Source organism: Mauremys reevesii, linkage group 6 (assembly GCF_016161935.1).
Source record: "Mauremys reevesii isolate NIE-2019 linkage group 6, ASM1616193v1, whole genome shotgun sequence".
Taxonomy (NCBI): Eukaryota; Metazoa; Chordata; order Testudines; family Geoemydidae; genus Mauremys; species Mauremys reevesii.
The window spans coordinates 2,619,058-2,689,819 of record NC_052628.1 but is presented as its reverse complement, the minus strand read 5'-3'; the positions used below and the strand labels follow the sequence as shown (position 1 = coordinate 2,689,819).

At 53.0% G+C, this 70,762-nt stretch overlaps 1 protein-coding gene and 1 long non-coding RNA gene across 2 annotated transcripts; one reads left to right on the top strand and one right to left on the bottom strand.

Annotated features, from left to right (window-relative positions):
- Positions 1–34,654: 34,654 nt before the first annotated feature.
- Positions 34,655–48,678, bottom strand: LOC120408517 (dynactin subunit 3-like). Its single transcript, XM_039545567.1, has 7 exons — positions 48,506–48,678; positions 47,798–47,882; positions 46,265–46,351; positions 44,699–44,782; positions 43,657–43,715; positions 36,199–36,258; positions 34,655–35,214 (listed from the first exon to the last, which is right to left on the bottom strand). The coding sequence occupies exons 1-7, from the start codon at positions 48,590–48,592 to the stop codon at positions 35,125–35,127; spliced, it is 552 nt and encodes a 183-aa protein (XP_039401501.1). The 5' UTR covers positions 48,593–48,678; the 3' UTR covers positions 34,655–35,124.
- A 1,225-nt stretch (positions 48,679–49,903) lies between these two features.
- LOC120408316 lies at positions 49,904–56,605 on the top strand. The gene is made up of 3 exons (XR_005600606.1): positions 49,904–50,763; positions 51,671–51,784; positions 53,959–56,605. It is a non-coding gene; the product is annotated as an uncharacterized LOC120408316 (long non-coding RNA).
- Positions 56,606–70,762: the final 14,157 nt, after the last annotated feature.

The window sequence follows — 70,762 nt, the reverse complement described above, 5'->3', positions numbered from 1 at the left end:
TGAGTAACCGTCTTTTCTTCTTCGAGTGATTGCTCCTATCCATTCCATGTAGGTGATTCCCAAGCCTTACCTAGGCGGTGGGGTCGGAATGAGCGTGGCGGGTGGTAATACCGCGAGAGCCGAAGGCTGCGTCGTCTCTAGACTGCTGCAGTATGGACTGAAGACCAGGTGGCCGCTCGACAGATGTCCTGGATGGGAACGTGGGCCAGGAAGGCGGCACGCGGCGCGCGCGCTGTCGAGTGTCGCGGTAAGTCGGCATGGGGACGCGAGCAAGCTATGCAGGATGTCACCCAGGAAGAAATCCGCTGAGATGAAACAGGCTCGCCTTTCATGCGCTCCGCATTGCGACAAAGAGCTGGGAGCGCGGAAGGACTTAGTTCGGTCAATTGTGGAGCTGCTGCTCACGAGGTGAGGCGTGCGGCTTTGGAAAGAAGACCGGGAGGAAGATCTCCTGATTAAGATGAAAGGCCGACACCACCTTTGGGAGGAAGGCCGGATGTGGCCTGCACTTTGTCCGCGTGGAAGACGGTATATGGGGACCATACTCGTCTGGCGGATGTGATTGCCACGAGGAAGGCCGTCTTCCAGGTGAGATGGACGAGGAGCAGGAGGCCATGGGCTCAGAGGCGGGCGCATCAGCTGGGTGAGAGCCAGGTTCAGATCAGGCGGTCCAACCCTGAGGAAGCGGGCGACCATGGGGTTGGAAAACGGAGCGACCATCTACAGCAGGCCGGAAAAGCGCCGCCAGGTGTACCCTCAGGGACGAGATCGCGAGACCTTGGCCTTTCAGGTACCAGAGGTAGTCGAGGACCGTCTGGATCGGGACGAGAAGGGGTTAAGACCTTGCTGATCGCGCGTTTCCACTTTGCCAGGTAGGTAGAGCGTGTGGACGGTTTCCTGCTTTCAAGGAGAACTTGCTGTGAACAGGTCCTCTCCGTCGGTCAACCACTCAGGAACCAGGCTGTAAGATGCAGCGACTGCAGGTTCGGGTGACAAAGCCTGCCGAGGTCCTGGGAGATGAGATCCGGCCATAACGGTAGGGGAATGGGATCGGATCGATAGCTCGAGGAGCAGGGTATACCAGTGCTGCCCTTGTCCTCCGTAGCTTGAGCAGTACTCGGTGGACTCGGGAAGGCGTATAGAAGGGGACCCGTCCAGGACATGAGCGGAGATGGAGTCCGAACAGAACCTGTGGCACTTCCTGTTGGTCCTGGAGGCAAACAGGTCTATTTGGGGAAATCCCCACCTTTGGAAGATGGTGTGCACCGTCGGGCGAAAGGACCACGCGAAGGACCGGCTGAGGCGGTCGGCCAGCGTGTTCTGCACCCTGGCAGAAAAGTGGGTTACACACAGGTCCCATAGGAGCATCGCCTCCTTGCACAGCGGGAGGATCGGGCCCGCCCTGTTTGTTCAGATAGAACATGGCTGCCGTGTTGTCCGTGTACACGCGGTCCCGGAGGTGTGCAAGAAAGGCGAGACAAGCCAGGCGGATAGCTCTCAATTCCCTGACGTTGCTGTGCAGGGAGAGCTCCTGGGCCGACCAGAGGCCCTGAGTGTGCAGGTCTCCCATGTGAGCCCCCCATCCAAGCGCCGAGGCGTCTGTGGTCAGAGTGACCGCGCAGACCACCTCCTGATGCAGCCACCAGGTGAGCGTCTGGAGAGTGGGGTCTGAGACCGTGACCACCAGATCTAGGTCAGCCACATCTGGACGGACGGAGCCTCAGCCTCGCGTTCGCGGTCAAAGGTGCACGCAGCCATGTGGCCCAGCAGGCGAAGGCAGGACCGGGCCGTCGTGGAAGGAAGGCTTGCAAGGTGCGAATGGCGAGGCCATAGGCAGGCCCTGGCGGTCCTATGAGGCTCCATGAACTCCAATCGCTGTGTCGGCAGTAACTGGGACTTCGGCATTGACGAGGAGGCCGAGACCGAACAGGTGCAGTATCTCTGACACCTGAGCTGTCACCAGCTCGTGAGGATCAGCCAGTCGTCGAGATAGGGGTATACGTGGATTCTGACGACCGCCATGCACTTGGTGAACACCCTCGGGGCAGTGGAGAGGCGAAGGGTAACACCGCAAACTGGTAGTGGGTCTCGTTGACCGTGAAGCGCAGGAAGCGTCTGTGGCGCCACATGAAAGTAAGCATCCTTCATGTCGAGGCGGCAAACCAATCTCCGGATCCAAGGAAGGGATAATGGACCCCAAGGTTACCATCAAACTTGAGCTTGCAGAGATATCTGTTCAGCTCCCGGAGGTCCAAGATGGGACGAAGACCCCCTTTCGCCTTGGGGATGAGGAAATATCTGGAGTAGAATCCCCTGCCCCGCCTGCAGGAGGCACCTCGATAGCACCCACGCTCAACAGAGCCTGCACCTCCTGTATGAGGACTTGCTCGTGAGAGGGGTCCCTGATGAGGGACGGGGAGGGTGGGTGGGAGGGCGAAAGAAACTGTAGGCGGTAGCCGTGCTGGATGGTGCTGAGGACCCAGCTGTCCGATGTTATAGCAGACCACGCCGGAAGGAAGCGGGCAAGGCGATTGGAAAACAAGGATGGATCCTGGGGAGAGTGATGGAGTTCTGCGCCTGGTTGCGCCGAGACCTGGCCTGGTTGAAGGCGGTAGGGCTGCTGCGCCTCGCATACCCAGAGTTGCGACCCTCCCATCCTTTAGGGACTGGATTCTGGCATCCGTTTTCTCAGAAAACAGCCCCTGCGTGTCAAACGGGAGGTCCTGGAGGGTGTACTGGACCTCAGGTGGGAGGGTGGAAGATTGTAGCCACGCATCGTCACCCGGATGCTACCGTTCGAGCCCCTGAGTCTGCTCCACGGCGCCTTGATCAGAGTTCTGAGGCTAACTTGCCCTCCTCCAGCAGCGCTGAGAATTCAGGCGGGATTCCTGAGGGTTAGCTCTGTGAACAAGGCACCCCAAGATATTAAAAGTGTATCTGGATAAGAGGGCCATCTGGTGGAGTTGGAGGCCTCCGCCGAATAGATTTTTCGCCCTAATAAGTCCATGCGCGCGGTCATTGACCGATTGGACCACCAGCGAGTCGTCGTAGCCTGGGGCGGAATACTTCTTTCAACGGAGGAGGCGACTGCCAGATAGTGGCACTGTTCTTCTGAATGGTGCGAAGCGCCACTCTGACAGGGCACCTCCTCTATGGGCAAGTTAATGGCCTTTGCCACCCCGGAGAAGGTCCTGATGTGCCCTGAGGTCAATGGGCGGGGCCCTGATGGCGGCCTCATCTGGAGAGGACGATGAGGAGTGGCCAGGCAGCACCTCCTCCTGTTGGTGCTCACCCCTGGCGATTTGGCGGAGCGAGTCCTGGCCCAAAGAAGGGCCGGTGGCCACCGGTACCGATGGTGCCGAGCCCGGTTGCCTGGGTGGCAGGAGGCCCTGTTCATATTGCGCCCAGGGCACCCAATGTCCCCAATACTGGGGTCCATGATCCGGGGAACCGGCTCTGAAATCCACCGCACTGCCTTGGGGTGAGGCTACAGAGGGTTCCCTGGAGGGCCAGGGTGGAGCCGTGGCGCCTGGGCGGGCCCAGCGCCGGCGTGAGGGGCATCTCGGGGTCCAGTGGCGGGACCTGTGCTGCACATGGTGCGGAGCCGGATCTCCGGCGGGAGGATCGAGACCGAATCTGGCCGCCGCGCGCCACGGTCGCCGGAGATAAGGGGCGCACCATCGCTGGCTTGCCGAGTCAGCTCCTCCTCGGTGGGCACCATTGCCTCAGCCTGCACCGAGGCGGCTGGGCGGCGGGCGGCGGCGCTGCTGTTTTGGGCGCCGTCTTGGCGCCTTGTGCTTCCTCCCGGGAGGGTGCCGCTGGAGCTGGCGCCGAGGTTGGGCGCAGACTCCATCAGTAAGTGCTTCAGCCTAGAGTCTCTGGCTATACAAATAGAGCACTTATCTGGCGAGGCAGCGGAGGCAAGAGTCGCAACCCTCTAATTCCGTAACTATTAACACTATTAACACTAAATATATATACAACTACAACAAGAACTGAACTAACTACTAAAACTATCTACACTAGAACTATGGAGAAACACTAGGGTTGTGGAGGTAAGGGAGCACTCCACTGTTCCAACTGGCCGTCACGGGCGGGAAGAAGGAACTGAGGAGTTGCTAGGTAAAATGTTCGGAGCATGGAATGGATAGGAGCAATCACTCGAAGAAGAACTTCAGGAACTCCGTGTTTTGCAAACATTGACTGTAGTTTCTGGCTGACCTGTGCTGATGAGGTCTATGTAAATACAGCCAAGGCAATAAATCTGGAGAAGTAATTGAGTACAATAATGTATGTGTGTCCTTTCCAGAAAAACAAATATGTTGCAATCCACTGCCAAGGTCCGTAAGGTAATTTTGTAGAGTAAAGGTCTGGTGACTTTTTTTCCTTGTTATATACCTCGCAGCCATCTACTAAGGTCTGAATGTGCCTACTCGGACCAGGCCATCATGCAGATCGTTGAGCTTTTGTCAGACATGGCAATTTCATGCCAAAGCCTGGGCAACCCTTCCTGAATTAAGTTAACATTTGTTGAATTCAGTTTAAGGGCCTTGGCTGCCTTTGCCAAATGAAGGCGAACAGTAAGCAAACAATCCGATAACGAGAGGGAGAAGGGTCGCCTACAGGCACAAAGTGACCAACTGGGGGTTTTGTTGCTGGGACAGTGTGAGCCAGCCAGCTCGGGGGGTGGGGCTGGGGGTGTGTGGATTGGCATGAACAACAGAACAACGGAACAGGCAACTGCACACAAAGCCGTGGGGGGCGGGGTTCTGCCATTGCTGCCTAGCTGCTACAGAAACAAAGCAGTGAGGTGGGAGTAGGCAGTTATCTTTGGTTAATCTCCCGCAAGCAGGCAGGCAGAGAAACAGCCCACATTGAAGGTTTGTGGCCCGCTGAGGGAGCCCAAGTCCAGCTGAAGGAAGAATTCGGCAGGCTGCCGTGTTCTGTGCAGCCAGAGGAGGCAGGTTGTGCGCACATTGTGCAGTAACACAAATACACTTTCCCTGTGGCAGAGAAGGCGTCCAGGGGTGTGAAATCCAAAAGAAGAACAGAGAAATGGCAACTTTTGTGGGCAATGCTGGTGAATTTGACAAACTGCGACTCACAGGTGGTGTAACTGGAACATTTGTAACCTGCAAGCCCATTCCAGACAGACGAGTTTCAGCCTTGCTCACAGTGATGGGCCCGAAGGCACACGGACTGCTGCACACCCTAGTGTCACCGGCTGTGCCCGGAACGGCCACGTACGCCACAATTACTGCACCAATGCAGGAACGTTCTTCTCCAACCCCATCGGTGACAGAACCACCATATCAGTTCCACTAGCGACAGCAGGGACGTGGCAAGTCGGTGCCACAGTTCGTTGCTGCTCTAAGGAAGTTGTTCGGACAAACGTAAAGTGATGCCGTGTGTGACTAGTCAGTCTCTGGATTATGCGATGACCAAGTCTGGAAAATGTTCCTGTATCAGCACTTACCTTCAACAAGGCTGTCGAAGGAGCACTTGCCATTGCAGCCAATTAGTTTATTTTATCATCCATTTATCGTTGTGTTATTTAGTGTTATGCTCAACTCACAGGCTATTTCATATCTAAATCGATTTAAAGTGCAGGGTTATGAAGTATTAGATTGACAAGTATTTAGGAGGGATGAGTGTGCATTAGGCATATGAGTAAGGCTTGTCTAATGCCAGACCTATGCCTTGGGGCTGTAAGGTTTTAGCTTAGCCACACTAGGCCGTAGGTTTTCGAATCCTTGACATGAGTGAGTGACCTAGAACTAACGCTGTGCCAGTAAGATTACAAGATTACTGGGAACAATGTGCCAATGGGTGGTTCTGGAAAAGCAGACCACTTACTGTCCAAGACCACGAGATACTTGATTGCAACATCATAGGATGCCCTGCTTTGACCGCAGGTTACCATGGACACATGTTGTGCATAGATGCTAATGAAAATAAGGGCAAGTAAGAAACCACCTATGAAAACAGTGCACCCCAATATTCATGGGCTGTAGAAGTACAGATAAGGAAAAGAGGGTTGAAACCCTCATACACATACATAAGGTGTAGGTGTGGCCATAACAATAGGATAAAGGAGATCCCATGGCTGGGCTACACGGGGAAGACCCACAGGAAACCCCATCAGGAACCACCCCTCTACAGATGATCATCCACTGAGAGATCCATCAGATCCTAGAATATCTTCGGGGGGGTGAGCATGACTACAGTATTATCCATTGCATGGGTTTTCAAAACACCTCAAAATCTTCAAGAAATACTGGACAGACTCGCCAAAGTTTCTGAAACGGAGTTTGGACAGATGAGCAAAGGGTCAGTGAAGCTCACTGTTAAGTCTGATAGCCAGACAAAATATTGCTCTAAAGTCTCTGGTGGAAGCTGTTTTGGTCTGTTTAGGGAATATTGGAGTCCTGTCACCGGTTTCACACAGTGAGTGGGCTACACCCATCGTACCAGTGTTAAAAAAGGATGGCTCACTCCGAATTCATGGAGATTTCCGTGTAACACTGAATCTAATTTTATGTGCAGACCAGTATCCACTGCCTCATGTTGAAGATTTGTTTGCTATTCTTAGTGGAGCACAGTGTTTCAGTAAATTGGATTTTCTACAAATGGAGACTGATCTGGCATCTTGCAAATAACTCACAATCAACACACAAAAAGGCTTGTTTTTGGTATCACATTGACACCTGCCCTGTTCCAGAAAGCCAAGAATGAGAGCCAGAAGGGACTGAACAGAGTTCAGTGCTATTTGGATGACATCATTGTTACAGGAAAGGATTAAGAGGATAATCTTCAAAATATAGATGCTGTCATGCAATGTTTGGAAGACCGTGGATTGAGAGTACACTGAGATGAATGTGAGTTTTTTCAAACCTTCATCTGAATACCTTGGACTTGTAACTGATACCACGAACTTCAGGAAATTGCGCGAGAAAGAGAAGGTGGTTCCTGAAGCACCACTTTCAGGCAATGCGGCACAGTTATGTTCATTCTTAGGACTGCATCCGAGGGTGCTAAAGGAGTTGGCGAATGTGATTGCAGAGCCGTTGGCCATTATCTTTGAAAACTCGTGGCGAACAGGGGAGGTCCTGGATGACTGGAAAAAGGCTAATGTAGTGCCCATCTTTAAAAAAGGGAAGAAGGAGGATCCGGGGAACTACAGGCCAGTCAGCCTCACCTCAGTCCCTGGAAAAATCATGGAGCAGGTCCTCAAGGAATCCATTTTGAGGCATTTCAAAGAGAGGAAAGTGATCAGAACAGTCAGCATGGATTCGCCAAGGGCAAGTCATGCCTGACTAACCTAATTGCCTTCTATGAGGAGATGACTGGGTCTGTGGATGAGGGGAAAGCAGTGAACGTGTTATTCCTTGACTTTAGCAAAGCTTTTGATATGGTCTCCCACAGTATTCTTGCTGGCAAGTTAAAGAAGTATGGGTTGGATGAATGGACTATAAGGTGGATAGAAAGCTGGCTAGATTGTCGGGCTCAACAGGTAGTGATCAATGGCTCCATGTTTAGTTGGCAGCCGGTATCAAGCGGAGTACCCCAGGGGTCGGTCCTGGGGCCGGTTTTGTTCGATATTTTCATTAATGATCTGGAGGATGGCATGGATTGCACTTTCAGCAAGTTTGCAGATGACACTAAACTGGGAGGAGCGATAGATATGCTGGAGGGTAGGGATAGGGTACAGAGGGACTAGACAAATTAGAGGACTGGGCCAAAAGAAACCTGATGAGGTTCAACAAGGACAAGTGCAGAATCCTGCACTTAGGATGGAAGAATCCCATGCACTGCTACAGGCTGGGGACTGAGTGGCTCGGCAGCAGTTCTGCAGAAGAGGACCTGGGGGTTACAGTGAACGAGAAGCTGGATATGAGTCAGCAGTGTGCCCTTGTTGCCAAGAAGACCAACGACATTTTGGGCTGTATAAGTAGGGGTATTGCCAGCAGATCTAGGGACATGATCTTTCCTCTCTATTCGGCACTGGTGAGGCCTCATCTGGAGTATTGTGTCCAGTTTTGGGCCCCACACTACATGAAGGATGTGGAAAAATTGGAAAGAGTCCAGTGGAGGGCAACAAAAATGATTAGGGGGCTGGAGCACATGACTTATGAGGAGAGGCTGAGGTAACTGGGATTGTTTAATCAGCAGAAGAGAAGAGTGATGGAGGATTTGATAGCTGCTTTCAACTACCTGAAGGAGGGTTCCAAAGAGGATGGAGCTCGGCTGTTCTCAGTGGTAGCAGATGACAAAACAAGGAGCCATGGTCTCAAGTTGCAGTGGGGGAGGTCTAGGTTGGATATTAGGAAACACTATTTCACTAGGAGGGTGGTGAGGAACTGGAATGGGTTCCCTAGGGAGGGGGTGGAATCTCCTTCCTTAGAGGTTTTTAAGGTCAGGCTTGACAAAGCCCTGGCTGGGATGATTTAGTTGGGGTTGGTCCTGCTTTGAGCAGGGGGTGGGACTAGATACCTCCTGAGGTCCCTTCCAACCCTGATAGTCTATGATTCTATTAACATTTTCCCCAGTTAATGCTGGATGGAAAGTGTTTCCTTATCACCATCATCTGACAGAGAGATCTCATCTGGCCTTTTCCTAAATACAAAACGGAAATAGTCCCTGAACAGTTCCACCTCGTCTACCCTGCAGGGCCGGCTTTAGGCCGATTCCCCAGAATTGGGCCCCGCGCCTACGAGGGCCCCACACCTTAGGCGCCTCTTTAATTTTTAATTATTTTTTTTTACATACCCAGCAGCGGTCCAGGTCTTCGGCGGCATTTCTGCGGCGGGGGGGTCCGGCGTGAGTGAAGTGCCACCGAAGACCCAGACCCCCGCCGGGTATTTGAACTGAGCCCCGCAGCTCCTAAAGCTGGCCCTGCTACCCTGCAACTGAGAATCCAACCATTTCCTGCCAGCAATGGACCAATGCTGCTGTTACGGTTCCTTTTGTTCCTAACAGACTTTAAAAATCCTGCCTTCTTATTGTCCTTAACTCTGCTGGCCAGAGAGTTCTCGGGGGGCCCGTTTGCTGTGTGCTTTCTCTGTCCCTGTATTCCCACAGCCTTTCTGGTTGCTGCGGGGCACTGAAAAGAGGTTTTCATGCAGCTGGCTCCCAGCATGCCTCATGTGTTTCGGAGTGGTTGCTACTAATGTAGAACCCATCATAGCAGATGCTGGAGAGAGGCTCACTGCTCTCTAATTCCCTGGGTCACCTCTAGCACCTTTTATCAAGAGGGAGACAAACGTGCTCAGTGAGTAGAAACCCGTTCCTGTGCAAGGAAAGCCCATGGTGCTGCAGGGGCCGGTGGTGCTGGCTCCACTGGGGTCATTCTACCGCTCCCCCCGCCGCCGCTCAAACAGCCATAGGGATGAGAGCCTTGAAAAACCCTAAGGAAACCTGCCCTGAGTAAGAGACTCAAGGAGCTCAATCTATTTAGCTTATCAAAGAGAAGGTTAAGAGGTGACTAGATCATGGTCTGTACGTGCCTCCATGGGAAGATTTTGGATTGCAGAGGGTTCTTTAATCTAGAAGCCAGAGGCAGAATGAAGTACAAGGGCTGGAAGCTGAAATCAGCAAAGTTCAAACAGGAAACAAGGTGCACGTTTCTAACAGGGAGGGGAATTAGGCATTGGAACAGCTTCCCAGGGACCTGGTGGATTCTCCATCACTTGGGGTCTCTAGAGTGAAATTTGATTTCTCTTTGCTTATGACATGCTCCAGCTCCATCACAAATTCTGCACTGGATACAGGACTCCCTGAGTGGGCTCTCTGGCCTGTGCTGTGCAAGGGATCAGGCCAGATGATCTAATGATCCCTTCTGGCCTGAAACCAATGATGCTGTAGATAGAACTACAGCAGGGACACATTGGGGTCAGAGAGTTGGCCTGCCCCAAAGCTCCCAGCATTGCCACCATATGGCGCTGGTTGTCCATGTGTGTTTGGTGTGAGCAGAGTGTCTCGTTCATAGAAATGTGGGGCTGAAATGGACCTTAAGAGGTCATCTGGTCCAACCACCTGCACTGAGGCAGGGCCAAGTTAACCAAGACCATCCCTGACAGGGGTTTCCCCAGCCTGGTCTTAAAAACCTCCAATGATGGGGACTCCACAGCCTCCTTTGGAAGCCTGTTTCAGAGCTTAACTACCCTGAGTGTTAGAAAGTTTTCCTAATATCCAAACTAAATCTCCCTTGCTGATGATTAAGCCCATTGCTTCTCGTCCTGCCTTCAGTGGACATGGAGAACAATCTGTGTTTGATTTTTTAATTCCTAAGTGCAATACTTGGCATTTGTCTTTATTGAATTTCACCTTATTTAATTCTGATCAATTCTTCAATTTATCAAGATCGTTTGGAATCCTAATCCTGTCCTCCAAAGTGCTTGCAACCCCAGTGTGGTGTCGTCTGCTGATTTTATAAGTATACTCTCCATCAGCAGCAAAGAGTCCTGTGGCACCTTACAGACTAACAGACGTATTGGAGCATGAGCTTTCGTGGGTGAATACCCGCTTTGTCGGATGCACGACGTCTGTTAGTCTATAAGGTGCCACAGGACTCTTTGCTGCTTTTACAGATCCAGACTAACACGGTGACCCCGCTGATACTCTCCATTCAACTATCCACATCATCAACGAAAATATTGAGTAGCACCAGACCAGGACAAACCCCTGCAGGACTCATCTCCTAGGTTACCCATCTCCTAGACACGCCCTCCCAGTTTGACAGTGAACCATTGCTAACTACTCTTTGCTCCGGTCTTTCAACTAGTTGTGCACCCGTCTTAGAGTAATTTCATCAGGACCTCATTTCCCTAGTTTGCTTGTGAGAATGTCACAATGGGTCAAATGCCGTACTAAAAATCAAGATATAGCAGGTCTACTGCTTCCCCCCATCCACTAGGCCAGTGACTCTGTCAAACAAGGAAGATAGGTTGGTTTGGTCTGATTTGCTCTTGACAGCTCCATCTTGGATACTCCTTATACCCTTATTTTCCTCCGGGCACTTACAAACTGATGCGTGAGCCTCACGCTGTGTGGTCTGAGACCTCCCCAGGGCGCCATGTCCTCCCAGGGCTCAGTCCAAATTAAGCACATTGTTCTGGGAAGTTCTGCAAAGCCCCGTGCATTTGTCCCTCTTCCCAGGCTCTGAGGGATGGTCCCTCCATTTTCAGCTAATGGTAGAGATTAAGGCAAGGACCCAGCCAGAAGAGGTTTGCAAACAAACAGCTCCAGAATGCGACTGCTTTTAGCCAAGCGGCGTAATCAGCAGTTGTGTTAATGCTGCCCCATTTCCCACTTTAAACACAGCTGACAGGACCGCCAAGAAATCCAGTGGCATCTGCGCAGGGGATTTCCAAGCAGGGCTCGGCGCTGTGGGGAGCCCAAGCGTGGGATCGTAATGATTCCAAGCACTCAGCAAGCCCAACCAGCAGGGGCCCACATGGGGAAAGCCACACAGGGGTAGGGGCCATTTACCCGGAACCCCTGGTGCTGGGGGAACGCGGCGGCAGGCGATGAGATTTCGGGCCACACACGCAGCCTTGTGACCTGGAGCAAGGAGAGGAATCATTTCTCCGTGCAGCTCTGGGCCCAGCACCTCTGGGACACAGCACTCGCTGCTGAGCGTCCCAACTGGCTCCTACTTGTGGCTTCATCTCCTGGGTTACCCACTCCTGATAGCCCAGTAACTCGGTGAATGGCTTCCCATAAGCGCTGGGCACCCTCCCCTCTCTGTCTGCCCATCCCTTTCCTGGTCCCCACGCATGGAGAATGTGGGCATTTTTGGTAATATTTTGATAGAAAATATCAGTGATTCAGATTCCCCACTCAATGTGTATTGCCACCCACTGGGTGTGAAGGGGTTAATTTCTCCCATAGGACAGGGGAATGGGGTGCTGGAGTCACACAGGCGGGTTGGGTTGGTGCAAATGAACTATCAGGACCTGCCCCCATGTGGATGATGGAGGCGGATAACGGGGCATTCGAGTTTAATGACCAGCAGCCAAGGGAAGAGGAGCACGTGGAACCAGCCCAGCTGCACATGGAGATGAAGGTGGCTGGTGGAGCAGCCTGGGATTGGAATTGGGATCGGGGGTGAGACGGGGGGTGAGGGGAACGGGCATTGCTGCCAATGGGCTCTCAAACAGGCTCTGCTATCCCACCGTACCTGACGGCCCGGCCTGCCAGCTGGCCCAGTAACCCCGGCTGCCCTGTGGCACCGCAAAGCTCTGCTGAGGCGAAGTCTCTACCAGGGGTCTGAACTCGCGTGGACCCACTGGAGAGCCATGGTGAGACACTGAGCTGCTGGAGCCAGGAAGCCCAGGCTCAGAGTAGTGGAGACCGGGGGTGGGGGGGTTGCCCTTGAAAAAAGGGGGAGGTTTGGAGCTTAGTGCATTAAAGGGGACACTGCCAGAGCCTGCGAAGAGCTTGGTGCACCCTGTAATCTGAGACGCCGAGTTCCCCCACAGAACGGTCACCGGTGCTGTAGGATCCCAGCTCAGGAGGGAAACGCTGCTTGGAGCGATCTATCCCCCAGCACCCGCGCCCCTGAGCACCGCCAGCCGCCCGTAAGGTGTCCATCCTCACAACCCCTCTGCGAGGCAGGGCCGTGCTGGGATCCCCAGCACTCAGGTGGGCCACCGAGAGGCTAAGGGACTTGAACCCAGCTCTGCCAAGCCCTAAGCACTAGGCCACGCTTCCTCCGACAGCGTGCAGTGCTGCTTCAGAAGGCCCTGCCACCAACTCCCTTCAGTCAGCAGCGGGCTGGATTTCACTGCTTTAGCACCTTTACAAGCTGCAGAACCTGCCGCTGAGCTCCGACACCCTGCAGCTCAGGGCCAACATTACAAAGCCAAGTCCCGGCAAAATTCTGGCGGTGGGTTAGACGTCACACCACCCCACAGGGGGGCCCCTCTCCCATCAGAAGCAAACAGGCCACCCACCCTGCACCACAAAGGAGAAAATGCTTCGAGGCTTCTTTTGCGTTTCCCTTTCCCGCTGATTCGTGCTCCCATAGAGTTACGGGCACAGCAAGGGCGGGTGGGGTGAGCAGCTAGTTAGCCAGGCTGCCTGGCCTGGCCCAGCCCAGGGAATCCAAGAGACCCCGGCGGCTGTTCCTGCAATAAGAAGGGGGGAAGAAGGGTGGGGCAAGAACCATTTTTGGTCCCTGATTGGCTGACGTCTCTGATCATGTGATGAGCCCCGGAAGGTACCTAAACTAGATCAGCCCCGCCCCTTTCTTGGGGGAATCAGAAGAGAGCGTGAAAGGCCGCGGGATGCCCACTCGCCCGCCTGGCTGCATGTCCTCACGCAGGGCCGGCTTTACGGCGATTCGCCCGATTCCCTGGAATCGGGCCCCGCACCAAAGAGGGCCCTGCACCGGCGCCTTTTTAATTTTTACTCACCCGGCGGTGCTCCGGGTCTTCGGCGGCATTTCGGCGGTGGGTCCTTGAGCGCCGCTGAAGACCCGGAGCGAGCGAAGGACCCGTCGCCGAAGTGCCACCGAAGACCCGGCGCGAGTGAAGGACCCGTCGCCGAAGTGCCACCGAAGACCCGGCGCGAGTGAAGGACCCGCTGCCAAACTCCCGCAGACCCGGAGCGCCGCCAGGTGAGTACGAATCGGGCCCCGCACTTGCTCAAGCCGGCCCTGTCCTTATGCCCAGTAGCCTGGTGACTAGGACACTCCCCAAGGCTGGAGGAGGCTGTTTTCAAACCACTCTGCCTGACTGGGAGCTGGGCCGTCAGCCCAGGTCTGGAAGGGTGCGTCTACACAGCACAGACAAACCCGTCGCCGCCAGTCTCAGCACCTGGGGCTACAGCCTTGGGCTCATGCTACTGCACTAGAAGTAGCCACGCAGAGGTTCCCGCTTAGACGCTGAAACCCACCGCCCCCCCCAAGCCAGAACATCTGCGTGGCTACTTCTGGTGCCGCAGGGTGAGCCCGTGCGCCTGGGCTCTGAAACTTGCTGCCCCGGGGGGTGGGGTTGCTGTGAAGATGTACCCTCACTTCCCAGCTGAGTGCTCTAACCACTGGGCAGTGGGGCCAGGTCTTGCTCAATCTCTCCTGCCGGAGCTGGTCCACCTGTTGTAAATAACTGGATATTCAGTGGGGGTGGGGCGTGGTTCTGCTGCTCAGGCAGCCTGTGGGAGAGTTGGGTTTCAGTCTCTGCTCCACTGAATAACATTATCTATATACAGTGGAACAGCTCCACCCCAGCATGGGAGCCGAGGTGCCTAGGGGAGCCCACACTGACAATGCCACGGTCAGGGCAGGCTGCACAAAGGAGAGCAGAGGCTCCCAAAACTGGTGGTTAACACTGAAGTTAGACTCATCAACCAGTCACACACTGGTTATCAAGAAGCTGAACAAACGAAATCACTCAGCCCCCGTTAGTGCATCCCAGTTCTCTGGCTCCCAGTCAGCACACAGGCCCAGTACAGTGAGAAGTTATTTAAAACTCTATTCGTTATACCAAATGTCCTTCTGACCCCAAAGGGCCGGCCAGTCTTCCCCAAAATCCCACGCTGCCAGCCTGTCCTTTAGTACCGAAAACCAAAGGTTGCATTATAAAAGAAAAGAATGAGAAGAGAGTTGCTAAATGGTCAAAGCCATCAGATACATACATGTGACTTCAGAGTCCATGTCGCTGATTCTTAGCAGCACTGGTGAGTTTGCTGACTTGTAAATTCCCTCTGGAACACACCCAAAGCTTGACTGGGTCTGTCAGTCCTTTGTTCAAAGCTTCAGTTTGTAGAGAGAAGTTGCTCCTGGGGTGGGAAGCAGGATTGAAGACAAAATGGAGATGATGCAGCTGCCTTTTTATATCCTTTGCCATGTGGCGTGTACAATCTCTGTCCCAAACACAAGCTCCCCGCACATGGGCATGGAAAAGCTCCTGGAGTCCCCTGTCCACAGGCCTGTCCCTACACGTCCTGCTGACTCCTAGGTGTAGCCCCAGCTTTTCCCAGTGGGTTTGTGGTACAGCTGATTGCCCTCGATAGGCCATGAAGCAGGCTGGGCAGTGCTGATGGCAATCTGTCTGGGGGTGTCACCCAGAAACATAGCGCAAGTCTGAGATATCAATAGAGCACACATATTTATACCTCACAGTACAAAGATGATACATGCATATAAATAAGTTTATCATATTTAGCAAATCATAACGTTTCCACTGATCCCTTACACGGCATCTCTTGTATGACTCCTTGTGACATTGGCACCCATAATACTATAAATGGTCACCCATATTCCAGACAGCGTCACAGCGTCCACCTGTAATAGGGGAGACCAGAGGGCAAGTCCCTGCCCTATACGCAGGTGAGTGTGGCTGAAAACATAATTCTCTGACGTCCCATCTGAGGGCCAGGGCTCCTGGGTATTCTGGCCACACCAATTGCCAAAATTCTCAACCTGGCTGTCGTTTGTGCAAATTAAAGGTGCTTTGAGCACGCCAAACGCGTCGGCCCCCACAAGTGAGATAGGTGGGGGAACGCCAAGTTTGAGAGTCCTGCTGGGGCTAGGTCTGCTAGAAGGCTCTGAGCAGCTCATTAGCATAAGGATTTAGGCAGCTTTGCACATGCCCATCAACAAAAGCGTAAACCCCTAGGGGATTTGGGCACCTAGAGGATTAGATGGCATCTGAATAGTAGTTTTGTGAGTGTCAATGCAACTTCAATGTTGGACTTAGGTGCCTAAATCCCTTAGTGAATCGACCTGTTTGTCTCTCCGTGCCTCAGTTTCCCTGGCAGTGACATGAAGATGTACTTCATTAGGACCAGATTCATCAGTCCTTGCTCAAGGGATTCTCATGACAAAGGGATGTTAAATCTGGCCCTTGGTGCCTGTGAGGCTGGCAGCCCCTCAGATGGCAGCCACGGGACGTGCAAAGCATCACGTCAGACCTCAGCGTGCTTGACCCTGCTACAGGGAGTGATGTGAGTGGGAAAAACTGACTTACTGACACAGCAGGGAGTCAGGATTCAAAGCACAAGGGGGTGGGAGAAAGACAGGTGCCTCGCTCTCTACTGGAATGGAGGCCCAGCCAAGCGAACAGTTGCAGAGATGATAACTGACCCAAATTTCCCTGAATCCCAACCCAGGGCCTTAACCACTATAATGGGCGGCGAAACGGAATTTTACAGTTCAGCCATTAGGTTCTGGGAAGAAGCTCTGTGGCCGGTCCCTATATGCTACAGAAGCCCAGCCTGCTAGTAGCAGCCCCACAACCTACCACGTACAAGGTGTCTGTGACATGGCACCAGAAGGAAACTAATGCCAGAGAACAAGTCGAAGGAAAAAAACCAACAAAGGTTGCAGGACCTCATCAACATGCCACTCCTCAATGCCCCCAGAGAACTGCAGCATTGACATCACCTTCAGAATGGACAGACAGGAAGCGGTTGTCACGGAGTGTGGGGGAGTCAGGCCCTACACCCCCGGCTTCCTGCGATTCACCGTGACTCTCAGCCAGCCCGTAAAGCAGCAGGTTTATTTAGACGACAGGAACACAGTCCCAGACAGGTCTTGCAGGCACAGATAACAGGATCCTCCCCAATTAGGTCCATCTTGGGGCCCCAGGGGCACCACAGCCCCCTTGGGGAATCAGAGCCCCATCTGAGCTTCCCTCCATTACCCCAGCCAGCTCCTGAAACTCTCTCCCTTCCCCCCACCCCAGCCTCTCCTCCCCCAGGCCTTTGTTCAGTGCCCCGGGCAGAGGTGTCACCTGGCCTCCAACCCCTTCCTGGGTTCTCCTGTTACATGCTCAGGCATCTTCCCTCAAGGCCAGTCTCCCGTCCCCCAGTGCAGACCGTCCTCCCCAGGCCAACACCCCCCACTCAGCATTCACAGACCACAGTAAGAACAGTCCCAGTTCGTCACAGTGGTATTTTGCACTGCTACAAAACTCCCTAAGGAAACTGGAGATATTCAGGTATCTTCTTTAACTTATGCTTAAGCCCCTTTGTTTTCAGTTTAAACCAGTTTTTACTGAAAAAATCCTGGGTTTTACAAAAATTATCATTCATTTTTTTCCGATTTTCCCCTACATTTGTATCATTCAAATATAGAAAAAAATAACTTGTTTTATTAGGAAAATACAATACATTGCATGAGATCTATGTATTACAATAACACATTAGTCTGTGTGTATATGCAAAGCTGCCTGTTGAATGCTCCCAGTTCCACGTGCAGGACCAGGTAGGCAGGCAGAGCTTCAGAGTCTCAATGTGTGGATGAGACGATAGTGTAGAGAGGAGGGGTTCACGTTCATTAGGAACTGGGGAAACTTCTGGGATGGGAGGAGCCTATACAGGAGAGATGGGCTCCACCTAAACCAAAGTGGAACCAGACTGCTGGCACTAAACATTAAAAAGGTTGTAGAGCAGTTTTTAAACTAGGAGATGGGGAAAAGCCGACTGCTGCAGAGGAGCGTGTGAATCGGACACAGACTTTTTTTACGGGAGAGTCTGATGATAGAGAATCTCCAGGTTATAGTCAGGAGCAGAGGACGGAAGAGGATAATGTAAGGGCCGGATCAGATGATAAACAGTCACATAAAAAAGAATCTGGCTCATCAGAAAAGGGCAGACAAATAAACAGGGACAAGTTTTTAAAGTGCTTGTACACAAATGCCAGAAGTCTAAATAATAAGATGGGTGAACTAGAGTGCCTTGTGATAAAGGAGGATATTGATATAATAGGCATCACAGAAACCTGGTGGAATGAGAGCAACCAATGGGACACAATCATTCCGGGGTACAAAATATATCAGAAGGACAGAACAGCTCGTGCGGGGGGGGGGGGGAAGTGGCACTATATGTGAAAGAAAATGTAGATTCAAATGAAGTAAAAATCTTAAGCAAATCCATATGTTCCATAGAATCTCTATGGATAGAAATTTCATGCTCTAATAAAAATATAACAGTAGGGATCTATTATCGACCACCTGACCAGGACAGTAATAGTGATGATGACATGCTAAGGGAAATTAGAGAGGCTATCAAAATTAAGAACCCAATAATAGTGGGGGATTTCAATTATCCCCATATTGACTGGGAACATTTCACTTCAGGACGAAATGCTGAGATAAAACTTCTCAATACTTTAAATGACTGCTTCATGGAGCAGCTGGTACGGGAACCCACAAGGGGAGAGGCAACTCTAGATTTAATCCTGAGTGGAGCGCAGGAGCTGGTCCAAGAGGTAACTATAGCAGGACCGCTTGGAAATAGTGACCATAATACAATAGCATTCAACATCTCTGTGGTGGGAAGAACACAACTGCCCAACACTGTGGTGTTTAATTTCAAAAGGGGGAACTATGCAAAAATGAGGGGGTTAGTTAAACAGAAGTTAAAAAGTACAGTGACTAAAGTGAAATCCCTGCAAGCTGCATGGGCGCTTTTTAAAGACACCATAATAGAGGCCCAACTTCAATGCATACCTCAAATTAAGAAACACAGTAAAAGAACTAAAAAAGAGCCACCGTGGCTTAACAACCATGTAAAAGAAGCAGTGAGAGATCAAAAGACTTCCTTTAAAAAGTGGAAGTCAAATCCTAGTGAGGCAAATAGAAAGGAGCACAAACACTGCCAACTTAAGTGCAAGAGTGTAATAAGAAAAGCCAAAGAGGAGTTTGAAGAACGGCTAGCCAAAAACTCTAAAGGTAATAACAAAATGTTTTTAAGTACATCAGAAGCAGGAAGCCTGCTAAACAACCAGTGGGGCCCCTTGACGATCGAAATACAAAAGGAGCGCTTAAAGACGATAAAGTCATTGCGGAGAAACTAAATGGATTCTTTGCTTCAGTCTTCACGGCTGAGGATGTTAGGGAGATTCCCAAACCTGAGCCGGCTTTTGTAGGTGACAAATCTGAGGAACTGTCACAGACTGAAGTGTCACTAGCGGAGGTTTTGGAATTAATTGATAAACTCAACATTAACAAGTCACCGGGACCAGATGGCATTCACCCAAGAGTTCTGAAAGAACTCAAATGTGAAGTTGCGGAACTATTAACTAAGGTTTGTAACCTGTCCTTTAAATCGGCTTTGGTACCCAATGACTGGAAGTTAGCTAATGTAACGCCAATATTTAAAAAGGGCTCTAGAGGTGATCCCGGCAATTACAGACCGGTAAGTCTAACTTCGGTACCGGGCAAATTAGTCGAAAAAATAATAAAGAATAAAATTGTCAGACACATAGAAAAACAAACTGTTGAGCAATAGTCAACATGGTTTCTGTAAAGGGAAATCGTGTCTTACTAATCTATTAGAGTTCTTTGAAGGGGTCAACAAACATGTGGACAAGGGGGTTCCAGTGGACATAGTGTACTTAGATTTCCAGAAAGCCTTTGACAAGGTCCCTCACCAAAGGCTCTTACGTAAATTAAGCTGTCATGGGATAAAAGGGAAGGTCCTTTCATGTATTGAGAACTGGTTAAAGGACAGGGAACAAAGGGTAGGAATTAATGGTAAATTCTCAGAATGGAGAGGGGTAACTAGTGGTGTTCCCCAAGGGTCAGTCCTAGGACCAATCCTATTCAATTTATTCATAAATGATCTGGAGAAAGGGGTAAACAGTGAGGTGGCAAAGTTTGCAGATGATACTAAACATCTCAAGATAGTTAAGACCAAAGCAGACTGTGAAGAACTTCAAAAAGATCTCACAAAACTAAGTGATTGGGCAACAAAATGGCAAATGAAATTTAATGTGGATAAATGGAAAGTAATGCACACTGGAAAAAATAACCCCAACTATACATACAATATGATGGGGGCTAATTTAGCTACAACGAGTCAGGAAAAAGATCTTGGAGTCATCGTGGATAGTTCTCTGAAGATGTCCACGCAGTGTGCAGAGGCGGTCAAAAAAGCAAACAGGATGTTAGGAATCATTAAAAAGGAGATAGAGAAGAAGACTGAGAATATATTATTGCCCCCCTTATATAAATCCATGGTACACCCATGTCTCGAATACTGCGTACAGATGTAATAAAGGTAATAGGTAGTAATTGGAGATATACCAATCTCCTAGAACTGGAAAGGACCTTGAAAGGTCATTGAGTCCAGCCCCCTGCCTTCACTAGCAGGACCAATTTTTGCCCCAGATCCCTAAGTGGCCCCCTCAAGGATTGAACTCACAACCCTAGGTTTAGCAGGCTAATGCTCAAACCACTGAGCTATCCCTCTCCCCCAAGTTGACAGAGGGATAGTGGTCTCCTCATCTCAAAAAAGATATACTGGCACTAGAAATGGTTCAGAAAAGGGCAACTAAAATGATTAGGGGTTTGGAATGGGTCCCATACAAGGAGAGATTAAAGAGGCTAGGACTCTTCAGCTTGGAAAAGAGGAGACTAAGGGAGGATATGATAGAGGTCTATAAAATCATGAGTGATGTTGAGAAAGTGGATAAGGAAAAGTTATTTACTTATTCCCATAATAAAAGAACTAGGGATCACCAATGAAATTAATAGGCAGCAGGTTTAAAACAAATAAAAGGAAGTTCTCCTTCACACAGCGCACAGTCAACTTGTGGAACTCCTTACCTGAGGAGGTTGTGAAGGCCAGGACTATAACAATGTTTAAAAGGGGACTGGATAAATTCATGGTGGTGAAGTCCATTAATGGGTATTAGGCAGGATGGGTAAGAATGGTGTCCCTAGCCTCTATTTGTCAGAGGGTGGAGCTGGATGGCAGGAGAGAGATCACTTGATCATTACCTGTTAGCGTCACTCCCTCTGGGACACCTGGCATTGGCCACTGTCAGTAGACAGATACTGGGCTAGATGGACCTTTCGTCTGACCCGGTACGGCCGTTCTTATGTTCTTACATTCTTAAGTATTAGTCTAGAAGATACCCACAATAAACAAACAGGAGCACACACAAGCTCCGCAGTGTGTGCGCATCTTAATGTACTGATGAATCTCACACCTGCCACGTACACATTTCAAGCTGCCAGCAGATAACAGTTTAAAGATTTGACACACTAAAATGGGAAGAAAACGAAAATCTGTATCTGAATACATTTCAGAACACAAGGAAGTATTCAAAAAGTTTAAAAAAACCAAACGCAGCAGAAAAGGATGTAGTGGAGTGTATGCACTGCAAATGGCGTGGCCCAATTATTAAATGTAAATATTTATAGTCTAATTATAGTTCTAGGTCTTCAACCGTAAACAGTTTATTCAAATGAAAAGTTTTATTTGGAGATTAGAGATATATGGTCTTCTTAAACTCAGAAGTGGGGTGTTTTGAGTTCTGTTTTAGTTCTGCAGCAAACCACATTGATTAATGGATTCAAAGCATTAATCTACTAAATACTTTCCTTCCGTCTTTCCATTCACCAAAATAAACTCCGATATTTACCCAGAAAAAATATTAATAGGTTTTTTTTGCACTGATTTTCACCGGTTTTTGTTATTGTGATAATAAACACTGATAAATTCCCAGGAAAAATAAAATAAAATAAAAACTGAAAGTGAAGGGTTCTAGTTATGCTACAGGGAAGCAAGCAGAGAATATCTTTCAGTCCTTTGACTTCACTGAAGACAGTCACAAGGATGACTAGAAAGGGTCCTTCCTGGGGATGTTTGGTGCGTACTTTATACCTCGGAGAAATGTGGCTTACGAAAGAGCATGTTTTCAGCAGAGGATGCAGGAACCAAGAGAGAATGTTGACTCTTTTATAAAAGCTTTGCATACATTGTCAGAACACTGGGATTTTGGGAAAGCAAAACAAGAAAATATCCCAGAAAGGCTGGTTATTAGGCTAACAGACAACAATCTTCCACAGCAGCTATAATTACAAACAGACAATCTTATCCACAGCTATACAGATAGCAAAGCAGTTTGAACGAGTCAAACAGCAAAGCAAAAGGCCGGAGTAATTTAAAAACCCGAAACTAGACAATCCAGGAAGTTTTTGGAAAGTGTAGGGGACAATTTCCTGGTGCAAGTGCTGGAGGAACCAACTAGGGGTAGAGCTCTTCTTGACCTGCTGCTCACAAACCGGGAAGAGTTAGAAGGGGAAGCAATAGTGGATGGGAACCTGGGAGGCAGTGACTATGAGATGGTCGAGTTCAGGATCCTGACACAGGGAAGAAAGGAGAGCAGCAGAATATGGACCCTGGACTTCAGAAAAGCAGACTTTGACTCCCTCAGGGAACTGATGGGCAGATCCCCGGGGAGAATAACATGAGGGGGAAAGGAGTCCAGGAGAGCTGGCTGTATTTTAAAGAATCCTTACTGATGTTGCAGGATAAAAACATTCTGATGTGTAGAAATAATAGTAAATACAGCAGGCGACCAGCTTGGCTTAACAGGGAAATCCTTGCTGATCTTAAACGCAAAAAAGAAGCTTACAAGAAGTGGAAGATTGGACAAATGACCAGGGAGGAGTATAAAAATATTGCTCAGGCATGCAGGAGTGAAATCAGGAAGGCCAAATCGTACTTAGAGTTGCAGCTAGTGAGAGATGTTAAGAGTAACAAGAAGGGTTTCTTCAAGTATGTTAGCAACAAGAAGAAAGTCAAGGAAAGTGTGGGCCCCTTGCTGAATGAGGGAGGCAACCTAGTGACAGAGGATGTGGAAAAAGCTAATGTACTCAATGATTTTTTTGCCTCTGTCTTCACAAACAAGACTTCCCAGACTGCTTCACTGGGCAGCCCAGTACGGGGAGAAGGTGACCAGCCCTCCGTGGAGAAAGAAGTGGTTCAGGACTATTTAGAAAAGCTGGATGAGCACAAATCCATGGGGCCGGATGCGCTGCATCCGAGGGTGCTAAAGAAGTTGGCGGATGTGATTGCAGAGCAATTGGTCATTATCTTTGAAAACTCATGGCGAATGGGGGAGGTCCCGGATGACTGGAAAAAGGCTAATGTAGTGCCCATCTTTAAAAAAGGGAAGAAGGAGGATCCTGGGAACTACAGGCCAGTCAGCCTCACCTCAGTCCCTGGAAAAATCACAGAGCAGGTGCTCAAGGAATCAATTCTGAAGCACTTAGAGGAGAGGAAAGTGATCAGGAACAGTCAGCATGGATTCACCAAGGGCAAGTCATGCCTGACTAACCTAATTGCCTTCTATGAGGAGATAACTGGGTGTGTGGATGAGGGGAAAGCAGTGAACGTGTTATTCCTTGACTTTAGCAAAGTTTTTTATACGGTCTCCCACAGTATTCTTGGCAGCAAGTTACAGAAGTATGGGCTGGATGAATGGACTATAAGGTGGATAGAAAGCTGGCTAGATCGTCGGGCTCAATGGGTAGTGATCAATGGCTCCATGTCTAGTTGGCAGCAGGTTTCAAGTGGAGTGCCCAAAGGGTCAATCTTGGGGCCAGTTTTGTTCAATATCTTCATTAATGATCTGGAGGATGGTGTGGACTGCACCCTCAGCAAGTTTGCAGATGACACTAAACTGGGAGGAGTGGTAGATACGCTGGAGGGTAGGGATAGGATACAGAGGGACCTAGACAAATTAGAGGACTGGGCCAAAAGAAACCTGATGAGGTTCAACAAGGACAAGTGCAGAGTCCTGCACTTAGGATGGAAGAATCCCATGCACTGCTACAGACTAGGGACCGAATGGCTAGGAAGCAGTTCTGCAGAAAAGGACCCGGGGATTACAGTGGATGAGAAGCTGGATATGAGTCAGCAGTGTGCCCTTGTTGCCAAGAAGGCTAATGGCATTTTGGGCTGGATAAGTAGGGGCATTGCCAGCAGATCGAGAGATGTGATCATTCCCCTCTATTAGACATTGGTGAGGCTTCATCTGAAGTACTGTGTCCAGTTTTGGGCCCCACACTACAAGAAGGATGTGGAAAAATTGGAAAGAGTCCAGAGGAGGGCAACAAAAATGATTAGGGGGCTGGAGCACATGACTTATGAGGAGAGGCTGAGGGAACTGGGATTGTTTAATCTGCAGAAGAGACGAATGAGGGGGGGATTTGATAGCTGCTTTCAACTACCTGAAAGAGGATGGATCTAGACTGTTCTCAGTGGTGGCAGATGACAGAACAAGGAGCAATGGTCTCAAGTTGCAGTGGGGGAGGTTTAGGTTGGATATTAGGAAACACTTTTTCACTAGGAGGGTGGTGAAACACTGGAATGGGTTTCCTAGGGACGTGGTAGAATCTCCTTCCTTAGAGGTTTTTAAGGTCAGGCTTGACAAAGCCCTGGCTGGGATGATTTAGTTGGGGTTGGTCCTGCTTTGAGCAGGGGGTTGGACTAGATGACCTCCTGAGGTCCCTTCCAACCCTGATATTCTATGATTCTATGAACTAGCTTAGAAACTGTAAAGAGCATGACGGCTAAAAGTGATTATCCTAAAGCTCCTGAGGCAAGGAGAGAGAACTCCCAGGCTAAGAGGGACAAATTCAAGTCAAAACCCAAAGCCTTTGAGCTTAAATGCACAAGATGTGGAAAAATGCATAGCCCAACAGCTGTATGTTTAGCCAAAAGTGCAAGGTGTAATAAATGCAAAAAATAGGACATTTTGCAGCTGTTTGCCGTACCAAGGCAATCAGGGAGTTGGCCCATATTATAGACAATCGAGATCCATTGTTTCTGGGCTCTATCACATCTGATGACACAGAGCCTGCCCGGAGAGTGAAATTGAATATTCATAGCAAGACTATTGACTTTAAAATTGACTCAGAAGCAAACATCACAGTCAATGCAGAAGGGACTTAAAATCATCTTCAACCCTTCCCAGAGCTGAAATCACCTGACATCACCTCCATTAGCCCTGGAGGGATTCTGAACTGCATGGGCCAGTTCACCACAGAAACAACTTACAAAGACAAAAGCTGCACATTCAGATTGAACTTGATAAAAGGATCAAAGACCAACAACCTTCTCAGCAAAACTGTGACAGCCATGATGGGCCTAGTGAGACAGGTGGAAGGATGGAGGATTTATGATATTGGACATTAATGGGACATTCAGTACAAATCAACTTAAGAAACAATGCTGAACCATATAGTGTACAAACACACCTACCAGGAAGCCCTTGGAAGAGACTAGCTGCAGATTTATGCAAATTCAGAGAACGTCATGACATGATTGTAGTGGACTATTTTCCCAGGTATATAGAAATCACGTATTTGAAAGACTCGATGACCTTTCGAGGTCCCTTCCAGTTCCAGGAGATTGGTATATCTCCAATTATTACCTAACATGTTGCTGTGTAATAGAGAAACTGAAGTGTACTTTTACTCACTTCGGTATTCCAGCATAACTAGAGACAGACAACAGGCCACAATTCATTGCAGCAGAATTTAAGTCATTCCAAACTAAATATGATTTTGACCATATTACTAGAAGCCTCCATTCCCCACAAGTGAATGGAGAGCCTGAGAGAGCAGTACAGACAGCCAAGAAAATCCTACAGCAGGAAGATCCACTCCTTGCTCCTCTGAGTTACAGATCAACACCAATAGCAGCTACTGGATACAGTCCAACATAACTCCTGATCGGAAGACAACTCAGAACTACTGTTCTAGCTTTGGAAAAGAACCTCTCTCTGAAATGGCCAGACTGGACGAGAGTAGCCGAATCTGATAAAAAGGCACAACGAGCTTACAAACGCTTTTAAAACAGCTATTCCCTTGGTTAGAAAACTGCTGGGTCTAGAACCTGGTGACAGTGTTCATGTCATATTGGATGGAGGAAACCTCCAACTGTCACAAAGAAAAATCATTCAGAGCCCTGATCATGTGAGCAAGACCGACAATGGAGAGTCCAACAGAAACTGTCAACATGGACTGTCCCTCAGAAACAATAATCAACAGAGCAAACACCCCAGAGGGCGGCTGCAAAACAAGAAGATGACTCAAGGAACAGTCTGATCCAGAGACACTTCGCAGACTGGTCCGTACTGAACTTCAAAGGCAGCATGATAGAATAAACACTGTAAATGCATGGCAGGAATGTAGAACGTAAAGAGGGAGATGTGATGGAACGATAAAATTGCATTATACTGTTCAGCACCCAGTAGCGCTGTGTGCGACAGACCTTATTTAAGCTAACCTCGGCCACACCTGGCAGAGCATTAAACGATCTTATAATAAACACATCTGGGGTGTCTCTCTCTGGGAAGGAAGCTCTGTGGCCACTCCATATCTGGCGTTAGCCTGACTTGCTGAGAGCAGCCCTGCAACCTATCATGTACAAGGGATACATGACAACCAGCCTCCCCCCTTCCTAAAAGAATCCAGTGTGCAGATTGCAACGAATCCCGACAAAGCCCCACTCACTGCCCCCAGCACACACAGCTCGGGAGGGAGCAGCACCAGGAACCCTGCTCACTCGGGTCCCTAAATGCAGGCTCCCTTCGCCAGCACTGGTAGCAGGCCTCTCATCGTGGCTGTGGCCACCTCCCCAGCACACACATTCACAGCCAGCACAGTACAAGCTGGCCCACAATGCACCTGTCCTTGAGGCTTTCCTCCCCGGGAATTTAATCCGTTTGATGTTATGAGAACGAAAAAGCCCCAGGTTGACCTGAGCGGCAAATCAAACAACAGGTACTTTCTCTTGCCTTGTTTGGATTTAATGAAACGGCAATAAAGAGGCAAAGCTGCCAGCCATGGCTGCCAAAAGCATGAATTCTAGCCGAAGCACATCTTGGGAGGCTGTCAGGAAAAGGTCACGGGAAACTGAGTCGGTTTTCAGAGATTGGCAGCCAGGGCGAAATCGAACCCTCTCCTTGTAAACCTTCTCATTACTCTCTGCGGGCCCAGAACTGTCCCTGGCCCGCCCCCAGGTCCTCCCCACTCCCGCGCCACACAAGGCAGCTTTACCTCCTGCCCAGCCTGGAGAGTCTGATCACCCTTGCTAGCTACCCCCAGGGGCTGCAAGCCCCAAGCCACGTGGGCCCCATTGCAGTGGGTGCTGCACCAGGTAGCATCCTAGGGCCGAATCCTGAGGCCCTTCTTCAGTTCTGGTGCAAGCAAACTCCCACTGAAGCTTTGTCCGAATCAGGGACTGCAGGTCTGGCCCTGGACACTAGCCCTATCAAGTCACCTTGGGCTGGATCCTGTCCTTGGTTAGTCCACTGTGAGCCTGCAATAACCCCATTGAAGTGGGTGCAGTCACTCCGGATTCAAACTGGTTTTACTAAGATCAGGCTCTGCCCGCTTGAGCCCCTGGGGTCAGGGTGTGCCCCGTACCAAGCAGCAGGGCCTGGACAGGTGGGAGCAGGTCGGGTGTAGACTGATGTTCACAGCGATGAGCATGCCGGAACCACCAGGGACCCTGGCTCTGCAATCCACATGGATCTGGCTGAGGAGTTAGACCCGCATCTCTGTCTTTCTGTTTAAACCTTGGAACTCGGCCACTAAGCAGCCCCAGCAGCAGCATCTCCCCTCCCATGATGTCATTATGACAGAAACTGGGCCCAGGGAGACCTGTGCAGTGCAACCTGCTCAGCTGGGCAACTCACCTCCAGGCCTGGCCAATGACAAAGGAGGCAGAGCCGCTCCTGCAGCTCCCCAGGCTACGCAGCGAGGCAGGGGCACCCCCCAGAGCTTTCTGGTGAGACTCATTGAGGCCGCTGGGCTGCGGTTAACGCACACACCAACAGTGGGGGGCTGTCCCTGCGCAGAAGGAGCCTGCTGTCCTGGGACATCCCTGTTTCTAAAGGGCCAGAGAAGGGGGCAGAGACGTCACTGAGATAGAATCATAGGATCATAGAATATCAGAGTTGGAAGGGACCTCAGGAGGTATCTAGTCCCACCCCCTGCTCAAAGCAGGATCAATCCCCAAGTAAATCATCCCAGCCAGGGCTTTGTCAAGCCTGACCTTAAAAACCTCTAAGGAAGGAGATTCCACCACCTCCCTAGGGAACCCATTCCAGTGCTTCACCACCCGCCTAGGGAAATAGTGTTTCCTAATATCCAACCTAGACCTCCCCCGCTGCAACCTGAGACCATTGCTCCTTGTTCTGTCATCTGCCACCACTGAGAACAGTCTCGATCCATCCTCTCTGGAACCCCCTTTCAGGTAGTTGAAAGCAGCTATCAAATCCCGCCCTCCTCCTCTTCTGCAGACTAAATTAAGCCCAGTTCCCTCAGACTCTCCTCATAAATCATGTGCCCCAGCCCCCTGATCATTTTCGTTGCCCTCCGCTGGACTCTCTCCAATTTGTCCACATCCTTTCAGTAGTGGGGGGCCCAAAACTGGATGCAGTACTCCAGATGTGGCCTCACCATTGCCGAATAGAGAGGAATAATCACTTCCCTCGATCTGCTGGCAACACCCCTACTTATACAGCCCAATATGCTGTTGGCCTTCTTGGCAACAAGGGCACACTGGTGACTCAGATGCAGCTTCTCGTCCACTGTAACCCCTAGGTCCTTTTCTGCAGAACTGCTGCCCAGCCAGTCGCTGACGGAGGCACATTGACAGCACTGGGAAGGGTCTGTTTAGCCACAGAACACTTGATACCAATCAGCTCTGTGTTCTTGGGGAACCAGGGCGCAGTATCCAGCCTGTCTGACTCATGAAAAATACCCCCCACCAGCCTCTGCTTAAACCAAAACCCATCAGAGAAAAGACTTGCAGAGAGCAATGAAGGGTGGTGGGAGACACACCTAGACCCCTCCTGACAAGGATGACAAGATTAAGACATCTCCATTAGCATACAAAATGGAGAGCAGAGACAACTCCCTTAGCCTCATCTGCATGAGAGATGGGACAGGGAGACATCTCAATCAGGGCCGGCTCTAGGCACCAGCTCAGCAAGCCGGTGCTTGGGACGGCCAAGGGGAAGGGGCGGCACGTCGGGCTCTTCGGCGGTAATTCAGCGGCGGGTCCTTCGGTCCCTCTCAGAGGGAAGGACCTACCACCAAATTGCCGCCGAAGAAGAGAGCAGCGCGGGGGAGCCAGGAGCAAACAGTCTCCCTCTGCCTGTAGAGCGAGAAGGGCCTGGCTGCAGGGAGCTAGACCCAGGGTGCCTGAGTGGAGCAGGGCTGGGGAAAGGCAGAGGAGCTGGGGAGCTCCTGCCTGGAAAGCCCCAGGCTGCGGCCTAGCATAAGGCCAAGAGGTACTGGGGGTTGCAGGGGGCAGCAGGTCCAAACCCCTTTGCCTATGATGAGTGGCTGACACTGCAGCCTGCCCCAGTGAACGGGGGCTAGATGGGGACTGGCAGCAGCTGAAAACTGAGGTGAAGTGGGGGTAGTGGGTTGGGGGTTCCCCAGGGAGGGGAGACCCAGACTGGTGGAGGACTGCCAGGGGGCAGCATCCCAGTTAAAAGGGCACCGGGGTCCAGGGAGGGACACGGGGGTCAAGAGGACAGGCGGATCACCGGCCTGCAGAGGGCGCTCCTGGCTGGGAATGAGCTAATTCCCAGAAGTGACCACAGGAGGCGCCGCAGGGGTGAGGCCGCACGTCTCCAGGCTCACTCCCCCTCAGCGGATGCTGCCAATTCACAGCAGGGGTCACGTTGCCCCACCTGGGAGTTACATATCAGAAACTGCCTGTGTGTGTCTGAGGGGCCCTTAGCCGAGACCCCACTAGACAGGCACCCATGGACGCTAAGCAGGACCCCAGCTGGGGAGGGTTGGCTTGCGGCTTGGCAGATGTCATTCTTAGCTGTTATTCCATTGGATGCTAATTGCTAGAGCTGGCTGCATTCCAGGCCTGGACAGTTTGCATGTATTAGGGAGTCAGGTGAATTCAACCACTTTCAAGCCCTTTTGTGTCTGCCAGGCTTTGGCCGGAGTTTGTGGCATTCAGCCAAGCCTGAGGGTTGCGCTGTGGTGCAGCCGCTCCACACACAATACAGGAGAGCAGCCCCGGGGAAGGAGCCAGAGGCTGCGGTTTGGTCCCGGTGATAGTCAGGGGGTAGCCGGGTTAGTCTGTGTCCATAAAACCAACGAGGAGTCTGGTGGCACCTTAAAGACTAACAGATTTCTTTGGGCGGAATCTTTCGTGGGTAAAAAACCCACATGCATCTGAAGAAGTGGGGCTTTTACCCACAAAAGCTTCTTCCCAAATAAACTTGTTAGTCTTTAAGGTGCCACCAGACTCCTCGGTTTTTTAGAAAATTCCCAGATACCTGAGAGATTCACAAATCACCCGCCCGCTGCCCAGAGCCACAATCAAAGCCGAAATTGGTGGAATATTCTCCAGCCAGCTCCCCTCAATCTCCCACCCGCCGAGCTGATGGCAGAATGTGCCGGGAGGATCCTGGGCTCAGAAGGAAATGCCAACGGGGCTGGCTGGCGAGTTGCGGGGGTGTTTCTGACACATCTGTGGGACTCCCCAGGGTGCTGTATGCCACACCTAGGTGGACAACACACACACACACTTAGGGCACTTAGAATTCTCCCACCTGGTGCCGTGTGTTGTCACTTTTATCTGTGCAGGGCGGGCGTAAAACCTGCCCCCCGTGAGAGTGGAGAGCTCTGAGCTCAACGCAGCGGCACCGCACGTCACACTCAGCTACCCACGTTCTTAGATGTCAAAGCTAGAAAGGATCATTAGAGCAGCTAGTGGGAGACCCCCTGCAGCATCCAGCCCCCAGAACCTCACCGAGGAAACGTTCCAGCAAGGCCAAGACTCCCCTGAGCTCTCGCAGATCTTCGCTACCCACTCAGCCCTGATGTAAAGACTCCAAGGGATGGAGACTCACCAGGCCCCTAGGTAAGTTCTTGCCAAGCCATCTGTCTTCTGCTCCCCACCCCCACGTCCATGCCCGCTCTCTGGGGGTTTGCACCACTGCCCGCTGGGGAGCAGAGTCCTGGGACCAGGCCAGGGGCAGCTGGGCCTCAGGGTTGGAGTGGGAGTCAGGCCTAGTGGTTAGAACAGGAGTTGGGAGCCAGGAATTAGCCCCCAGGCAGCAGAGCGAAGGGTCAGGCTGCTGACTCTGCCCACCAGTCAGGCAGCCAGCTGTGGTCGTTAGGTTGCCCAGAGCTGGCTCTGCTGAGGGCTCCGATTCCTGACACACAGACTGAGCTGCTCAGGGACCAGTGGCACTGGACTGGGGGGTGGGGGAAGCAGAGGGGCCAGAGCGGACCTCACCTCTTCCCCTCAAGGCCCCAGCCAGGCCAGCATGCAGCCCAGCTGTGGGAGCCACACAGACCCTCCACCTGCCTGCAGCGCGGGGGCTGAGAGCAGACCCATTTGGATGGGGCAGGGTACAAATGTGGGTGCAGCCCCTAGGTTGGCCTGGTGGGTTGGCATGTAGCAGCTGAGAGTTGTGAGCCTCCCCCAGCCCCTCGCTGGCACTGCTCTGCCAGGGCTGCCAGCGTTACCCCTCCGGTCGCCCAGCACGGGCTCCTCCAGGAACGCAGGCTGTGGGCACCGGGCACCCCACAGGGCAGCGCGGTGAATTTCCTGGGCCTGACATTTCTTATGGCACCGGGCAGCCCAGCGTGTTCTCTCGCTAACACGCGGCCGGCTCCGGAGGTCTACACGCGGTTAGCGAGCATAGCGAGTGCATTGGGTGCGCCCCCTACGGGTGGGGACTGGCTTGCTGCCGCCAGGCTGGGCGTGCGGGGTGGGCACGGGTTGGCTAGTGCGCTGCCACTTGCTAGCTCCGTCCTTCCCTCCCTGGGCGGAGCAGCCGTGCTTCACCCCCGACGTGCCCCTGACTCCTGGGCTGCAGGACCAAGCCGCCAGGCGCTGGGTGACGCCTTGGAGCTGGCATGAGGCCCAGCCCGTGGCTGAGAGAGTCACTGTGCAAACTCTGCTGCCATCTAGCGTTTGGCACAGCTGTGCACCCTCACGGCTCTGCGCTGAGGCAGCATTTCCCAAACTCGGGCTGAGATCCTGGCCCTGCTCCATGGGCCGAAGGGGAGGGGGAGAGGCCCTCTGTGCCAAAAATGGCATCGCCTGTTTCCCAGTCACCCACTGCTTGCAAGGAAATGATCCTGGGTGCGTCTGGCTCAGTGTCCCAGCAGAGATGGCGCAGGACGGGGTGTCAGTTGGTGTCTGCTCCAGACCAGCATGGCACATGGGAGAACAGGACGACCGGCTCCTTACGCAACAGCTATAACGTGTAGGGGAAATGCTGCATGAGCACAGGGGACTTCAATTTGCCTGACAGATGCTGGGGTCTCCTGCTGCCAGGGCTAAAGCCTTCCTGGGAATTTATTAACATTACAGATGAGCGTTTCCTACCACAAATCCAACATGGAGATTTCTAGATCGGAGCTCAGCTGAGGCTGGTGCCACCTCTTCAGCCAATTCGATCCTGCCGGGCTCCACAGCTGCCCCCCTTTAGCCAGGACACTCCCCCTTCTCCTACTCAAGACAAAAGTTTTTAAGAAGGGCCCACATGGATCTTAGTGGGCATGGGGCCTGGCAGCCTGCGACAGACCCTGCACCTGCACCTACACCTACCCGCTGGGCTTCTCTCCAGTTCTCGGTGTGGGGTTATCACGGAGTCCCCGGGCGATGCTCTGGAACTGCTCCCCACAAAGCCAGGCAGGACTTTGGGGAGCCTCCTCTCCCTTGGAGCCGACTCTGCAGGGCAAGAAGCTCACACGGCTTCACCTCCTGGGTCTCTCCTTGGAGCATTCAGCATCCTCTGCCCCTCCGTGCGCTTCCCACAGCGAGTCCGCCCAGGCGGGGTCCTGGGGAAGCCACAGGGTCCTGCCCCCACACTGCGCAGTCAGACGTGACTCTCAGCCAGCCAGTAACACAGAGGTTTATTAGATGCCAGGAACAGGGTCTAACACAGAGCTTGTAGGTACTGCGAACCGGACCCCTCGGCTGGGTCCATTCTGGGGGCAGTGAGCCAGACCCCCACGTCTGCACTTTACTCCTTGTCCCCAGCCAGCTCCAGACTGAAAACCCCTCCAGCCCCTCCTCTCTGCTCAGCCCCTTTCCCGGGCCAGGAGGTCACCTGACCTCTTTGTCTCCAACACCTTCAATTGGCATCTTTGCAGAGAAGGGGCCCAGGCCATCAGTTGCTAGGAGACAGAGTGCCAGGCATTTAGGTGCACTGGCCCCTTCCTCTGCAGCAATCACAGCCCCTGATCCCCCCACCTAGATATTAAGAACTGCAGAGGGGACACTGAGGCACCAACACAGGGAAAACATTCAGGGAACGTATTCAGGGAAAACATTAGGAACATTCCCAGTTCGTCACAGGGAGGACCAGCACTTTTATGCCCTCGCACTGCAGGCACCTGGCCTTATTTTCCCCTCTTTGGACTTAGATACAAAGCAGGGATAATGCGGGGGAGAACCTTCTCCATGACTTCACAAGCTCTCAGTCCTGTGCAAAGGACGGTGGGTGAGCATCAGAGGAAATGGCCCTTTTCTCACGGGAAGGATTGACTGGAGTCCCTTATAGCACATGCACCAGCACATGCACCAGCCAACCAAAGCAGCTCAGCTAGTTTTCCCCCCTATCAGATGGGCACAGTCCCCCCTGCCGTGCCAGAGACAGGGGCGGCTCTACATATTCCGCCGCCCCAAGCAGTCATGCGCGGGAAGCGCCCCGGAGCCCCGGACCTCCCGCGGGCTTGATTGCTGAGGGTCCGCTAGTCGCGCGGCTCGGCTGGACCTCCCGCAGCTGCGGGCGGTTCGCTGGTCCGGCGGCTGCGGTTGAGCTGCCGCAGTCACGCCTGCGGGAGGTCCAGTGGAGCCGCGGGAGGAGTGCCCCCTCCGCAGTCATGCCTGCAGCAGGTCCAGTCGTCCCGGGGCTCCGATGGACCTCCCGCAGACGTGATTGCGGCAGGTCCGCCGGCCCAATCTGCCGCCCCTGCCGGCAAGTGCCGCCCCACGCGCGTGCTTGTCGCGCTGGGGTCTGAAGCCGGCCCTGGCCAGAGACCAGGCTAAAATTTACTGCCTGGTGCCAGTCAGCGCAGTTCCTGCCAGCCTGTCCAGCGCCCACTGCTATTTAGTCAGCTATAAACATACATCTTGGGCCTGCTGTGCAGAAGCTTACCGTGAGCCCCACCCTGGTACCTGCAGTTACGCAAGGGAGATTTCATCACACTGGCACCAGCAGCAGGCCCATCACTGGGACCACGTGAACTCCCATGCCACTAGCAGCACCATAGTGGGACTGGAAAAGGTACAGAAAAGGGCAACAAAGATGATCTGGGCTGTGGAACACCTTCCACATGCAGAGATCAATCAGACTGGGACTGTCCAGCTTGGAAAAGAGACAACTAAGGGGGGATATGATAGAGGTCTATCATGGTGGGGAGAAAGTGAATAAGGAAGTGTTATTTACCCCTCAGAACACAAGAACCCAGTGTCACCAAATGAAATGAATAGGCAGCAGGTTTAAAACAAACAAAAGGACGTATTTCTTCACACAAGGCAGTGTCAGTCAATCTGTGGAACTCGTTGCCAGGGGATGTTGTGAAGGTCAAGACTATAACAGGGTTCAAAAAAGAACTAGACAAGTTCATAGAGGGTAGGTCTATCAGTGGCTATTAGCCAGGATGGGCAGGGATGGTGTCCCTGGCCTCTGTTTGCCAGAAGCTGAGAAGCTGGGAATGGGCGACAGGGGAGGGATCACTTGATGATTCTCTGTTCTGTTCATTCCCTCTGGGGCACCTGGCATTGGCCACTGATGGCAGACAGGATACTGGGCTAGACGGACCTTTGGTCTCACCCAGTGTGGCTGTTCTTATGTTTTTACCATAACTCCAGACGTACACAAAGAACAGCAAGTGAGCCACAATGTAGTTAACGTCTGAGGATTTTATTCTGCTCCACAGGTAAGTGGAGTAGATCCGCGTTTCCGTCACATCCCAAACAGCGAGCTGAGCAGGGAGTTTTAAATAAATTAGAAGTCAAAGTTGTTTCAGGGAAGTGCAAGTCAGGAGTGCAGACTGGCGAGTTCTAACAGGACGCCAGTCACCTGGCTTCATTTCTAAGAAGGGAGGGGAGGGCAAAGTGCAGCTCATAGGCCAAAAGTGGGTTACAAGACCCTGTGGCATCACCGGCAGCCACCTTCATCTTCAGTATGTAGGTGCAGCCCACTGAGACTACAAGTCCCAGTATGCAGCGCTCTGCTCCAAGCAGCCAGGCCAGAGCATTGCATACTGGAACCTGTGGGGCCAGGACAGCTGCAATCCTCCCCAGTTCACCCAAGCTTGGTGCTGCCCTGGGGCTGCAGGCTGCATTTCTCCTGGCGATACATCGCTGCCATCACTCTGCCATAGGCTTCACCTGCTTGGCTGCTTCCAGCTGCGTCAGCATTTCATCCCACTGGACAAACTGCTTAGACAGAAGCAGGGTCTGAAAAAGGCTTTTAAGGAAGAAGAGGTGGAATGTGGCAAAGAACGTGGTAGTGAAGCCGAGGCTGGCGTGGTCCCGGAAAATGAACCCAGGAGACTCTCAGAAGCCAGACTGGGCCCAGCCACTGTCAGACACAAGTGACCACAGAACAGCCTGGGGCCTCCACCTCTACCCTGTGACGGGTAACAGTGGAGCCTGGGCTCATGCACTGCAGCAAGCGATCAGATTCAAGCCCAGGGAAGCACTGTGCTGATCCTGAGGGGTCTCTCCCAGAGCTGGGATTTCAAGGGCCCAAGATGACAGCGGGGCTCAGTACGGAGTCAGAACAGCCCACGTGATGCCCTGGAACTCCACGGCCTGCTGTCTATCCTGCCGCACCACGGGAAGGAGGCCCACGGCCTTCGCTTGGATCCACACTTCTCACTCTGAAGGCAGCAGAGCCATTAATGTAGCTCAGGCGGGTGCTCTCAGTGATCTGCAGTCCAAGCGACCCACATGCTGACAGCTCCCGGCCCAGGATGGGCTCTGGGCAAGAAGCTGTCGGAATGGAGAGTGCAAACGTTCCTGTTTCTCTGCTGTTGTGGTGGGACCAGCCCTCGTGAGGCGTTCCGGCCTCAGCGCTTCCAGCCCAGTGTGAGCTCCTCAGAGCGGGGGATCTAGGCGCTCACTCACCAGGCTAGCTGGATGCTCAGGGCAGTATCAGTATCAGCGCTTGGGTTCTGACTGCTAGCATGGCACAGCGCTGCGTGTCACACTCCGAACAGAGGCTGTGCTATAGGGAACGGCACGGGACACAGACGGCTCTCCCTTGTCACAAGCCGGGGGCTAGAACAGTCAGCTACCCAAGACATCCAGTGGCTGAAGGATCCTTAGAGTGTCGTTGTGCCCCTTGGTACAGCTATTTTCAGATTAACAATCGCCCTGCAAGCCGCCAGCGCCCCACACACTGGCTGGCTGTGCCCGCGGCCCTGGGTTAAAGGATACCATTTTATTGTAGTCTTCTAGGAGCACCCTGACGTTTTCGGTTACTGCTTCGCACTGGTCCTGCAACAGGAGGAAAGCGCCGAGTGAACAGGCAATAAGGGACATCCTGATCTGGATACAGCACTTTCCAGCTCCAAAGCACTTCAGAGCATTTACCTCCCAGCCCCCGGGAGGAAGGTAACTAACTGTCCTAGGGAAACTGAGGCGGGGGGAAGCACCTCGGCCCAAGTCATAGCCCGGCTTCGCATTTGGCCGTTCCAGGCTGCGATCGGGGTTGCTGCGGGAAGTTCTGACAGTCAAGGAAAAGGACAATCAAACGTGGTGCAGGAAACCACAAAGCAAATGAAGTGTCTAAAGCACAGGAGCTGGCAGTACTGGACACTCAATGGCAACATCTATGCTAATGCAGAGATAAGGCTGCTGGGAGGATGTCATCCCGCTGCAGACCACAGAGCTGAGCAAAACCCCAGCTTCTGAAATCCACGCAACAGCCTTAGCTCTCTCTTCCAGCAATGCCTCAGTACCACACACATTCTGGGGATCACCCAGACCAGTAAGGGGTTGTCCCTGCCTGCCTGTAACTGTGGGTGCCTTCTGGCTGTGCTGCTGTGGCTCAGAGCCCTGACACCACTAGCCAGCCTACAAGCATAAGGTTCTCAACACTGGTTTCCACCCCCCAGTTACTCCCTGCAGGATGATCCACTAGCCCTTCTGGTCCTGAGTCACCCCCACCCCCCAAATCCATTTCCCTGAGTTCTTAACTACCAGACACTCAGACTTTTCCCCTCTGGTTCGTCACTCCCGAAGGAGTGAATCCTGCCCCGTTATCACTTCACTTTGGTGCACACACTCCCCACAGTTTGGGGTACAAGCAAACAGAATTTCACAGAAAACGCAGATCCAAAGATGAAATAGCGAGGAAAGGCAAAGTTACCCAGAAAAGAGACACAGGCAATCTCAGGCTTCACTTCTGTACTAGCTAAATTCTAGAGATGTCGATTAATCACAGTTAACTTACACAATTAACTCAAAAAAATTAATTGCAATTAATCACACTGTTAAACACTAGAATATCAATTGAAATGTATTAAATATTTTTGGATGGGTTTCTACATTTTCAAATACATCGATTTCAATTACAACACAGAATACAAAGTGCACACTGCTCTCTTTATATTTATTACAAATATTTGCACTGTAACAACAAAAGAAACAGTATTTTTCAATTCATCTCATACAAGGACTGTAGTGCAACCTCTTTATCGTGAAAGTGCAACTTACAAATGTAGTTGTGTGTGTTACGTAACTGCACTCAAAACCAAAACAATGTAAAACTTTAGAGCCAACAAGCCCACTCAGTCCTATTTCTTGTTCAGCCAATCGCTAAGACAAACAAGTTTATTTACATTTATGGGAGATAATGCTGCCCACTTCTTACTGACAATGTCACCTGAAAGCGAGAACAGGCGTTCCGCATGGCACTTTTGTAGCCGACATCGCAAAATATTTACATGCCAGATGGGCTAAAGTTTGATATGCTTCTTCATGTTTTGGCCGTCATTTCAGAGGACATGCATCCATGCTGATGACGCTTGTAAAAAAATGAATGCATTAATTAAATTTATGACTGAACTCCTTGGAGGAGAATTATATGTCTCCTGCTCAGTTTTACCCACATTCTGCCATATGTTTCATGTTATAGCAGTCTTGGATGATGACCCAGCACATGTTGTTCACTTTCACTGCAAATTTGACAAAATGCAAAGAAGGTATCGATGTGAGATTTCTAAAGATAGCTACAGCACTCAACTCAAGATTTAAGAATCTGAAGTGCCTTCCAAAATCTGAGAAGGATGAGGTGTGGAGCATGCTTTCAGAAGTCTTAAAAGAGCAACACTCTGATGTGGAAACTGCAGAACTCAAACCACCAAAAACGAAAATCAGCTTTCGCTGGTGGCATCTGACTCAGATAATGAAAATGAACATGTGTCGGTCCACACTGCTTTGGATCGTTATCGAGCAGAACCCGTCATCAGCATGGCCGCACGTCCTCTGGAATGGTGGCTGAAGCAATAAGGGACATATGAATCATTAGCACATCTGACATGTAAATCTCTTGCGATGCCGGCATTATCTTCTGCAAATGTAAACAAACTTGTTTATCTGAGCAATTGGCTGAACAAGGAGGACTGATTGGACTAGTTTTGCTTTTGAATGCAGGTGGTTTTTGTATGTAATTCTACATTTGTAAGTTCAACTTTCATGATAAAGAGATGGCACTACAGTACTTGTATTAGGTGAATTGAAAATTATTTCTTTTGTTTTTTACAGTGCAAATATTCATAATAAAAATAAATATGAAGTGAGCACTTTGTACTGAAATCAATATATTTGAAAAACGTAGAACACCCAAAAATATTTAAATAAATGGTATTCTATTGTTTAACAGCGCAATTAATTTGATTAATTTTTTTAATCACTTGACAGCCCTACTAAATTCCCTTTTCTAGTACAAGTTACTGCGTCCACGAGAGGATCCAGTCTCATACTGATGCCACCTGCTTAGATCCTGGCACTCAGTTTCTGAATAACCTTCACTTCAAACCCTCTTCCCATTTCACAGGGTGTGCAGGGTTTCCCTCCCCCTCCCCGACTCCAGTAATAATTCACGGGTACACAGCAGAGCAGCGGTGAGAGGGGTGGGGGACCTCCCCCGCTTCTTTAGGGCTTGTCTGCATTTGAAACGCTACAGCTGTACACTGAAGTGCTACAGCTGCAGACACGACCTATGCTGATGGGAGGGGTTCTCCCGTTGGTGTAGGTAATCCATGTCCTGGGAAGCTGTAGATAGGTCACTGACTAGCACTGTCTAGACTGGGGGGTATGTTGACTTCACTACACTGTGCAGGGCTGTAGATTTTTACTTTTTAGTGTAGACCGGGCCTTAGTTTTCCAAGACCTGAGGATTTCTTTTCAGTTTCAATGTCTTTCCATTAAACGTAATGGTCCCCATTGTCTTTCCCTAGGTTGTACAGTGCTAGATCCTTGCAGTTAGCTTTGCAGACAGCTAGCCTGTAACCCTCCCTGCCTGATTAATTCACCTCCTGTTGGGAGGTGATGCTGCAGTTGCATTGTAGGGCTTGTCTACACCTGAAATGCTACAGTAGCACAGACGCAGCATGGACAGTGCCTATGTTACTGGCAGGGGCTAGGTCAATTTAACAATTTCACTCAGGGGGGTGGATTTTTTACACCCTCAGTGGCGTAAGATGGGCTGATGTAACTCTTTAGTATAGGCCAGGCCCTAGTTACAATTACACTGTTCTACACACACAAAACCATTACCTGTGTACATATCACCTCATGACCATCACAAGCGTCCATAGAAGACCTTACTTGACACATTTGTACACAGTAACGCTGTGTATAACCAGTTGATTCAGTTGCTTATTCTTTGGGGTTCAGACCCCTGTTCTCTCCTGGGGGGCCTGGACCTTGTCTGTCACAAAAAGCCTATCTACCATACCCCACAGGATGCCATCTAGCACTACTGAAGGTGCAAAAAGCTGCCGCATGTCACCATCGCTCTCCTCTCTTCAAGCAATGCCTCAAGAGCACACACTCAGACTGGCCCTTGGCACTGTATGGTTCCGGAGGATCCAGATCCTGCCGTACACTCACACACACAGACCTGGTGTACACTAGCAAATCAGGCTGGTTTAACTACATTGCTCAGGGATGAGAAAAATCCACCCCGAGTGATGCAGTTCAGCAGACCTAACCCACAGTGTAGCCAGCGCTAAGTCATCAGAAGAATTCTTTCATCATAGAATACCAAGGTTGGAAGGGACCTCAGGAGGTATCAAAGCAGGACCAACCCCAAGTAAATCATCCCAGCCATGGCTTTGTCAAGCCTGACTTTAAAAAACTCAAAAGGAAGGAGATTCCACCACCTCCCTAGGTAACCCATTCCAGTGCTTCACCACCCTCCTAGTGAAAAAAAGTTTTTCCCAATATCCAACCTAAAACCTCCCCCACTGTGACTTGAGACCATTGCTCCTTGTTCTGTCATCTGCCACCACTGAGAACAGTCTAGATCCATCCTCTTTGGAACCCCCTTTCAGGTAGTTGAAAGCAGCTATCAAATCCCACCTCATTCTTCTCTTCTGCAGACTAAACAATCCCAGTTCCCTCAGCCTTGCCTCAGAAGTCATGTGCTCCAGCCCCCTAATCATTTTTGTTGCCCTCTGCTAGACTCTTTCCAATTTTTCCACATCCTTCTTGTAGTGTGGGGGCCCAAAACTGGACACAGTACTACAGATGAGGCCTCACCAATGTCTAATAGAGGGAAATGATCACCTCCCTCAATCTGCTGGAAATGCCCCTACTTATCCAGCCCAAAATGCTTTTAGCCTTCTTGGCAACAAGGGCACACTGCTGACTCATATCCAGCTTCTCGTCCACTATAACCGCTAGGTCCTTTTCTGCCGAACTGCTGCCCAGCCATTCGGTCCCCAGCCTGTAACAGTGCATGGGATTCTTCCGTCCTAAGTGCAGGACTCTGCACTTGTCCTTGTTGAACCTCATCAGGTTTCTTTTGGCCCAATCCTCTAATTTGTCTAGGTCCCTCTGTATCCTATCCCTACCCTCCAGCGTATCTACCACTCCTCCCAGTTTAGTGTCATCTGCAAACCTGCTGAGGGTGCAGTCCACACCATCCTCCAGATCGTTAATGAAGACATTGAACAAAACTGGCCCCAGGATTGACCCTTGGGGCACTCCGCTCGATACCAAGCTACTGCCTGTGGGGAGGTGGATTCCCTACGCCAATGGGAGAACCCTTCCCGACAGCAAAGGTCACATCTATACTGAAGCAGGACAGCAGTGCCCAGAAAGAGCACAAGTGTGCAATTCGAGAACCACTTCTCAGCCTTTTACAACCCCCTTAAACCTCCTCCTAGGAGACCATCTCATTTCACGTATCCATCCCGAAAGCATTAGAACCCGCTCCTTCCCCCTCACTGCTGACACCCTGCATTAGAAAAGCCCTTTGCCCTGCTATTGACAAAATGTACACAATAAAATTGTGCACAGAAATGATGCATGCTGCATCCTGAAGGTACCCACGTACCTCTTCCCTTTGTTCACACGTATCAGAGGATGCAAAACACAGATCTCCTTCTATCGCAATCACAGCTCTGCCATGCACCTCAAAGAAATCCACACATATCCGCCGGCCCAATTATTGCCTCCACCAGTTAGTGAAGGTCCATCTAACACACTGTCTGCTGCTGAAGTGCATCCAAATGCTTCCCCGGAGCTGGCAGTGGCCCCTGAGAACACCAGGAAGGTGGTAGGGGCTTTAACAGCACTCAATGGACTCCTGTGGCTGAGCACAACTGGTCTGTAAGTGGAGGTGAAGAGCTCGCACGTTTCAGCAGTTGTGGGGTATATTGGGGCACTGCTGAAAGAGGACAGAGCTAAGCTCACATGGGCACCCGTAACTGGGCATTTCCTGGTTTTCAGGCAGTGGAGTTTTACTCAGCTTGCTGTTCTGCAAGGGAACGACATACCACAGAGCACCCTGAACTCCACTAGCTCTGCTTTCTTTGCCAAGGAATTCCCACGGGGTGTTAAACAAAAGGTAGGTTGTTGGTAGGAGCTAGTGGTCATTTAAATGGTTGTAGGTATCAGCATGCTGAGCCAGCTGTCCCGGTCTCCCCTCATCCCCATACACCAGCTGCACCCCACCAGCCAAGCTTCAGCACACCTCCCAAGCCATGCTCCTAACCCCTTCAAGGTGTCCCCTCCTCCAACCTACCCACACCCACACCTAAACTAGGCCTCCCATCAGGGAACTCATCTCCCTGAAGGCTTCATTCCCTGGTCTACAAAATGCTTCTATTTCCGTTACTTCCCCCGCCTATAACCCAGCTCACATGCAGTGCCTGAAGCAAAGGGCAACTACAGTACAGTGGGATAGGGTTGGGGGGGCTACAGGGCATTGGGGTGCAATGGCACAGCAGTTAAGGGAGACTGGCAGAGTTAGGGGGTGCTGCATCTCCTGCACCTGAACCCCCAACCTCTCTTACCTCCCCTACCATCCATCCCCATAACTCCCCTCGTTGCATTCCCAAATCCATCTCCCTCTATTTCTCTACTGCCCCATCCCCAGATACCTCCCCCTTCCCAGGAAGCCTTCACCTGTCTAATCCCCCTGCACCCCCCCAGACATTCCCCACAAAATAAAATTGCTCCCCATGATTCATAAATTATAGCAACCTCCAGTCGCTCAATCCAAAACAACTTTTAACCTAGGTCGGGGCTTGTGATGAATTAATCCTTTGTTATGTTCATTGAAGGGTGAGTTCACAGCCGTCAACGGGTCTGAGATTCATTCCTTATTAGTGCTGTTCAATTGAGCAGTACAAGGCAGCAAAAGGAAATCATTGGGGGGGGGGCAGTGGAGAGGAAGGCCTGTAATTCAGGAACCTTTCAGTCAAATGACTCCACCACTATAATATTTGACTGCCTCCCTCTCGCTGCACCTTTTCTCCCTGGAGCGCAAGTGTTTTGGGCAGCGATTGTACTCTGTACAGCTCCTACACAACAGGATCCTGAGTGAGGCCTCCAGGTGCTACTGTAACTACACCTCTACCCCGATATAACGCTGTCCTCGGGAGCAAAACAAAACAAAAAAAAACTTACCGCGTTATAGGTGGAAACCGCGTTCTATCGCACTTGCTTTGATCCACCGGAGTGCGCAGCCCCCCCGGAGCGCTGCTTTACCACGTTATATCCGAATTTGTGTTATATCAGGTCACGTTATATCGGGGTAGAGGTGTACTACAAAACCTACACTGCACTAGTGGCCACATGCCCCAGCTGGGATCAAGCCTTATTGGGCTAGGCAATCTACAGACACAGTCAGCAAATCACCCGCCCAAGGAGCCTAAGGCTGCAGAAGAGACGAGCCCTAATGCGGAGGTACAGAACAGGGAGAAGAGACAAAGGAGCTAGTAATACAAACACACCAGGTACAAGGATGACTGGTTTGGGGAGTAAGACATTGGTCTGCGACTCAGGAGCTCTGGGTTCACTTCCCAGCTCTGCCCCAAACTTCCTGTGTGATGTTGGGCTGGTCGCTTCACCTCTCCATGCCCCAGTTACTCTCTCTCTAACATAGAAATGTTACTCTGTTAAATCGACTGCAGGTTTTAAAAAGCCACCCAAAGCTATTTGTACACTGAGATGTTCCGGAGCAGAGCTCTCTTCTGACTCCTGGAAATTCCATGATCTGGACAAACTGAAAACGTAATGGAAAGAAGAAATACTAATAATCTTAACTAGAGTGGCTGTAGTCTGTGCTACTAATTACCCCATCCTTGCCCACCTATGGTTAACAAGAGGCCCCCTCCCTGCCCACTGAAGATTAACCATGAGGAGTATTCACTCTACCTGCTGCTGTATGTGGATTTCAGCAAGTCGCTGCAGTTTGGCAGCATGGTCAGGAGCAGCTGCAAAGCACAGAACAAAAGTCAGACCCTGCTTAGTTTTGACATCCAGGAATTGCAGTTCCCAAAGTAGACGACGACTGTCTAAGAGCAGATTTAAAGTCTTTCTATTGGGATTAATTTAATACATTTCTTGTCAGTCGAAGCACATTACAGCTGGGAAATGCCCCGAAGATAAATATTGCTGGCCACCAGACCACCACTGCTTACTGCCACTTTACTGAAAGTGAAATGCCAACATTTTAGTTGTTTGTGTATACGCTGATCAGAACCAAATGAAAACCACTTTCTAAAGTCACCTCTCTGCTGCCTCTGGGGCCATGAGCTGTGGGTCCCAAACTGAGGATTAGATGCCCAAGAGACTTGTATGAAGCAGGCAACTGGATTACTGTGTGTGACTATTATTGGTAAGCAACTGCATGGAGACTACAGAGACCTCACCATGCAAGGGGCAGAGATACGCAGTGAACAGGAAGCTGCACCTTAGAAAGGAGACGTTCTACTGAGTTTTTCCCCTATAAGATTCTAAGGATTGTGTAGAGTAACGTGTGCATTTGTTGGCCTCCATTCCCATCCCCAATTACACTGGCTCACTGGACCAGCATCTCAGGAATACTTAACAGCCTTGCCAGTATAACATGGCTCTGGGGTCACTTAAATTCAGCTTCCCTGTAGTGGCAGTATCGTAGCCAGGAGAATACATTCACGCCCATGTTGCCGAAGATGACGACCACGCCACATTCTGCATTTGTTCTGCAAGCTGCTGCACTCTTTAGTGCCCACAGCCTTCTTAGATTGCAAACTCGTCAGAGTTGGAAACACTTACAGTGGTTTCCAGTTATTTGAGGCAGACAGCTAGAGAACTTTTAAAAACAGCATTTCCAGACTGTTCTTAGTGCCCAGGGTAATGAAAGAGAGGCCACTTGTCTTCACTAACTGCAGGACAGCAGCTATGAAAAGGTAGCTTGCAGATGAGCATGTGTTACCTTTGATGTGTGCACTGTCCAAGAACGGCTGGAGGTTGTTCACCTGTTCCAGAAGGGCGACTTGGGAAAGAATAAACTGCTCCTCTGGTTTAAAAGACAGAAGGAGAAGTTTAAGCCTAACACTATTTCAGCTTTTCACAGATGAGAAAAAAAAAATCAGTTGATTAACTGGCCTGGTTCAGCTTCCCCTTCTCATAAGGCAGCAAACCTACATGCAGCAGAAAGACGTCACCACAATGATACTTTACGTTACTATTGCACCTTTCAACCAAGGATCTCTGTGCCTTTCGCAAACCCTTTTCTGGGGTAGGTATTATCAAATAGGGAAACGGAAGCTCAAAGGCAGCACATAGTACAATAAAGGGAAGAACCAGGAGCAGTAGAGTGACCAGATGAGAGACATGAAATATCAGGTGTGTGCTGGCGGACCAACAAAAAAAAACCCAAGAGCCGCTGGAGCGGGGCTGAGCACCTACCAGCAGCTCCACACCCCGGCCCCGTCACCTCGCACCAGCTCACCTTCGCTCTGCCTCCACCTCCTCTGAGTTGGCTGCCATGTCCTGCTTCTCCCCCCTTCCGCCAGCACTTGTGCCACCATACAGCTGATTAGCGCAAGCCTGGGAGGGGTGAGGCGAGAAATGCAGCGTGCTTGGGGAAGAGGTGGGGCCAGGGTGGGGATTTGGGGAGGGATCCAATGAGGGAGGGAGGGAGTCGGGGCTGGGGTGTAGTTGGAAGGGGGGGCACAAGCCCCCTCCGCATGTGCGCCGGAGGGCAAAACATCGGTCGGGACGCGGGACAAACAAGTAAATATCGAGACAGTCCCGACAAAATCAGGACGTCTGGTCACCCGAAGGAGCAGAAGCCAGGATGTTCCTCACTAAGCTAGCGATGGAAAAAGCACATGCTTTTTGCTCTTTCATTGGCTCAGTTGTTGAGCCCCATTAAAAGTCAACCTCATGGCTCTGACTCTCCCTCACTGACACCAGTGTGAATGGGGGGGAAACGCCACTGGAGACAATGGAGTTTCACACACCTACTACAGGAGCGGGGTGACTCAGATCCCCTGTGAGAGAGCTGGACAGGGTTAGAAGTTCACAGTATATACACGCTTCAGTGTTCATAAGAGCCGTTTTGTTACCGTAACAGTTGCTAGACTTAGGACAACAATTCCCCCTCCAAACTTCTGACCAAAGGCCAGACAGACTCAGAGGGAGTCAGGGTCACTCATTAAGGGAAGGCCTTCAACAGCGAGAAAATCACTCCTCATGCAGGCACTGGCTCCACTGTGCCAGCTGCATTCCAAGTGCTTGCCAGGGAGCCAGAGCCTGGGGACTGAACCACGCTTGTTCTTCTCTGTACGATTCAGACTGTAGTTTCTCCACTTCTGATCTTTTACTGAAGCATTAGCCAGTTTACAGGGGAAGACTAGACACCAAAGGAGGCATTTCTGTCCTAAGCCCATGACTGAGAGAGATTAAATGAATTGCATTCAATTAAAATCCCACCCCCCACCTTGTCTTGTGAGCTTTAGGGGAATGAGCATACTCCTTCTATTTCATGACGTACCTGCTAAGATGAACTGCAGTTTCATGGCATCAGGAACAGCCATTCGATCAATGTACTGAGGATCCAGATATTTTATTAAATCTTCAACTAAGATCAGAAGTAGGTGACAGGGAGGGAGAAGAAGAGAAGTGACTAGTTCTGGAAGTACTGCCTGTCACAATTTCCTACTCACTACAAGATGTTGTTAAAAAGAATCAGCAGCTACAGTACTTCTACAGCACCATGAATTTACACAGCATTTTATAGAACATCTGAAAGACACACTCTGCTTCAAAGAGCTTACAAATCTGAGCTGGCTCACTGTATTAGACCACAATTCAGATGTACCAAGATGCAGAGGCATCTTCAGTGGGGGAATCGGAGAGGAATGTTTTTGAGTCAACAGTACAAAGTTGCTGCTGCACCAAGCCCCCCTAAGTTTCCTTGTTTGATTTTATTTAAAGTGTGTGAACACATGGCCCAACAGCAATAGATGCCCATTATTTACAGAAGGTGCCACTAACCTGCTAAGTATCACATTGGCCAATTTTAAATTCAACTGCAGAATTCACAGTCCATTCTTTAAAGAGAGGGCACAGAGTGCTCACTTTCCATCGTGTGGCCTGCTACTTCCCCTGCCCTCGGAAATGTCTTTCCTACACATGCAAGTCTTGCCTTCTGAAGCTGGCTGAGGGTGTGCTAAAGTGGCACCACTCTGTCCCCTCCAGGCACAGCATGCTGTTCCTGCGACATCTCTCCTCTGTTACAAAAATCCCTAGGTTCTTTGCAATCTGAGGGTATGTCTACACTACCCGCCAGATCAGCGGGCAGCGATTGATCCAGCAGGGATCAATTTATCGTGTCTAGTCTAGATGCGATAAATCGATCCCCAAGCGCTCTACCGTTGATTCCTGTACTCCACCGCCACAAGCAGAGTCGACAGGGGAGCAGCAGCAGTCGACTCACCGCAGTGAAGACACCACGGTGAGTAGGTCTAAATATGTCTACATTATTCACGTAGATGAAGTTGCATAACTTAGATCAACCCCACCACAAGCGTAGACTGGACCCGAGTTGTCCTTGATAGACTCAACAGGGAGAAATAAGCTCCAATGCCAGTGAGCAGTCAGAGGCCTTGATTTTCTGCAAGTGGACATACACTGAACATGTCCTACCCCTTTCTAACGACACCAGGCCTGATGGGCTGCAGATTTCTAGGGAGAGCTGATCACAGTGGAGAGCACACACAGTCCTAGGGAAGGAGTAAAGCTGAACCCTTAGGTTTTAGATCTCTGATACCGACACAGAAACCAAAGCAGATTCCTCACTCTCACCTCTCGAGAGGTGCACTGCACTCCAGAGATACCGGCTTGTCTACTCAGTCCTTTGCCTCCCAAGGAACTAATGATGAGGGTTGTTTTTAAACTCACTCCAAAACCCAACTCAAATGCTCTCGAACAGGCCACCCAACAAGACCACCATGTAAAATACAATTTGGATCTAAACCCTGGGGGTAAAAAAAACACAACACACAAATGCTGGACAAATACTTACTTTTCTTATACAAAATTTTAATCCTCTCTCTTTTGCTTGCGATGTTCCCCAAAGCCACCTGAACTTTCACCAAGCCATCTGCTGCCTGGAAGGAAAGCGATGGTGTTATAAACCAAACCGTGATTAAGTGACACTTCTAACCAGGATCCCACAACTCAACTGTCAGGAACAGACCAGCAGTGAGAGAAGATAAAACGTCTATTTAAAGCTGTTTCAGTTACTGACATTCACACGCAGCATATTTCAACTAGCGGCCTGAACGGGTCCGTGACGCCACGACAGGCTGCTGCACAGCGCCCGGGTCGTACCCCAGAGGTGGCTGCAGTTCAGAAGTAAATGAAGCCGCCTGAGGCAGGCAGCCCGTCCGGGCCCGCTGGAGAAGAACCCGCAGCGGGGGGGGAGGGGGCAGGGCCTGGCTGCTGAAAGAACAAACAGCCAGAGCTTGGCTGCCCCCCCCTGCGCCCCTCGGGGGCCAAATTCCCCCACGCGCCCCCCCCCGTGAGCCCCTCGGGGGCCCATCCCCCCACAACCCCCCCCCCGGGCTGCTGCCCCCAATGCGGAGGCTGGAGCCACCTGCCCCGGCACTCGGCCCCGAGCCGCAGGGACCGGGCCCCGCAGGGCCCCGCTGGCCCAGCCCCTGGACGGTCCCCGGGGGGGGTCACACACAGGCCGGGCGGGGGGTGCTGAGGACCCCACCCACCCCCGCACCTTGCGCGGCCCGCGGGCCGCCCCGGCCCCGAACACCCGGCGCTCCAGCGCCTCCACCCGGTCCTGCAGCCCCGCGATCGCCGCCATCTTGTCAACACCCAGCAAGCCGGAAGCGGGGGCGGGACTTCTCCGTGACAGGAGCCAATCGGACGCGGCCTCTCTTCAAGTCAGAGGCGAAGGCGGGGGCTAATGACCCGGACGTGGTTAATTTAAAACGACTGGGTGTTGCCATGGAGATTATATGTGTGTCCCCCGCCGCTCGCCCTGCTCCTCCTGCTCCAAGCGTTGCCATGGAGACGGTGTCCCCAGCCTGCCCTGCGCTGGGTGACAAGCACAGACAGTAGCCGGCTGGGCACCCCGCATCCAGGGCACCCCGCGGGGGGGAGGGGCTCCGTGCCCTGGTGCGACCCCTGGGGTAGGGGTCTGATGGGGAGCAGGCCCCCTGCCCCTCGGGCCGGGCGTGTCTGGGGCAGGCCTGGCCTGGGCCCTGCTCCTCCTCCCGCCTCCCACTGCCTCCCGCGCTGCCAGCCTGGCTCCCCTGGGGCAGGAATCCCACCCAACCACCCCTCCCCCCCCCGGCTGCCGGGGATCTGTCCTGCCTGCTCCCTCGCCTCCCACTGCCTCCCGCGCTGCCAGCCCGGCTCCCCTGGGGCAGGAATCCCACCCAACCACCCCCAGGGCTGCCGGGGATCTGTCCTGCCTGCTCCCTCCCGCCCTCCCCGCCCGGCTGGGGGGCCAGGGGCTCGGGAAAGCTTGCGGCTTTGGGAGGGTTTGCTGGTCACAGCCCAGCTCGCAACCCAGCCCCAGGGGGAAACCACCTGCCTGACATGCATCCGACGAAGTGGGTATTCACCCACGAAAGCTCCTGCTCCAATACGTCTGTTAGTCTACAAGGTGCCACAGGACTCTTTGCTGCTTTTACAGATCCAGACTAACAGGGCGACCCCTCTGGTACTTGACACCTGCCTGTGGGGCTTCAGCTTCCCTGAGCGCAGGGAAATAAATCGCCAGCGCTGGGTCGGTGCCGGGGAACCTTGGCACCAGGAGGGAAAGCCCTGGCGTTTCCAGCACTAGCTGGGGCAGGGGGGCAGCAGGAATGGCCAGTGGATGGAGCCACGAGCTCTGTCGGTGGCCGTGTCTCTCTCTGCGGATGTGCCACACCAGCCCAACGGGGTCTGGTCAGAACAGGGCCTCGGGCGCTCCGTGGGCTGTGTCAGGGCAGTGCTGAGAGGGCAGGAAGGCTGCAGAGGGGTTCGGGGGTTGCTCCCACCATTCTGCTTCTCCCGGAGAAGCTGTGCTGGGTCTCCAAGGCTATCCAGATCATGAACGCCTGTGACATTCTGGCCCTGCTCAGCAGGCAGAGAATCAGCTCTGTGCGATCTCCACTGCCATGCCAGACGCCCTGGGGAGTACCGGGACGCGTGCTGGGGCGGAGATGCTGCGCTCCCTGCTGCCGCGGCTGGATCTCCCCTGAGGGGCTGTTTGTTCCAATGCGCATTATACAGGGCCAGGCCCAGCCTGGGTCCTGACATCACAAAGGCACTGCAGGCACTGGAGGTGGGCAAGAGGCGTCAGTCCAGCCCCTCGGCTCCCTGCAGCCCATCCCCAGGACCCTGCTCCAGCCCTTTCCCTTGGCAGAGTACCAGTCTCCCTGCAGCTCCGCTCTGTCCCACACTGCGCCCTGGCAGAGCTCCCCCTGGCCGAACCCTCCCCAGGCCACTGTGCTTGGGGCTCTTTCGACCAGACCCTGTGTGCTTTAACCCTCCAGAGCCTGAGCAGAGCCCAGACACGTCCCCTGGGCTGGGATCCCTGGGTACGTTCTCAGGGTGCGGCTCCTCTGTCCAGCCCCCCTTTGCTGGTTCCACTATTTCATAATCACAGTTCCGTACCGTCGGCCAGAATTCATACACTGCCCCCAGACAGATCCCACCAGTCATCACAAACTCTGCTAGCAATTCTTCTGTCCCACTGCACCCTCGTTAGGGGGGACACTGACCCTCCAGCTCCCAAAGATTTCCAGCGAGGGCAGGACAGCTAATCTCGATGTCTGGGCAAGTTCCCGACTGATTCCCCAGCCAGTCTCACTTGGGTACAGGATCCTCCACCTTCTCCCCCCGGACTCTTCTGTAGCGTTGCTGTTAAACAGCTACTGCATCCCAACCCAGAGGTGGCTGCACTTCAGTGCTGGGTGAGATATCCCTATGAACACAGATCCTGACCGTACAGTCCTAATGCCGGGAACTCCCACTGAAGACAAGGTGAGTTTGAGTCAAGGCACGAGGCCAGGTGTGTAAAGCACTAAGGGGTCTTTGGGCAGAAGGCGCCATTTCCCCGGGAGGGACGTCTCAGACAGGAGAGGATTCGCACAGCTCTGCACTTGCTTATCCCACCTGGCTGAGGGGAGGGATGTGCCGTCTGAGTCCTGAGCAGGACTTTCGAACAGCTGAGCAGGAAGCTTGGGGTTGAGAACTCTGAGGCTCTCCACGTGCCGCTGCCTCCTCTCTGCCTCGTGCCTGTGAGCGAATTGTGTAGGCTATAATCTTGTGCCATGCAGAGTAGCTGTGACCCCCCCACATCCCCCCGTGGCTTCAGGGGGATTAGTGGGTGCTTAGTCCTTTTGGAAATCCAGCCCCGTAGGTGGATTAGGGGTCTGGCTTGAGGTATCTTGGGGGAAATCCTGATTCTGTTGACATTAATGGCCAAACTCCCATTGATTTCTAGTTACGCAGGTTCCAGGCTGTGATCTACTCTGCCCTCCTTCACAGCTCAGGCCAGAGACCTGCCCCACACTAATTCCCAGAGCAGAGCTTTTAGACAAACAGCCAATCCTGATTTAAAATTGTCGGCGATGGAGAATCCACCACGCCCCTTGGGAAGTTGATCCAATGGTTCATTACCCTCCCTGTTAAGACATGTGCCTTATTTCCAGTCGGAGTTCATCTGGCTTCAACTTCCAGCCATTGGATCATGTTAGGTGTTTGTGGAAGAGCCCACTATCCAATATTGATTCCCCATGTAGGTACCGATTGACTGTGAGCAAGTCACCCCTTAACCTTCTCTTTGTTCAGCTCAATAGACCGAGCTCCGTGAGTCTCTCCCCAGGAGGCAGGTTTTCTAGCCGCTGAAGCATTCTTGAGGCTCTTTTGTGAATTCTCTCTCATTTAGAACATCCTTCTGGAAAGGCGGGCACAGAACCGGGCAGTATTCCAGCAGCGCTCGCACCAGCCTCAGACGAGATCCCATATAGAAATCTCTGTGTTGGATACAACACCGTTTGTGGTAGGAAACGCTCATCTGTAATGTTAATAAATTCCCAGGATGTCTTAGCCCTGGCAGCAGGAGACCCCAGCATCTGTCAGGCAAATTGAAGTCCCCTGTGCTCGTGCAGCATTTCCCCTACACGTTATAGCTGGTGCGTAAGGAGCCAGTCGTCCTGTTCTCCCATGTGCCATGCTGGTCTGGAGCAGACACCAACTGACACCCCGTCCTGCGCCATCTCTGCTAGGACACTGAGCCAAACGCACCCAGGATCATTTCCTTGCAAGCAGTGGGTGACTGGGAAACAGGCGATGCCATTTTTGGCACAGAGGGCCTCTCCCCCTCCCCTTCGGCCCATGGAGCAGGGCCAGGATCTCAGCCCGAGTTTGGGAAATGCTGCCTCAGCGCAGAGCCGTGAGGGTGCACAGCTGTGCCAAACGCTAGATGGCAGCAGAGTTTGCACAGTGACTCTCTCAGCCACGGGCTGGGCCTCATGCCAGCTCCGAGGCGTCACCCAGCGCCCAGCGGCTTGGTCCTGCAGCCCAGGAGTCAGGGGCACGTCGGGGGTGAAGCACGGCTGCTCCGCCCAGGGAGGGAAGGACGGAGCTAGCAAGTGTCAGCGCACTAGCCAACCCATGCCCACCCCGCACACCCAGCCTGGCGGCAGCAAGCCAGTCCCTGCCCTTAGGGAGCACACCCAATGCACTCGCCATGCTCGCTAACGGCGTGTAGACCTCCGGAGCCGGCCGGGTGTTAGCGAGAGAACACGCTGGGCTGCCCGGTGCCATAAGAAATGTCAGGCCCAGGAAATTCACCGTGCTGCCCTGGGGTGCCCGGTGCCCACAGCCTGCGTTCCTGGAGGAGCCCGTGCTGGGCGACCGGAGGGGTAACGCTGGCAGCCCTGGCAGAGCAGTGCCAGCGAGGGGCTGGGGGAGGCTCACAACTCTCAGCTGCTACATGCCAACCTAAGGGCTGCTGCACCCACACGTGGACCCTGCCCCTCCAAACGGGCGCCGCTCCAAGCACAGAGGGCGGGCAGGACTCGGAGTGGCATTCGCCCTGCAGCCCTCGTGCAAGCAGCCCTAGATTTAGTGCAGGGCCTCCAGAAACTAAACCTCGTTCCCAAAGGTTGCTAAGTGCCCAGGGCACGCTGAACCCCTCGCGTGGCTACCAACCCCAGCACCCCCTGGCCCCCAGGAGCCGAGGAGCAGCTGGCTGGGCGCTGGCTGCACAGGCCTGCAGGGAAGGACTCCGGTGGAGGTGCCAGCTAACATTCAGGGCAGCGACTAGCCGGTAACGGCACAGTCACTAAGGGGGGTGCGTCAGTGACCCCCCCCCCCATAGAACGAAGCCACATGTCCCTGAGCAGCTCAGTCTATGTGTCAGGAATCTGGGCCTGCAGCAGAGCCAGCGCCCAGGGATGCCAACGAGCACGGCTGGCTGCCTGACTGGTGGGCAGAGTCAGCTGATTGGCCCTTGGCTCTGCCACCTGGGCTCTGATTCCTGGCTCCCTTCCCCTGTTTTAACCACTAGGCCTGACTCCCACTCCAACACCGCGGCCTGGCTGCCCCTGGCCTGGTCCCAGGACTCTGCCCCGCAGCACACCCCGAGAGGGCTGGCACAAACACGGGGGTAGGGAGCAAAAGATGGATGGCTCGGCCAGGTGCCCCCTGCACTCCAGCAGCTCAGCTGAGGAATATGCGGAGAAGGAGGCGCCCGCTGCTTCCGCAGCCCATGGCTTGTGCAGTGACCTCATCTTACCAGGGTGCACATCAGGTCGGGGTCACTGAACTCTGGGGCTGAACCCGAATGCTGCCCCTAATCTGGAGTGACTCCCCCCGTGCCCAGCACCAGTCAGAGCTTTGTTCAGGGACTCACAAGCCCCCTCCTCGAGCCCTGACCCAAAAACCCTGCAGCATCCTGCAGCGAGGGCCCCAGATGCTGCCCCGTTGGTGCCTGCGGTAGTGCTTGGTACAGAGGGGGCAATGTAGGGCGGCTGGAGGTGGGGCAGAGGCAGGGGACTGTCCTGGTTCCATGCCCGTGGCAGCTGGCAGGTCCTACCTGCACTCCACAGCCCAGCAAGCCTGGGCCACAGCATCCTGGCGAGCGTGGCTGGATGGGAGCGTCCGCAATGCTCACGGGCGGCTGCCCAGCTCCCATCACCTCCCCTCACTCTGCGTTTCAATATCCCGCAGCAGAACGGCCCCATCCCGGGAGATTTCTTTGCATTGAAATAAAACATGCAGCCTGGCAACAGCCGTTTAATCTGCAAAACTGGGGCAGTGGTGCCAGCCGAGGTGCAATCTTATCAGCGCTCACAGGCTGCAGCCGCCACTCACCGTGCACAACAGCCTCATTCCAGAGGGGCCGGTACTGACGCGAGTCGGAGCTGGGCGCTCCCTGCAGCAGGAGTCACTCTTCGAAGAGCCTCATGCATGGGGCTGGTGCCTTTCCGCCCAGCGCCGCCCGTCCTGCACGGAGAGGAGTCATCACCGCCTCCCCTGGGGCCTGGCAGCCGATGAGAAGCAATGTTCAGAAATGGGGGGCGGATCCCATCCACAGCTGCAGGCCTTCGCCGACCTGACACCCCCGGAACCCTGCAGGACATGCCGAGCGGCCTATAGTCAGAGCCTTGGCTTGACCTCTCCCTTCTAACAGCGCTGACCCGGGGGTGCCGAGCTGAGCTCAATACGAGGCCAGGTCTACGCTAAAAAGTTAGGTCGACCCCGCTACGTGGCTCTGAGTATGGAAAATCCACCCCCTGAGCCATGGCAGCGCCGGGTGGATGAAAGCTTTCTTCTGTCAGCCTAGCTCCTGCCTCTCGCGGGGGTGGATTACCGACGATGGGAGAACCCCTCCCGTCGCTGTAACCTTCATCTCTCTGTGCTAACCTAAGGCCTTCCCAGGCTGTGCCCAGCTGACTAATAAACCGACTGTTTGCAAAGTGCTGCCTGGGTGTCACTGCAAAGACTGAGAGTCCCTGCAAATACCGTGTCCGTGGGACGCGCAGGGCGGAGCTCAGGGCTCAGTCTCCAGAGGCGGTGAGGCCGGGTGGCCTTCCCTGAAGAGTGAGACCCCTCGGGGGTCTGGCACATCTAAGAGGTTCCTCCCAGAGACCGTTCCGAAGCCGGGGGCGTAGCACCGATCCCTCGGCTCCATCACAGGGGGAATGTTGGGCCGCTCGTTGAGGGAGTTGATATTTCAGGGATACAAACCCTTTGAAGTCTCTGGTGTGGACACCATCTAGTGCATGCTGGGCGGGGAGGAGAAAAGTTGAGTGGGGGAGAGAGATGACTAGTTCACATCCATCCGACGTGGCGACACCCTGACGGCACCCGGCATAAGGTGGCTGAAATCTGCACCAGAGCACAGGGCACAGCCTGGCAGAGCTCTCCTCCCCAGCTCTGGCCGGCTGGCCTTCTGCCTGGGGTTCAGGGGCATCTCTGGCTCCGTCTCTGCCTGAATCTCTGGGGTGGGGTTAGGTCTTGCAAAGAGATCTAGACCATCCGGGGTAATATCCTCCAGGCCAGGATCCCTGGTCGCTTAGGCACCTTCTGATGCCCCAGCCAAGCTGTGCAGAAACCCATGCCAGGACCCCGTGGTGGTCTCCCAGGAAACATCCGGTCCAGCTCCTCAGAGGAAGTGCAGGCAATGGGAGCATCACTGCAGATCCTGTTCTGTGCTGAGCGGAACTGTGATTCTGCCAGAGCTCCCTGGCTTCAGCCCCTTCCCCCACATTTCTCTGCTAGCTGCTCCTATAGCGTTGCGTGCTGCTGACTTCTGTTCCGATGGGACTAGCCGTGCTCCTGTCCCCAGCCAGAGGCCAAGGAAGCCCAGCACCTCCGGACCAGACACGCAGACGCCCGGCACATGGCTGCAATAATGGGTCCGTGCCCGTGTTTGTGAACTCGCCACACCGCTGGCCATGTGCCAGCATTGACAAAGGGAGGTGACATCTGGTCAAGAGGAGCCCAGAGCAGCAGAAGGCATGAGGCCAGGCAGCAATGCAGTGTGGGATAGCGGGGGGAGGACTGCCAGAAGCGTTCTGGCGAATCTGGGCTGCAGCCACACACACCTTATGCCACCATCGCTCATTCCAAACCAGGGTTTGTCACTTCCAACGTGGCTTAGCAAGAGTGGGATAGGACGCCAGAGAAGTTGAGAAAACGCCTTGTGTGTGTGGGGACGCGCAGCAGCTCATGCCAGAAATCTAAAGTTCCACTGAAAACACGTTCCCATGCCAACACGCCCTTACAGTCAGACCTGGCGCTCTGTCCTGGGCCTTTACTGCTTTGCGGCCTGTTCACAGGCACAGGGCTACGTTCCCATGCACTCGGAGCAGACGCAAACTTCCAGTGGAAACAAGCTTTGATGAGAGAGTAAGGGAAACAAGAAAGAACCAAAGTCAAGTCTCCAGGCGAGAGCGTGGTGTGCGCAGGTCCTATGTACCAACCTGCAGGCCATTCCAGATTCAATCCTGGACATGAGGTGGCCACTCATGTGATTCTGTGGTGCCCCCTGTGGCCAATCTAAGCAAGGCAATGGTGGGATCTGAAAAGGGTCCAGCTCCAGGCGTGGTCTCTCGCAATCAGCGTCTCTCCTCTGGGCTTCATTTATTCCAGACACCGAGCTCCTCCCAGGGCCCTCACCTTTCGTCTCCAGCTGATTGGCAAGATGAGCAAATGAATTCAAACGTGAAATGTCATTCCTGCTGCTCAGGCAGTGCAACATGGCAGGAGTAATACAGATGGTACCTTCCCGCCAGCCCGCCAGCCTTTTCTCATGCTAATGCGCCAGCAGGATTTCATTCTTACCTCCCATTAACACTCATTAAAGTGTCATGCGGCCGTTCAGCTGAGTCTATCACATCTCTGCTGGTATTAAATCGCGGTATTAATTGGAGGCTGGCTGTGAGACAAAGGCACCAACTTTATGAGTTCCCGCGGGGTGCTCGACCCCGGCTCCGCTCCAGGCCCTGCCCCCACGCTCCCCTTCCCCCAAGTCCCCACCGCCACCCCGCCTCTCCCCGCCCCCGTTCCTCTTCCCCCCCAGTGCCTCCTGCATGCCGCTGAACAGCTGATTGTGCTAGGAGGGAGGCCCTGGGAGGGAGGGGGAGGAGCTGATCGGGGCTGCCCGTGGATGCTCCAGCCTCGAATAACTGATCCCTTCATCCGACGCGGGAGCTGCTAGGGAACCCCGAGCAGGGCAGATCACGGATCCCCTGGGGCGAAATTCACTCTGCCCAGAGGCCAGCACAGCCACTAGGTACCAGGGAAATGAGTCTGAATTAGCACTTGGGCCTGTGTACAGAGGGTGAACCTCGCCCTTTAGGATTGTTTGGGGGTGGAGGTTGGCCTGGCCCGAAACCTGCCAACGGCTGAGTCTGGAGCAGGAGATGAACCCTGAGCCCAACCCATTCTGGGTACCGCCCGCGACTCCTGTGGGGGATAGGTTGGCCTCACCGGGGAAGCAGCGGGAAGGGCTGGGATGGCTACTCCACCCAGGATTCCCTTCCTAACCAGCCAGCTCCTGAGTATGTGGGGGGATCTCGCCTGACTCCCCACGCGTTCCCCCCTCTCCAACTTCATGGCAGCTTGCGGCTGCGGCTGAGTCCTGGGTGGAGCAGGGGCTGGCTGGGTGCAAAGCAGCAGGCTCTCGGGTGGGCGGCAGATCTGCAAAAGTGCGCCAGCTGCCATCTGCCCCCTGCCTGGCGGGACTGTCAGCCGGCAGCTCCTGCGGACGGCAGGGCCAGTGCCCAAAGCCACGGCAGGGCTCCAAACTCACGCATCTGGCCCCAAAATCTTCAGAGTCTAAACATCATAAATCGCGGGTGGAAAGGTCTTTTGATTTGCCTTTGAGCCTTTCGGAGTCACAGTTTCAGGCATTTAAGAACATAAGAACATAAGAACGGCCGTACCGGGTCAGACCAAAGGTCCATCTAGCCCAGTATCTGTCTACCGACAGTGGCCAATGCCAGGTGCCCCTGAGGGAGTGAACCTAACAGGCAATGATCAAGTGATCTCTCTCCTGCCATCCATCTCCATCCTCTGATGAACAGAGGCTAGGGACACCATTCTTACCCATTCTGGCTAATAGCCATTTATGGAGTTAGCCACCATGAATTTATCCAGTCCCCTTTTAAACATTGTTATAGACCTAGCCTTCACAACCTCCTCAGGTAAGGAGTTCCACAAGTTGACTGTGCGCTGCGTGAAGAAGAACTTCCTTTTATTTGTTTTAAACCTGCTGCCTATTAATTTCATTTGGTGACCCCTAGTTCTTGTATTATGGGAATAAGTAAATAACTTTTCCTTATCCACTTTCTCAACATCACTCATGATTTTATATACCTCTATCATGTCCCCCCTTAGTCTTCTCTTTTCCAAACTGAAGAGTCCTAGCCTCTTTAATCTTTCCTCATATGGGACCCTCTCTAAACCCCTAATCATTTTAGTTGCCCTTTTCTGAACCTTTTCTAGTGCTAGAATATCTTTTTTGAGGTGAGGAGACCACATCTGTACACAGTATTCTAGATGTGGGCGTACCATGGATTTATAAAAGGGCAATAATATATTCTCAGTCCTATTCTCTATCCCCTTTTTAAGATTCCTAACATCCTGTTTGCTTTTTTGACCGCCTCTGCACACTGCGTGGACATCTTCAGAGAACTATCCACAATGACGCCAAGATCTTTTTCCTGACTCGTTGTAGCTAAATTAGCCCCCATCATGTTGTATGTATAGTTGGGGTTATTTTTTCCAATGTGCATTACTTCACATTTATCCACATTAAATTTCATTTGCCATTTTGTTGCCCAATCACTTAGTTTTGTGAGATCTTTTTGAAGTTCTTCACAATCTGCTTTGGTCTTAACTATCTTGAGAAGTTTAGTATCATCTGCAAACTTGGCCACTTCACTGTTTACCCCTTTCTCCAGATCATTTATGAATAAATTGAATAGGATTGGTCCGAGGACTGACCCTTGGGGTCACCACTAGTTACCCCTCTCCATTCTGAGAATTTACCATTAATTCCTACCCTTTGTTCCCTGTCCTTTAACCAGTTCTCAATCCATGAAAGGACCTTCCCTTTTATCCCATGACAGCTTAATTTACGTAAGAGCCTTTGGTGAGGGACCTTGTCAAAGGCTTTCTGGAAATCCAAGTACACTATGTCCACCGGATCCCCCTTGTCCACATGTTTGTTGACCCCTTCAAAGAACTCTAATAGATTAGTAAGACACGATTTCCATTTACAGAAACCATGTTGACTATTGCTCAAGAGTTTATGTTTTTCTATGTGTCTGACAATTTTATTCTTTACTATTGTTTCAACTAATTTGCCCGGTACCGACGTTAGACTTACCGGTCTGTAATTGCCGGGATCACCCCTAGAGCCCTTTTTAAATATTGGCATTACATTAACTAACTTCCAGTCTTTGGGTACAATTTCTCCACAACCAGGAGGGCCAGAAACTACTTTCTTGTTTTTTTAAATGGAAACTGAGATTCTCACGTCATCCCATGACTCCAGGAGCTGGGGCATAAGAAAAATCCTGCTGGACATCCTGAAAGTGGCTCAGAGTTGGCAACACTGCTCTCAGCTCAGCCCGGTTCCCTGCCTCGGAGCCTCCGGGTTCCCCAGGAGACACAGACAGATGCACTGGGGACCCAGTGCCTGAGCCCCCTCGCCCCCCAGGCACTGGCTTTCACCACCCTCCCCTGGCCCTCCCTTGGGCAAAACACTTGCAGAGCCAGAGTGAGAATACAGAAGGAGCTGAGGACAGACAGACAGTGGGTGGCTTGTGCTGAACCGGGGGCTGTTAGAACTGGGTTACTTTCTGCTGTTTATGTAAATGACAAAATATGTATTCGTGAGCTATGCAAATTGGGGTATTACATCATTGGCATTTGCTCTCTAGATTTCTGGACTGTCAACCTCAATCAGTTGCTACTGGGGGTGGGAGGGGCAGGCCCCTCCCCCCAGGGCCCCGTTTAAATCAGCGAGAAGGTTCCTCACAGCACAGGAGCCCCACAGAGGAGTGTACAGCGCTGCAGGGGGCTCTATGCTGCAGAACCCCCAGCCCCCAGCCCCCAGCCCACGCCCGGTGTCAGACTCCAGGCGCTGCAGGGGGCTTTATGCCGCAGGACCCCCAGCCCCCAGCCCACGCCCGGTGTCACGCCCGGTGTCAGACTCCAGGCGCTGCAGGGGGCTTTATGCCGCAGGACCCCCAGCCCCCAGCCCACGCCCGGTGTCACGCCCGGTGTCAGACTCAGCCCCAGCCCACGCCCGGTGTCAGACTCCAGGTGCTGCAGGGAGCCCCAGCCCACGCCCGGTGTCAGACTCCAGGTGCTGCAGGGGGCTTTATGCCGCAGGACCCCCAGCCCCCAGCCCACGCCCGGTGTCAGACTCCAGGCGCTGCAGGGGGCTTTATGCCGCAGGACCCCCAGCCCCCAGCCCACGCCCGGTGTCAGACTCCAGGTGCTGCAGGGGGCTTGTTGAAATCGAACTACGATTGTCTTTTGTCGCTTTCCGGATCCTCAGCCATGCCAGCAGCACACAGCAGGCCTGTGGCACCCCAAGAGGGTTCTCCTCGCCGTAGGAATTTGCCCTAATAGCTAGGGCTGCTAATGCTCCTCCCCGTTTCACTGCGGTGGGAGCCGGCGTTCCTCGAGCAGCGTGGGCCAGGCTGCGTCCGGCACGCTGCAGACATGCGCTCCAGCCGGCGCCCGGGCGGGAGGCCGTGTCCCCGTGTCCTGGCTGTCACCACATGGCAATGGCAGAGTTAACGTACTTCTGCAGGCGGCCCAGAGCCGCGCTTCCAGAACACTCCTGGCAATTACACGCCCGCCACAATAGATGTGAGTGATTAATATTTATTACAGTGAATTATTCAAGGCTCCTCAGGAGCCTGTTGTTTAAGTCCGGTTCAAGCTCTCCAGTTGAGTGATGACAAAGTGGCTTTCCAGGGGAATTACAGTAAATCATTCCTCTGGAGACGTGCCAGGCAGCTCCACGCGCAGCCAGAGCTTCCCAGGAACGAGTCTCACGCCAAGATCTTCACAGCTAGGAAATACCGCATGGGAGACAATGGTGTGGGGAGGGCTCTGCCTGGCGTAAGGGGTCCTCCCTCCCTGTCTCAAATGTCAGGTTCAATCCAGTCTGCAAGGCTCTTAACATCTCCTGCTCTTTGGTATGTCTGCAAGAGAGAAAACGGCAGGGCAATGCTTCAGACCCACCCACCCCGGTTTCCACCCCATGATCTGTGATGATTTCCAAAGGACAAAATGTCCTGTGGCTGGAAATGCCCCGAAGCAGGGCACGGTGTCAGAGAGGGAAGGTGCTGGGCAGGGTGGGGGGTCCTGCCCCAAGCCCGTCAGCGCAGAGGGGAGGTGCTGGGGGGGGACCTGCCCCAAGGCCGTCAGCCCAGAGGGGAGGTGCTGGGGGGGGACCTGCCCCAAGCCCGTCAGCCCAGAGGGGAGGTGCTGGAGGGGGGGACCTGCCCCAAGCCCGTCAGCCCAGAGGGGAGGTGCTGGGAGGGGACCTGCCCCAAGCCCGTCAGCCCAGAGGGGAGGTGCTGGGGGGGACCTGCCCCAAGCCCGTCAGCCCAGAGGGGAGGTGCTGGGGGGGGACCTGCCCCAAGCCCGTCAGCCCAAAGGGGAGGCGCTGGGGGGGGGGACCTGCCCCAAGCCCGTCAGCCCAGAGGGGAGGTGCTGGGGGGGGACCTGCCCCAAGCCCGTCAGCCCAGAGGGGAGGTGCTGGGGGGGGACCTGCCCCAAGCCCGTCAGCCCAGAGGAGGTGCTGGAGGGGGACCTGCCCCAAGCCCGTCAGCCCAGAGGGGAGGTGCTGGGGGACCTGCCCCAAGCCCATCAGCCCAGAGGGGAGGTGCTGGGGACCTGCCCCAAGCCCGTCAGCCCAGAGGGGAGGTGCTGGGGGGGACCTGCCCCAAGCCCGTCAGCCCAGAGGGGACGTGCTGGGGGGGGACCTGCCCCAAGCCCGTCAGCCCAGAGGGGAGGTGCTGGGGGGGGACCTGCCCCAAGCCCGTCAGCCCAGAGGGGAGGTGCTGGGGGGGCCCGGCCCCAAGCCCGTCAGCCCAGAGGGGAGGTGCTGGGGGGGGACCTGCCCCAAGCCCGTCAGCCCAGAGGGGAGGTGCTGGGGGGGGACCTGCCCCAAGCCCGTCAGCCCAGAGGGGAGGTGCTGGGGGGGGACCTGCCCCAAGCCCATCAGCCCAGAGGGGAGGTGCTGGGAGTGGGACCTGCCCCAAGGCCGTCAGCCCAGAGGGGAGGTGCTGGGGGGGACCTGCCCCAAGCCCGTCAGCCCAGAGGGGAGGTGCTGGGGGGGGACCTGCCCCAAGCCCGTCAGCCCAGAGGGGAGGTGCTGGGGGGGACCTGCCCCAAGCCCGTCAGCCCAGAGGGGAGGTGCTGGGGGGCACCTGCCCCAAGTCCATCAGCCTAGAGGGGAGGTGCTGGGGGCACCTGCCAGACAAGCAGACAGCAGCACTCGGCCTGCCCCATTGCCATCTCCACACTGTCCAGGCACAGGGTGACCAGATGTCCCATTTCTATAGGGACAGTTCCCAATATGTGGGGCTTTGTCTTGTACAGGTGCCTATTACTCCCCACCCCCATCCCCATTTTTGACACTTGCTATCTGGTCACCCTACCCAGGCAGCCGTCCGGTTGGGCTGTCGCACCCCCCAGCCATCTCAGATGAACACACACACTCCCAGCGCGGCCCGGAGCGCAGCGAGCTGGCGTCCGGTCCGTGCCAGTCTGTCTGCAGGGCAGCGGGGGCTGCAGCCTGTCACGCACGGTGCCCAGCAGCCAGCAATCTCCCCCGGCAGTGAGGAAGGGATCAGAGCCTGGGATCCCCGTCAGGGGCCCAGCCCCCCGGTTATTTCCAACAGACTCTTGTCACTGGGATTTCAGCAGCGTGTCCCCCTCAGGTGACTGCCCCGCCTCCCCAGAGCCCCCCTCGTGGTCACTCAGCAGAGAGCCCCTCCACAGCCCCCGCGGCAGGGCCGAGCCAAGCTCCGAAGTCACTCAGCTCTCTCCGTGGGGTCTGCTCGGCCTGCCCAGAGCTCCCCGATCCGCCTGGGGCCCCGCACATGGGCTCTGGGTTGCCACCGGGACTGGACGGCTGCTCACAGGGAGCGCTGGGAGCTTCCCCCTCGACCGCAGGGCACGGCTCTCCCCCGCCTGCATCTTTCTGCCGCCCGGGACGGGAAAGCTGGGGGCAGGAATGCTCCTTCCTTCTCCAACCCACGGTGGGGTGCTGAGCTGGTGGGGAATGGGCACGGGGAGCAGGGCTGAGGCAAGAAGGCCCATGCCAGGGTCCGGGGGAGCCAGCAGGGAAGCGCTGCCCCATCAGGGAATGGGGGAGACGCGTCTGCCAGGTCCCGAGACAGCCAGAGGGGAGCCGGGCTAGTAATTTATCCTACTGGGGCTGAGGAGCAAGGGAAAGGGGTTCCTAGCATGGCCCTGCCAGCCAGCTCTACTGCTCGTATCCTGTCACCACAGCTCACTGCCTAGCGCACTCTGCCTCAGGGCCCTGCACGGGGACACGGACTGTCACTGCACTAGGGGCCAGCACTGACCATGAGGGGAGAGCGCCCCCTACGGGGTCACCAGTGTCACTCTCTGCAGAGCAGCGGCGCCCCCTAGCACTGCGCTGGGCCATTGGGGTGAGCACTGACCGTGAGGGGAGAGCGCCCCCTACGGGGTAACCAGTGTCACTCTCTGCAGTGCAGCGGCGCCCCCTAGCACTGCGCTGGGCCATTGGGGTGAGCACTGACCGTGAGGGGAGAGCGCCCCCTACGGGGTCACCAGTGTCACTCTCTGCAGTGCAGCAGCGCCCCCTAGTACTGCGCTGGGCCATTGGGGTGAGCACTCACCGTGGGGGGAGAGCGCCCCCATGGGGTCACCAGTGTCACTCTCTGCAGTGCAGCAGCGCCCCCTAGCACTGCGCTGGGCCATTGGGGTGAGCACTCACCATGAGGGGAGAGCGCCCCCATGGGGTCACCAGTGTCACTCTCTGCTGCACCCCGTGCAGTCCCTCGTAAGATCCCGAAGAGGCAGTGGTGGAGAGCACAGGGGTGTAGGACGGGCGTCATCCAGCCCTGGTGTATACGAGGGACAAGCAGGAGCGAGGAAAACGCTGGGGGAAGATAAGACGCCTGGGCCCAGATTAACATGGGGAGAGAGAGATGGGACACTGAGGAAATCATCTGGGTGCCAGCCCCTGGCGTCCGCACCAGTGAGCAGGCAGGAGAGAGGCCCAGCTCAGCCCAGGCCAGCTCGCCAGCTGGAGGGGACTAAAGCAAAGGAGGCCCGGCACAGCCGCGATTTCCTCACCACCCGGCGGCATGGAGCCCGCAGCAGCCACCGGTGACACAGGACTCCCAGCGACACTTCATTTTCACTGGGCGATGGCACGGAAGATGCTCCGCAAAGAGCCCAGCTCCAGGGACAGGTGCACTCAGGGCCGGCTCCAGGCACCAGCTCAGCTAGCAGGTGCTTGGGGCGGCCAAGGGGAAGGGGCGACACGTCGGGATCTTCGGTGGCAATTTGGCGGCGGGTCCCGCGGTCCCTCTCGGAGGGAAGGACCTGCTGCCGAAGAAGAAAGAGGGGCGGTGGAGCTGCTGCCAATCGCAATCGCAGCTTTTTTTTTTTTCCCCGTAGCTTGGGGCGGCAAAAACCCTGGAGCCGGCCCTGGGGCACTGTGTCTACCTGGGGCCACACTGCACCCTGGGGCCCAGCCGCTGCCAAGAGCAGGGGGGAGGGGGAGCAGGCAGAGAGGAGAGAAAGCAGAGAGGAAGTTCATCTGGACAAAGTAGGAAATGTGTGTAACAATCCCCCACCTGCAACCCTCAGCACCAAAACACAGACCCCTGCCTCTTGAGCTAAAGGAGTAGCTCCATCAGGGGGCAGAAGTAGTAGGCTGTTATCGCCTCTATGGACTAGCTCCAAAGTGGGTGGCATATGAATGGATGTTAGTGCACATACGTTTTGTGTATGTGCAGGCATGAGTCAGAATGTGTGTATGGCCATGCATGTATGTTTGTGTGCACTTGTGCATCTGCAGAAGCTTGTACACGTCGGTGTGTGTACTTGTGCATCTGCAGAAGCTTGTACACGTCGGTGTGTGTACTTGTGCATCTGCAGAAGCATGCGTGTCTGTGTGTGGGCTCACGTGCCAGTGCCTTGGTTTCCTCTGGCTTTGTCACAGCAGATGAGTTTGATGCCTGTGATTCTGCCCCTATGACAATAGCTTTGCATGTAATGTATTAATGAGCCTTTCCCCATGTGTCTCAAGGCTACTGCCGCGTGCACGCCAGCCTGCTCGCACTCCCCTCTGGAAAAGGGCTGACCCTGACATCAGCGAGTGCTCGCCGAATCGCACTCTGTAATTGTACCTGCTGACTTAAGGAGGTCACCAACCAGCCCTTGAGATTCCTGCATCCCTCTGTGTCTGGAGCGGGAGTGGCAAACACCAGGCTGCAAACTCAGTAGGACCCCAGGAGCCGGCACCGTGGAAGTTGGGGAGCGGGAGGGAGTGTGGAGCCCAGTCAGGAAGGGTGATTCACAATTAGCATGGAGGAGACATGGGGTAAAGAGTCTGGGTGAGGAAACCATAGACCAGAGAGTGACCAGAAGCAAAGTCCCAGCCCTCCCCACAGTGCTGGGGAAGTTGGAACCAAACCACAGGCCAGGCCCAGATTTTACAAATCGCCCCTCCCTTCAAAATGTGCTGACCCCAACCATGTGGGATCCAACCTGCCTCGCTCTGGGCTGTGCGGAGGCTGGATGTTGGCGCTTGAGCTGGTCTCCGTTCTATATGCTGTCAGCACACGCGATAGGACTCATGCTCCAGTGCAGACTCCTGCAGGCCAGCCTGTGGCACTGTAGCAGGGTGCTGGTGCACAAGCACCTAATTAGCCCCTGCTCAGCCAGCCTCAATCAGGGGAAATAGATTGGTGCTGGGGAGAAGGCTGGTGCCTGGCCTCAGGAACTGGCTGCACCTGTGGGCCTGCTCAGAGAAGAGCTATAAAGGCTGGCTGGCAGCCAGTGTAAAGGGGGGGATTGGCCAGGGAAGGGGCAGTCTCCAGAGAGAAGGGAGAACCCCTGAAAAGAGGAGACCAAAGCCTTGTAAATTTTGTATATAGTGTTGCTGGTGGTGAGTACTAGATATAAATAAAGACCATGGGTGCTGCAAAAGAGAAGCCTGAAGGTGCTTTATTAAAGGAGCCCAGAGCAGCGGGAAGGCAGGCCAGGAAAGGACCCGGTTACAGGCACCAAGACTATGGATCCCAGCATGAAACGTAGTGAGGCCACGGTGCACCCAGCTGGAGCACAGCATGCTGGCACCTGTAGTCTCCATTGGCCCTCACCTCTGGATTCAAGTCAGCAGCAGCAAGGCAAATCCCAAAGGGACATCGCCTCCTTGCAGATCACACACCATCCAGCTCAATCTTTAGACATGCTGGATGGATGTTCCATCTAGGTCCAGCATTTGAGGTCCTTCAGTGCCACGAAAGCGTTTGGTGACCACGTGCTCGCCGGCCATCCAACAGCATTCTTTGGAAAACACGCTTCATAAATCATCGGTTTTCCATCCCAACAAAATGTCCCTACCAAGAAAGCCACCACAACCAAATCAGTGCTCACTGAGGCGACTGGTAGATTTGGCTACAGATATCCTCATTGCTGATCTTGTCCTGCCACTTAATATGGAGCAGCTGACAAACACGATGAGATGCATTCAAGATAAGGGAAGCACTAATCTATCTGCAGCCCTCAGGCTCTTGGTAAGTTGCCAGCAAAGCCTGAAGTTGGGCCAAGCACGGCCATCGCACTAATACACTGTTCAATGTGAGCTTCGGCTGCTGGAAGAGCGCCTGGCTGCATCCCGGTGAGATTCCACGCTGGGCTTTGGGGTGAACCTTCTGAGTAAACATAAGCACATAAGAAACACCACACTGGGTCAGACCAAAGGTCCATCTAGCCCAGTATCCCATCTTCCTACTGTGGCCACTGCCAGGTGCCCCACGGGAATGAACAGAACAAAGCAATTTATCAAGGGATCCATCCCCTGTCATCTAGTCCCAGCTTCTGGCAGTTAGAGGTTTAGGGACACCCAGAGCATGGGATTGTTTCCCTGAGCATCTTGGCTAACAGCCACTGATGGATCTATCCCTCCATGAATGTACCTAGTTCTTTTTTGAACCCTGTTATAGTCTTGGCCTTCACAACATCCTCTGGCAAAGAGTTCCACAGGCTGACTGTGCGTTGTACTTTTGTTTGTTTTAAAATTGCTGCCTGTTAATTTAATTGGGCGACCCCTAGTTCTTGTGTTATGAGAAGGGGTAAATAACACTTCCCTACTCACTTGCTCCACACCACTCCTGATTTTATAGACCTCTGTCATATCCCCTCCTTAGTCGTCTCTTTTCTAAGATGAACAGTCTCAGCCTTTTTTCTTGCTTCTCCTATGGAAAATGTTCCATACCCCTAATCATTTCTGTTGCCCTTCTTGGAACTTTTTCCAGTTCTATTATATCTTTTTTTGAGATGCGGTCACCAGACCTGCAGGCAGTATTCAAGATGTGAGTGTACCAGGGATTAATAGAGTGGCATTATCTTTTCTGCCTTAATATCTATCCCTTTCCTAATGGTCCCTAATACTGTTTGCTTTTTCTACTGCTGCTGCACATTGAACAGATGTTTTCAGAGAACTATCCACAAGGACTCCAAGATCTTTCCTGAGTGGTACCAGCTAATTTAGATCCATCATTTTGTATGCATAGTTGAGATTGTGCTTTCCAATGTGCATTACTTTGCATTTATCAACATTGAATTTCATCTGCCATTTTCTTGCCAAGTCATTCAGTTTTGTGAGATCCCTTTGTAACTCCCCACAGTCTGCTTAACTCCTTGAATTATTTTGTTCATCAGCAAACTTTGCCACCTCACTGTTTACCCCGTTTTCCAGCTCATTGATGAATATGTTGAATAGGACTGGGCCCAGTACAGACCCCTGGGGGACACCACTATTTACCTCTCTCCATTCTGAAAACTGATCATTTCTTCCTACCCTTTGTTTCCTGTCTTTTAACCAGTTACTGATCCATGAGAGAACCTTCCCTCTTATCCCATGACAGCTTACTTAGCTTAAGAGCCTTTGGTGAGGGACCTTGTCAAAGGCTTTCTGAAAATCTAAGTACACTATATCCACTGGATCCCCCTTGTCCACATGCTTGTTGACACTGCCAGAGAATTTTAACAGATTGGTGAGGCAAGATTTCCTCTTACACATGCCACGTTGACTCTCCCCCCAACATATCGTGTTCATCTGCGTCTGATAATTCTGTTCTTTACTAAAGTTTCAACCAATTTTCCTGGGACTAAAGTCAGGCTTACCGGCCTCTAGTTTCTGGGATGACCTCTGGAGCCTTTTTAAAAAATCAGCATCACAGTATCTATCTGCCAGTCCTCTGGGCCAGAGGCTGATTAAAGCGATGGGTTCCACACCTCACTTAGTAGTGCTGCAATTTCACATTGGAGTTCCTTCAGAACTCTTGGGTGATACCATCTGGGCCTGGTGACTTGTTGCTGTTTAATTTATCAATTTGTTCCAAAACCTCCTCTACTGATACCTCAATCTTGGACAGTTCCTCCGATTTGTCACCTAAAAAGAACGGCTCAGGTGTGGGAGTCTCCCTCACATCCCCTCCAATGGAGACCGATGCAAAGAATCCATTTAGCTTCCCTGCAACAGCCTTCTCTGAGTGCTCCTTGAGCACTCCGGTCATCCACGGGCCCCACTGCTTGCTTGACTGGCTTCCTGCTTCTGATAGACATAAAAGAAGTTGCTGTTAGTATTTGTGTCTTTCGCTACTTACTTTTCAAATTCTTTTTTGGCCGCCCAATTACACAGCTACATTTGACTTGTCAGAGTTTATGCTCCTTTCTATTTTCCTCAGTGGGATTTCACTTCCAGTTTTTAAAAACTTCCAGTTTTTGCCTCTAAATGCCTCTTTTACTCGGCTGTTTAGCCATGGTGGCATTTTTTCATCCTCTTACTAGGTTTTTTTAAAATTTGGGGCGTACATTTCATTTGAGCCTCTATTATGGTGTATTTAAAGTTTCCATGCAGCTTGCAGGCATTTCACTCTTGAGATTGTTCCTTTTAATTTCCATTTTTCCTGCCGCCTCATTTTTGTGTAGTTCCCCTTTTTGAAGTTAAATGTTACTGTGGTGGGTTTCTTTGGTATCCTCCACCCTGCCCCTGCACACACACACACAAAAAGATGTTACATTTAATTACATTAGGGTTCAGCTGTATTCACCTCTTGGACCAGATCCTATGAGCCATTTAGAACTAAATCAAGAATTGCCTCTGCCCTGTGGGTTTCAGGACTGGCTGCTCCGAGGAGCTGTCATTAACTCACACTGTGCCTGTCCAGAACTCCGACTGGCCCGGGACTCCTTCAGGTTTGCAAATCCCAGCTCGGTCCTTTTTCTGGCTGATGCTTCTCATTGCAGCTGCCTCTGCGCTTCCCAGGGGCAGCCAGGTGGAAGTCTGTTCCCAAGGTATTTTTGACCCCAATTGAATCCAGGCAGATATGGGAATCTCGGGTGAGCATCTGTTCCATGTGATCATCACTGGGACAGAGACTGGCCAGAGCTGGGGTGATGCTGGGAGTCTCATTCCCTTAGGCTATTAAAACTAGCTTGGAGAAGGCACTGGGACCATCCTGTATTGGCCCCCGGGGAAGCTAGACTAGTTGGGGGCTCAGGAAGCCTCTTTGGCTCCGGGTGGGTGGCACCATTTGTTGATGCAGTACCAGAGGAGAGTGACGGATGGATTCATAATCACAACAGCAATTCTAGGTTGTAATTTTCGGTTCATTTAAGGAGCTCCTTAATCAACAATGCAATTACTGCTACCGCTCTCAGCCTAGGGAAGGAGTGCAGAGAGCGTGTGCTGCTGTGGTCTCCAGGGGTGAAGGGAGGGAGGCTGGAAGAGCAGAGAGGTAGGTGGATGTTGTCTAGATTCTCCCCTGCGCCCCCTAAGACCCAGGAGAGGAGGCTGACGGCAAGAGCTGCGGAGGCCTTGGGAAATGATATCGCTAGGCTACGGCTTGTTCCAAGGGGCTGGTGGACTCACGTCGGCATGTGTGCCCTCGCCCTGACCCCAGCCCTACCTGCATTGCTAACGTGGGTCTAACACCCTGTCATGGAGTGGGGGGGGGGTAGTCAGGGCCCTGCACCCCCCTCTTCCTGGGATTCACCGGGACTCTCAGCCAGCCAGCAAAACAGAAGGTTTATTAGCTGACAGGAACACAGTCCCAAGCAGACTGGGTGTAGGTACAACCAGAACCCCTCAATCAAGTCCTTCCAGGGGGTTCAGGGAGCTTAGACCCCAGCTTGGGGTTCCCTGCCTTGCACCCCCCAGGACAAGACTGAAAACAAAACCTCCTCCAGCAGCTCTCTTCCCCCTCCCCCAGCTCCTCCTCTCCTTTGTTCAGTCTCCCAGGCAGAAGGTGTCACTTCTCCCAACCCCCCTCCTGGCTCAGGTTACAGCTCAGGGATCTTCCTTCAAGGGAAGTCCCCCATCCCCAGTGTAACCCCCCTGCAACATTCTAGAGTCTGGGTTGAGGTTTATTTTTGTTTCATTTTGGGGGGGGTTCTTCTCCCCCCCACCTTTGTTGTTCTTCTTTAATGGCATTTATGCTTAGAAGACTTGAGTACAATCTAGCCAGACTGCTTACTTCTGCCAAATGCTTCAGACAGCTTATTAAGGGGAAAAAAGGAACATTCCCAGGTCAAATCCACCCTGCTTCCTGCTCCGTCCCACACCCACACTACGCAAAGCTGCTGCTGTCCCGTGAAGGAGGTAGGGCCAGGTGTCACCTTGACTCCCTGCCATTCAGCACCCTGCGAATCTAGCTCCTGGTGCCTGCTCCTCCCCAAGTGGCATCTGCCAGGCCCCTGCTGG

Bases quoted from the DNA above. Each gene is read 5' to 3' on its own strand.
- LOC120408517 (XM_039545567.1), bottom strand. From the start codon at position 48,592: ATGGCGGCGATCGCGGGGCTGCAGGACCGGGTGGAGGCGCTGGAGCGC. The intron at 44,783-46,264 runs GTACGTCATGAA...CTTTTAAACCAG, and splicing joins ACTGCAGTTCATCTTAGCAG to AGGAGCAGTTTATTCTTTCC. The intron at 43,716-44,698 runs GTAACACATGCT...TGTGCTTTGCAG, and splicing joins GGACAGTGCACACATCAAAG to CTGCTCCTGACCATGCTGCC.